General features: G+C 43.6%; 1 protein-coding gene across 2 annotated transcripts; it reads right to left on the bottom strand.

Annotated features, from left to right (window-relative positions):
• Nucleotides 1-1,579: 1,579 nt before the first annotated feature.
• On the bottom strand, nucleotides 1,580-57,371 carry LOC147450260 (uncharacterized). 2 transcript variants are annotated; one of them, XM_086519536.1, is made up of 5 exons: nucleotides 56,781-57,371; nucleotides 55,161-56,578; nucleotides 54,915-55,090; nucleotides 3,969-4,192; nucleotides 1,580-2,940 (listed from the first exon to the last, which is right to left on the bottom strand). In XM_086519536.1, the coding sequence occupies exons 2-5, from the start codon at nucleotides 56,476-56,478 to the stop codon at nucleotides 2,091-2,093; spliced, it is 2,568 nt and encodes an 855-aa protein (XP_086375662.1). In that variant the 5' UTR covers nucleotides 56,479-56,578; nucleotides 56,781-57,371; the 3' UTR covers nucleotides 1,580-2,090. The 2 variants fall into 2 exon arrangements, with proteins under 2 accessions (XP_086375662.1, XP_086375663.1); XM_086519537.1 differs by having other exon boundaries at nucleotides 55,161-56,618.
• Between the last annotated feature and the right edge of the window lie 14,718 nt (nucleotides 57,372-72,089).

A 72,089-nucleotide genomic window follows, 5' to 3' on the forward strand; every position in this document is an offset into this window, starting at 1 on the left:
CATAAACAAGTCCTCTCTCCTGATTTCATAGCTCCTCAAGCAATCGTTTACAACCTTAACTTGTCACTCTTAAAGCTCCTTGACCCTTTCTTTCCAAACTCTCTCCCAATCTTGATTCCACTTCCATTGTGACTAGAATTCATGATATCGAAGGAGATTATGAAAGACCCAATATCAATCTCTTTGTGTTCCTTCTCCACATCAAGGCAATGATTCAAAGATCCCGATCTCTCCAACTCCATACACATTCCAATCCTTACGGTGAGAGCTTAGGCTCGTGCTAAAGAATGGATCAGTCTCAGATGCAAAAAGAGACCATCTGCAAGCGTCTGAGGTAGAGGCACAAAGAATCATCAATAAAGTCATGCTTGCATCATTAAGAACACTTAAAAATAACTATCAGTCAATTTTGAGTAGTGCCATGCACATTGACAAGGATACTAAAACTTTGAGGCTCTCAATGACTCTTGCCAACATATTGTACTATCCCACGCCTTCTCGGACATCGTTCAATCCCCGCAATTTACATGGCATTGGGCCCTTCACAAGGGAAGGATTTGAGATAGTCCCACTCCATAAATTCACAAAGAGGGCACAAGTCCAAAGGAGGTGAAGAGCCATTTTGTAGCGTGTATAGCAAACCTCACCAACAATTATCATAATGTCCAAAACGAAGGAGAGGTTCCCTCGTTTTACACTGCCTCCATGTGTTTTTTTTTTTTTCAAGTCACACTAACTACCTACCTCTGCACCAACAACCCACCATTGACATCACAAGAGTGGACATCAAGGGTGGCATGTGAGCTAGCATGGCTTCATTATCTTCTTTGGTTGGACTTGAGTACAGCAAAGTTCTACAAATGGGTGTAAGTACTAAATTTACAGTCAAACATGAAGCCTTCTTTCCCCTAGTGATATTCAAGAGAAACCTACATCTTTCCAAATTGACAAGGAAAAAATGCTCAGGACACATCAACAAGGTTAAAGGTCACTTTTACCTAATAATAGGAGGCTCCTATGTGAAAGAGAACAAGAAAGTGACCAATATTTTAAAACATTTGTCGACAGAAAAAAAAAATAGAATTTTTCTTTAAAAACAAGTGTATCAATGTGCGATTTAGATTACAATCTATTCCAAAATCATAAAAAGCATAAAAATAATGACTGAAAAAACATAAAGAAGCATTGTAACAAATTGAGAAAAAAAAAGGTGAAAGAGGATGAGAAAGATGTGTGACCCAATACTCAATGCCCCTTGTTAAAGAGACAGGTACACAAATGTCACCACCCTCTTACAAAGGCCTATAGGAAATAGTAGGGGGAAAAAATTTCGTTGCCATGTGGCACTCATCAACAAGCCTTATCCAATGGTCCACAATTGCACCCAAAATGCAACCCTTTACTAAGACCTTATGCGGTCCAAAAACAATGCGAGCATGCGACAAAATCTCGTATTCAATCTAATTCAAAGCATTTGCTCCCTGTCAGCATCAATATATACCTTCCATGATCACCAAAGTAACATGTTAAAAATTTAACAAACACACCAGGTTAATTAATTGTACAATTCTTCACATCATTTGTCAGTGAAAGTAGAGAATATTACACTTATTAAGATTCTCTTTACAATCTTTGCTTCAAAGCATCTTCAAGGCATTTCAAAATCATTTCATATACAGAGTCATTCGACATATCGTCAGATCAAAGAATACGCGGTAACATCCGTCCGTTCCTCATTTACACTGTCAACATGGTACAAAATTGTTGGAACTCATAATCAAGGCTGAGAGTGCAACACTCTATTGCCCCCTAAAATGCTGTGCAAAATTGACATGTGCCTCAGCATGGTAAGCTTAAATTCTCTACATTGTGTTTCCTAATTGCCTGCCTGCATCTAATACAAATCTCTGCACAAGATAACCCAGTCACAAAACTTTTAAGCTAAACAATACACGGTTTGTGTAAGTTTATGCCTGCTTGAATAGGCCATCCAAGCTAGCAAGATTTTTGATGGTACAGGTGATCCATACAATCAGGTTGACTATTTCGAGCAAGACCTCAGAATTTACAAGAGCAAGTAGTATGCTCACCTATTGTTCCTCCCAGATTAGACGTGCAACAGGACCATTCTGTTTGTTGGGTGTATCACCGGCCTCTGCCATCTCTCTCACCTTCTCATACATTTTCTCAGCATCTTCGGCAAATGATGACCATGATTCAAACAGAGATGGAAGCTGCTGTTGCAGCAGATCAACAGTAGTATTTTTTCGCGCTTGCGCCGCTGTGAAATATACATGCTTCTCTGTTTCCACCTGGGTTTTGTACTTGTCTAAACGAGCTCTTTTTTCTGGTATCTTCCTTGCGGAAGGCAAACGCAACAGCCTTGAAGGACTGAAGGTCAAGTTGGCCCCCTTAATCTCTGTGTACTCTCTCTCCAACTTGTCAAGAAACAATGTCTGTCGGCCCAAACGTTTTGTGGATTTCTCAGCCTGCATCTTTGATTTCAGCTCAATGAGCTGATGCTCTTCTAGGGCGCGAATCGCAGCAACAAATCTCTTTATCCCATTGACATAAATATCCGGACTGAGATCCACAATCGAGCCCCGCCAGGCTCTTAATAGCTGGAAAATTGGAGCCTTCTCTGTCCAATCAGAAGAAACCTTTTTATCGAGCTTTGCAGACTCCTTGCTTGGCTCTCTAATTTTATAGCACCTCCTTATCCATTCATTCAGCTCGTTGATGTACTTTTTCTGAGACCAAATCCAGCTCTGGAGATGGGTTTGCAGCTTCTCCAGCTCATGTTTCAGCTTTGCAGTTGCCCTTTTGTGGGACTCTGTAGCCTCACTCTCTAAAACCAAACCCTCCAAATTCCGTAGCTCCAAAGCAATTGCTGTTTGTGTTTGGTGGCATTGTGCCATAATCCTCCACATGCTTGTCAACCTGCATTGAGGTATCAGAAAGTTTGTTTTCCCCCATGAGAAACAAGAGAAACAGAAAGCAAAAAAACCAACCTTCTGACCCATTACCCCGTTACCCCCCATAACTATTCAGTAGCATCGGCCTATTACCCTGGGCCCTCACAACTATTTGGTCATTTACAAACGGGATAAGTTTTGTCTCTTGGTCTCATAGATCGTTTCTCTTCTCTTTATCCTCTGCATCTCTCGCCGCCCACTCTCATCACAGTGTTTGCATGAACTACTCTTAGTACTTCCTTTACTGACTTGCAGATACCCATCAAAGCGAAAAGATCAGTGAGATTATAATGCTGGCTCTTTTACAACTTATCATGCCTACAAATATGTACAATGATCCAAGGACTACTCATTTGAACCTCTGAAGAAAATTCTGTCAATTTATTGTTTGCTTGCAATGGCCCATCTCCATCACTACTGAGCTTCTCAGCTCTTGAGGTCTATCTGTTCCGTGCTTCTGCACGCAACATCAGTTCTTCTCCCTAGAATACATCCTCGATCGTTTCATAAGACGACATCGGTCCCAATGCCTTCCCACCTTCAGGACTAGCATTCTTATGTTCTATCCAACCTTGCTGTTTGCTCTTTGAAAATCATTCAACTGATCAGTTGAATTTGGCTCTCTCTGAGAGAAGATTCAAGGAAGATTGATTCTTCTTCCCCCTATGCATGGTATACTTGTATGGTCTCCCAACCTTCAAAAATAATGATGAATGCGCTCTAAAATCTTGAATTACAAGCTATAGCAATACAGTTATATCTAAAGGAACTCAGAAACAACCCCAAATTATTCATTAAAAAAGTGACAACATAACCTTCAAGATTCTCAAGTATCCAAACTGGGACGGAAAGATATGTCTTTAGCAAGATGAAACCAGGACTAAGCCCACATTCAGTAGTAACAAGAAATGCAGAATGTAAAATCATGATACTGCTAAATCTTGATCTCCTAAAGATAGGCAGACAATCTGCAATCAAGCAAAAAAGGCATACCCTCCCAGCATCTCCAATAGCTGTGGGTACAATTCATCATTTGCAAGTTCCTGAATTCGTGACGATGCAGCACTTATTGCTCTGATTGCGACCAAGAGGCGCATGTCAAGCTTTTTGATGGTAGCTTTCAATTTGTCACGATTAATTTGGTCACCACCTTTGGCATTTAGAATGTGCAGTTCCTTAAATTTTTGATCAAAAGCCATTCGAAGTAGCCTGCCTTCCTGCAAAACGAAAAGCCCTGGTGTTTACAAACCAAGGAAAGCCAAAACCTTTTATTTGTTTCAAGGAGTCATGTTGCCCGTAGGCACAATTTACGAACTCAAACAGCACACGTAGAATGAATGAAATTCCATTTCTGCATGACTTGGCATTATGTACCCCCGGATGTCAGCAATAATATTGAAACCATCTAAGATTAACAACACTAGTAGGATAGTGGTAATTCGATCTCAAGAGTGGGTGCCATCAGGTAAGGGTATTCAAGAGCGACATCTACAAGACTGCCTTCCGAACCGAGAGAGAGTTGTGGGAGTATGTGGTTATGCCTTTTGGATTGACAGGTACTGTGGGTACTCTCGACCATCACATGGTAGTTCATTTTGGTGACATGATCAGTATATGAACGGTTATGCCTTTTGCATTGATAGGTGCCATGCGTGCTTTCACCCATTTCGTGGTATTTTGTTTTGGTGACATGATTGGCGTATGTGTGTATATTTTTCTAGATGAAATTCTCATTTTTGTACATCATGGGAACAACATGACCTAGATATAAAGACGGTTTTAGCTCGTTTAGATAGTGCAAACTATAGATTGCAGCTAGGAAGTTGGAATTTTTTCAGACTGAGGTAACTTATTTGAGCTATATCATCTCTACAAGCGGTGTCCGTCTACTGGACTCCGCAAAGGTAGAATAGGTACATAATTGGGATTTGCCCAAAACAACCTATGATGTGCGTTCATTTTTAGGTATGCCTCACACATACAATTCGCATATAGAGAATTTTGCGCGCATTGCCGCACCAATGACTCATGTTTTGAAAGGGGTATTAAGATTCGCCGTTAGCATTCGCATATAGAGAATTTTGCGCGCATTGCCGCACCAATGACTCATGTTTTGAAAGGGGTATTAAGATTCGCCGTTAGCGTGTTGTCTTGCTCTCAAGGTTGCGGTGATTGAAGCTCCGTATTTCATCATCGCCTCTTGGGATGACCCCCTCGAGGTATGGACAGATGTGAACAACATCGCCACAAAGGCTGTGCTACAACAACATGGCCGTCCAATCGCATTTCTTAGTAGGAAGTTAAATAGTGCGAAAAAGAACTACTCAGTGTACGATAAGAAACTTCTCTTTGTCATTTATTCTCTAAAGCATTGGAAGCATTTTTTGTATGGTAGAGATTTTATTGTTCGTATTGATCATCAAGCCCTCAAGTGGCTCCAGTCTATGCCTAGTGCACATTGGAGTGACCACCAGGTAAGGTTGTCTCAGTTTTTTGAGCAATTTGGTGATTTGATTGAATATGTTTCTGGTAAGCTAACTCCATTGCAAATGCGTTAAATCACAAAGTGTCTATCGTGGCTCTCGAGTCAAGTTCCACGGTCTCCATTCAAGGAGTATCTTTTGACAGTATGAAAAATCAATATGCAAATTCCGAGTTAGGTGAGCAATGGTTGCAGCATTTTGCTGTCGAGGGTCCAACAACTATCTGATTCATGAGAGTCTTGTATTTTCATCGTCGTCTTTGTGTATTACCTTCTCTTAGACAAGCCATAATGCACAATGCACATGATCCACTCACCACTTTAGAAAAAGTACAAAGATTCTTTTATCGGCCTAAAATACAAAAAGATGTGTTTAAGTATGTCACATAGTGTTCCATTTGTCAAAAAGTAAAAGCCCGTAGGGGTAAGTAGCAAGGTTTTTTGATGCCGCTACCTATTCCTGACGGCCAATTTCAACACATTTCCATGGATTTTGTGACTAATCTTCATCCTAGTTTGCATTTAATGAATACACAATGTTTAAAAATCGTTGATCGCTTCAGCAAGTTTTGTTGTCATGTGCATTGCACTTGAGCCACATGGACAAGCTACTGTTACAAGTCATCCATCATCCGTCTTAGTTAGCTTAAGATCTAGCTTGGCACCTTGTGAGCCTGTAGAAGGACATGCATGATCAAGCAGGTCATAGTCGCATATCCTCACTTGCACAGTACAATCACTTAAGCATATAAGCATATAAACCATCGCGTAAGTCATTTATTAAGAAGTGACTGACATGACATTTATGAAAAATAGGTAGAGCAAGTGGCTAAAACTCTATTAAAGAGTCACTGGGCCTTCAATTTTTAAGACATCAAAACCGAGTACCCGCAGGGGCATCCAACGCCCACAACACCCTGTACCTAGCGTTTTCATCGCCAGCACCCCAACATCATCAACGTTTTGCATCAGATCCAACCTGAGCATCAAATCAGCCAACACCCACAATACCTCAACACATAGCATTTCCATCACCAGCACCTCAACATCATCAACGTTTAGCATCAATTCAACCCAACGTTTTGCATCGGTTCAGCCCCTCGTTCTTGCACCAAATCAGCCTAGCGTTTTGCATCAATATGAAGTACTCTATATTCAACATTTAGCCATTGTATCAACATTTGTGCAAGTAATCAAAGCACGTACTTGCTCTCGCAACAAAGCAAGGGGAGCCTTGAGGGTGGTTGGATCCCGATATGCTGTGTCATCTCTCTCTCTCTCTCTCTCTCTCTCTCTCTCTTCAATTGAGTTCTCTCAATTGAACTAAAGTAACCTCATATTTGTGCAAAGTACTAGATTCGTGTTAAAATTCTTAAACCCTTCTGCCACATCTAACATTGGTATCAAAGCTATGGACGTGCTTCGGCTTTGCGAACTCAAGGGAAAAATCAAGAACCCAAGCAACCTATCTCAAATTCTTTTTTATTAGAGAAGTTTCGTGTCCCTGTCCCGCGCCCGTACTAATACGTGTTGCCTACGAAAATTAGCCACTCCGACCCCTTAGTCCATCGCGCATCAAGTGCGCTCCCATCTTCATTGCTATGTCTTTGAACAAATATCATCATCGGATACACGAAGATTTAGATCTTGAATACAGGGATCTACTTGCCTCTTATGCGAATATAGAAGGAGTTGGAAACAAGATCCCTAACCCTCTTTTGCGTTCGCATTCACATTTAGCGTGCATCCACTTCTATCCGACATAGAACCATTGGAAATACCATTAAGTACCCTTACTTTTCATCTTCACCTGCAATGTTTTCACAACAGGAGTATTCGGGCGGTAGCACTTGCTCGCAAGGCAGAGTCAGCATCAAGGTTGATATTCTACAACAATAGTAAGGCTATCTTGTAATTTTGTATGGTGGTCGGTGTTTACATCGCAGCAATAGCTACATCCGCAGTATCCGTAAGTTTGAAGGAGTTTTCATCAGTTATGCATGCACAAGCATCGATTGTATTCAGCATCAGAAGTAAAAAAAGCATCCATAGAATGAAGTTCGGCACTTGTGTCTCACCTTTAACAGGGGGATATGTCACATGCGCATTGCACTTGAGCCACGTGGACAAGCTATTGCTACAAGTTAGCATCAGTCTTGGTTAGCTTAGGATCTAGCCTAGCATTTTGTGAGCCTCTAGCAGGACGTGCATGATCAGGAAGCTCATAGTTGCATACCCTCATTTGCACAATACAATCACTTAAGCATATAGGCGCATAAACAATCACTTAAGTCATTTATTAATAAGCGACTTAATCATGACATTTATAAAGGGTAGGTAGGGCAAATGGCAAAAAATCTATAAAAGAGTTACTCGCCCTTCAGTTTTAAGCATCTCATATCCCAGCCGCAAGGGTATCCAACACCCACAACACCTCAACACCTAGCATTTCCATCACCAACACCCTAGCATCATCAGTGTTTTGCATCAGTTCAGCCCAACGCTTTGTAACCTAGCCCAATGTTTTTGCATCAGTTCAGCCCAAGTTTTTGCATCAGATCAACCTAACGTATTTGGACCAGGTCAGCCTAGCGATTTTGCATCAGATCAGCATCAACATGAAGTACTCAATATTCAACATTTAGCCATTATATCAACATTTCAGCAAGTATTTTCTCTGCCAACAAAGCAAGGGGACCCTTGAGCGTGGTTGGGACCTGACATGCGGTGTCAAGTTCGTTCTCTCTCTCTCTCTCTCTCTCTCTCTCTCTCTCTCTCTCTCTCTCTCTCTCTCTCTCTCTCTCTCTCTCTCTCTCTCTCTCTCTCTCTCTCTCTCTCTCTCTCTCTCTCTCTCTCAGTGTTCAATTCAGTTCTCTTAATTAAAGTAAATTAACCTGAAGTAATGTAACCTTGTATTTGTGCGAAGTACTAGATTCGAGTTAAAATCCTCAAAAACTTCCACCGCACCTGACATTTGCATATTAATTCCTTGCAAGGAAACAATCACAACACAAGATGTAGCAAGATTGTTCATTAAGCATTGGTATCCCCTTTGTGGTTTGCCAAAGCTGATTGAATTAGATAGAGAAGGCAAGTTTACATGATATTTTTGGCAAGCACTATCTAAGAATTTTGATACTCAGTTGAATTTTTCATCTGCATTTCATCTACAGTCCAATGGTCAAGCTGAGATTTACAATTAATTAGCCTTCGATCTCAAAAGTCATATGTGCATGATCAACAGTCTCACTAGGAATATTACCTCCCATTGGTATAAGCAACTTTGAGTGAATCCTATTCCAATGCCATTGATAGAGCTCCATATGAGGTAACATTTGGCTGTCCGTTTGAGACTTTGTTAACTGGATCTGTTGTCTGATGTCAATGGTGAGAGCTGTGTCCTTGGACCAAATTATTGAGATTGTGAAACTTTAGCTAAGCAAGGCTCATAAATCTTATTCAGGACAGGGAAACAAGCATCGTCAAGATCTTACTAACAAGGAAGGGGATTCGTTGTATCTTAGAATCATGAAGCATTGTCTTAAGTAAATAGGAAAGAAGTGTCCAAAGTTCTCTTTCAGAATGTATGGTGCATTTCCAACAATTAAAAAGTTAAATGATGTGTATGAAATTGAGGTTATCTAACTCCTGGTCGATGCACAGCGTTTTCCATGTTTCTTAGTTAGAGTTATTTCACGGAGGTCCCGAAGGAGATTTCTGAAGAGGACTTCTTTCCTTGCTTGAATATGTGATACTTAGCATGATTGATGCTTCCCTTTAGAGAGAGAGAGAGAGAGAGAGACCTGATGGGGTCCAACCAACCTTCTCAAGGTTCCCTCCTCCATTGCCGATGTGGGATTTGCTATTGATTGCATAAATGGAATGTACACACATGCAATACCTCAAATGGAAACTCTACTGACTCGAATGGGGAATGTCACCGCGGCACTCTTCGAAATGAAGCACTTCCAGGGCTGATTTGATGCACCTTCTCGAAGAGGAGTTGCCGATCGCCACAAGGGATCTGGGGCTGATTTGCACTCCTGATGTGAGAGGAATGAAGAGCTAAAGGCTGGCTGCACAAACACAGATAAAAAACACAACAAATTTGACACACTAAGCATGGCTGAAAACGCAGTTGATGATGGACAACAATGGGAGCACTCAATGCCGTGAGGAAATGACCGAGAAGAGGCTCAATGGACTGGCAAAAGGTGCGAGCTGTAGTGAGGGATGAGCGCTCGCAATGGCGAGGCTTTTTCGGCGAGGGAGCTGGCCAAAACTGAAAACGTTGGGGTCGTTGGGATGACCCGGTGAGGTGTTTGCAAAACGCCAAAGGCAGCTGCGAAAGACAAAAGAACTATGGGGGCTGATCTAGTGCTCCACAAATCTGATAAAAAACGCTAGGGTTGCTACTTCTTTTATACTAACTTTTTCGGTACCAAGTCCAGAAAATATGCCAGGTTGGGAAATGTGCAAATGTGTGCACTCGAGAGTTTTCAGATGACAACTTACTACTATGTAAACCATTTGAAGAAAGAACTGAACCGACACGTTCCTCTGGACCTAGATGCACATCATGTCAGTTGCCCACCGAAGTGTAATAACATCTATCAAAATGCATGTACAAACCGTTTATACAAGAGGATTCCAAAACAGGAAAACCTAATCTAAAGGACTTGTCCGAACATGTCATCGACCTAGTGGACAGAGCACACAACCTGTAAGTAAGTTTCCATATTGGCTAATGAAGAGGAGCTAGAGCGCCAACTAGGTGAGTTGTTGGATAGGGGTTTTATACGTCCCAATGTAATTCCTTTTGCTGCTACAATTCTTTTTGTTCGTAAGAAAGATAGCTCATCGCAATTATCTATGGATTACAAGGCCCTCAATAAGATGACAAACAAGAACAAGTTTCCTATAGCTCACATCGAGTACATTTTGGAGAGTCTCAATGGGGCTATCATATTCTCCAAGATCGACTTGAAGAGTGGCTACCACCATGTAAGGATTTTTTTTTCCCGAGAAAAAGATCCTTCCACCACTTAATAAAACTGCCCATAGGGCTACAACCACCTCTACTAGAGAGGGCTACATCAACCATAAGGGGAGACTCCCAATGAAAAGCAGCAGATATACAATGAGGGCTAAATCAAGAAATGGGAGGAGGGAAGAGCCACACAGGTGGGCGGCAGTGCCATCTAGGCTCAACCTGGACCATGGTGAAGAACGGCCCAGGGTGCCAGAGTCGTAGGAACGCCTCTATGCGCTCCCCGCATGCGGTCAGAACTGCCCTAAAGTCTCTTGAACCGACCCCTGAGAGTATGGATCAACTCCAATCAAAACTCACAAACAGTCTCCGTCGATGGGAGACAAGGCGAGCCTCAAAGATGAGAGACGCACTCTGAGTGGAACATTCAAGGGATTAATTGGCGCCCAAGTGTAAATGAGGCGAGCTCATATAAAAGTCAACTAAACCTAAAATTCACTCATTCTTTCATTTGTGCAATTGAAGAGTGCTCTTGCTCCATCTCCATCTTCTTCTTCTTCGTCATCTCCTTGTGTGTGTGTATGCGTGAGAGAGAGAGAGAGAGTGTGTGTAATCGAGCATTGCGACGGCGGCACGACGGCGGCGTGGCGACGTCTCCCTCTTCTTCGCGGCGAGGAATCCTCCACGACAGCAAGCATAAAGCGGCGAGTGACACACCATCGTCGGGCTCGGGCTCGGGCTCGGGCTCGGGCTCGGGCTCGGGCTCGGGCTCAGGCTCAGGCTCAGGCTCAGGCTCAGGCTCAGGCTCAGGCTCAGGCTCAGGCTCAGGCTCAGGCTCAGGCTCAGGCTCAGGCTCAGGCTCAGGCTCAGGCTCCCTTTAAAATTACGTATTTTAGCTTTACACGTAGCTAAAAATCGATCTTTTTGAGGACCAACGGAGCTTCAGGTGATCGAATGTTGTGCTGTAAAGCACACCGCGACCTTCTGAGTGATACGCTCGTTTCGAGCTATCACACACTTTATTCAAAAAACCGATCATTAAAAAACATCAAAAAACGAGTGAAAACAGACGCCTAAAAAAGTAAGTAGTTAACCTTCGAGGTTATTCACCGACGCTTGTAGGGTGCCAAAGGCACATGCATCTGCGCTCTGGTCGTGTGCTAGAGACGGAGCAACTAGAGAGAATTTTGACTTACGCGAGTTCTCATCATCCATCTACCTTAGGTTCCGGGCCCTCGGCGGGGACCCAAGGTAGTACAAACCAAGACCCAAACATAGCGGCTAGTGACTCTTCCTCTGACTACGACGTCATGGAGGGCTTCCCAATGCCTAATCCTGATAGCTCAAGCCAAGACATGCATGCCATGGGTCCATGGTCTGGGCCGAGCGTGCTTAGCCGCTTGAAGGAAACCTTTAGTAGAGCCACTCGCTCCGAACATAGAGCTAACGATGTAAATGAGGGGGGTGGGGAAGTAAATTCGTCATTCATGACGAACGTAGACCCAATGCCCTTAGAGAATGTGCACGTGAATACTCCATTCACTGCATCCCCTGACTCTTCATATCTATTCCCTTCCAAGGTTATATTACCTGATGATAGAAGCCCTACCGAGGTGCAAGAGGTTGAGCGATATATCATTACGGCTAGGGAAAAGGAAATCGAGAGCTTACGCAAGGCGGAGCAACAAAGAGAGTTAAAAGAGCTCCTATGTCAATATCTTTACTAGGGCAGCAATCGAGTGCTCCGGAATTAGCGACCACTGAGGGTTAACCCATAGAGAGCCACATTGCATCTAGTTCAAAGGACATCCCTAGCACCTCAAGCTTAGATGGAGCGTTCCTAAATGAGAACTGGGAATACGAACTACAAAGGAAACTCTAACTGACCTATACACATATCATACCTATCACGTGGGTTGGTTAGATGTCCTACAATCTACAATGGGTGCTACTAGTGTGAAGAATCAACAACAAAGAGTTTGTAAGGTCATCCATAGAGTCATTGAGTTAGAGAGACAGAACGAGGGGATCAACATGCCTTCAACGGGTCTCATGAGATTCTTGGATACGGGAAAGGCTAAACAACCGACCTTATCGCAAATGAAGACTTCCTCCGTAAGTCACATGGATCCTCCATATGTTGTTTCGCCAGGGGTCTCAGTGCAATCTGAGCCCACAAGTGATAGCTTTACCTTTCCAAGTCTAGCTCATCTTTCCCTTGATGACACCACGGCTACCATCTACCCCAATGAAGGGCATGCCAAGAAACACGCCATGGACCTCATTTGTTAGTAAAGCACCGCTACATGGTAGCTCAATGCCGACAACAATACCTACAAGTGTGTACCAATCGTATGCACCCATGGATCCTCGTACTCATGTGGTTCCTACCCCTCCCATTGTTTCAACTACCTATGCTCCACAACCACAACACCCAAGCTCTTATTTCCATGGGACCATACCAGCTAACATTACCATGTCACATCTGACGTCTGCTATGCTTAGGGCCACACATATGAACTTTGGGCCGCCACATGGAACAACACTATACCCAACGTGGAAACCAAGGGCTTCCTACACGCCAAGCCCAATGCCAATACCTACTCCACATGTAGTCTTTGGAGTGCCTTCACCCATGGTGCCTGCTCACTTAGGTGACATGGCAACATTTGCTCAAGCTATCGATGGATCTATTCCTAAAAATATGCGTAACACGCCTAATAGAGAACCTAGAAGTAAGGCAGTACAAATAGCCAAGCTCACACAAAAATTTAGTGGAGACGACGATGTGAGAAAGCATATCGAAGTGTTTGAACAAATATGCGATTCTCTAGGAGAACACAATGATCCGCATAAGAGTAATGCTTTAAGCCTAACCTTAAGTGGAAAGGCTGCGGATTGGTATACAACCCTAAGGGTGGAAGAAAAAACGATTTACCCTACTCTTAAGAGACTGTTCTTGAAAGAATACATACAAGAGGGAGTGCTTTGGAATGTAGCCTCTGAGCTCCAAAAAAACCAATGAGAGGAAAGAGAGTCGGTGAGAGACTTTATTAGTCACTTAAAGCATTTGAATTCTCGTTGTAATCCAAATGAACGCTTCAACAATAACCAATTGCTTTATAGATTCATTAGGGGATTACGACATGAGGATATCTACAATGGCCTAGTCATTAGAGATATCACCACTTGGAAAGCAATCACCACCAATGCGATCCAATTGGAGGATAATTTAACGATTCAAGGAGAAAGATGTCTGTTGAGCCTAAATTTATTAGCTCGCAAGCATCGGAGCATCAGCCAATGACCCTAAAGCCTATTACTAAGGAGCCAAAGATATCTAAGATGACTTTAGCATATCTCACCAAGGCTATTCAAGAGAGTCTTAGAGACAATCGTGCTCCGCAAAACAATCATATGTATCCAAGAAGGGAGCAACAATGGTGCTCAGTATGCTATGGACCGCATAGTACCAATGAATGCCCTACTTTTAGAGTAAAATTCAATGGGAACTGCAATGCCTGTGGGAGGTATGATCATTAAGCTAAGGATTGCATAGTATTTAAGCGCGCGATGGCCAATAGACCACTCTTAGCATGGACACACACCTCGAGTGCCTGCATTGATGCTGGCTCCACCTCTTGAACAAACGTCACAATGCATGGTCCATAAGGCCCCGAATGTTGTTCAAACAACATCCTTACCACCTCCAATGCTAGGACCGCAACCACCACATCCGAGAATCACTTCAGTGAATCAAGTGGGTTGTGAGTCATTTATTGCTTGTTTGGAAGGCTGTGAGGAAGATATAGATCATAATATTGCCTATGGGATGGATGTGCTTGAAGAAAGTCCGCAATACTACATGGAGGACTATTGGGGACAAGTCAAACCGGTCTATCAAGTAGCTGCTCTTGCTACAAGAGGCCAAAATATCAATTACACTGCTAAGAGACCACCTCTTTAATGCTATGAGTGTGGAGGTCCGCATCGTGTGGCCGAGTGTCCTATTAGGCTACAAAAGAACGCCACACTAATGCAAACCAATCAAGCAAGCACGTCTACAATGCCGATACTCATGTGTAATCGATGTGGTATAGATCATTTGATTGCCCAATGTCCAAGTAATCCAAATGCACCGTAGATCACGCCATTAAACTTGATTGAGGTTACCGAGGAGCCATCACAAAGTACACCTATGGTACCGATAAATGTACTCACACGATCGATGCTCCAAAAAAAAAAATTATATTCTAGGAAAGAGACACAGCATCAATTGCCCAATCTCAAAAAAAGAAGAAAACACGAAGGAAGAGATCGCAAAAAGCAACGAAGTCAGACCCCGGTTCAAAGACCAACATAGAGACTGGTGACGACCCTGTATATATGAACGACGCTGAAGAGGATTCTGATTCAAGAGAAACCATGGAGACCAAAACGACCACTAAGATAGAAACCAACAAGAAAGATCTTCATGAGCCATAATGGCCAAGATCCAAGAAGAAGATAGGAACTTATCCAAACCCTACAGAGGAGATTGAGCGAGTCAAGCAATTTAAGAGTTTGGTAAAAAACACCCAAAGGGATCTAGAACCAACACCTAGGCAAATCCAGATTACAGACACCGTGTTCCCTACGCAACAACAACCTCACCAAGTCCATAGACCCTTAGCCATACCTAGTGTCATCCAAGAAGAAAGTGACTTAAAGTCATGGGAAAGTGGACGTCCTCACTTCTTGATGGAAAGAATGTTTACATAGGGACTACCTGATCCTATCGAAGAAATGGAGATCCCATCTTCCCCACGTCAAGGGACTGAAGCCCAAAAGGTGCCGTTAAACATTGCCAAATTGATGGATTTCATGTCTTCAAAAGTTAGAACCACCATCATGTCCAAACTATATAAAGACCCTGAGCTAGTCTCAGCTCTTCGAGCTTTCTTCAATGGAGAACTGAAGTTAGGGCTACCACAATTTGCACAGATGGATTGGAGCTGGGGAGATGCCAATAGAGGAGGACACTTAGATCCACAACCCAACCTAGATGAGAACCTTGTTATAGAAATACCTGTTAACAAGTTGGGACAATACTTTGAGGATGATGAATCCAATGCGACCATACCAATCACTACTAAGGGATTAACTGTGAAGGGAATCATGGATGGTGGTGCTGGGATTAGCACTGTGACTAAAAATTGATAGGAAACTATGGGAAGACCTCACCTTGCGACCACAACCATAGTAGTGAAGATGGCCAATGGGTCTATTGTTAAGCCTATTGGGATGCTACAAGATCTCAAGATCAAGGTCTTTGAACATAAAATAAGGATTACCTTCATTATTATGGATTTCTCCAAACACACTATTGCATCGGAGATGATATCAGGACGTCTTTTCATGAGGGAAGCAAAAATGACGCATGACTGGTCTAAAAACCATGTCTACTTGCAGTTCCAAGATTCTGTCATTCGAGTGGATCTTGTAACTAGTCGAGCACATCCTCTAAGAAACAAGTTTACAATTGATCATAGATCTGACACCACAATTCACTCGGTCCCATTGCAGTATTGTTACACGTGTAAAGCGGACACTGATGTTGGGGAAGATTCTCCTTATATGGATGTACTACCTGGAATGACTGAGTCGGACAATGTGAATTGGGTCCACCTAGCAGCAGCCATAGACACTTGGGAAAATAGGGGGACGACCTGGGTAGCACTTGAGGGGGATAAAATGCCACCGCTCGTACCCTTAAATATGCTAGAAGCAATGCATATAGCTTCTGATGACCTACAAGATAAAGGTTTGACTGGCATTCGAACTAGTAGCGCCTCACAAGACTATAGTCCACACGATTTGGGGTCAGAATCATCAATTGAAATTGACTCTGAGGACGAAGAATCTGAGTTAAATCTTAGTACAAATATGGGGACAAACCATTCAAGGCCCAGTGGTACCGTAGATGACAATCTATCCAAAGGAGCAGAAGACACAAGAAGCGATTCATCCAGTGACTCTTCACTAGAGATCGGTTGTAATCAAAAATTAGACAAGAAGAGTAAGAGATATAAGAGGCAACGATATCGAGCAAATGTGCGTGCTAGAATAAATGAAAAGAAATCTACCACAAAATGACTTAATTATATAGGGACATGTGATGCTCATTGGAAGTTGGTAGATAACTGGGATGAATACCTTCAAAGCGTTATGTGGTGTAGTCCACAACCCATTGACATCGCACAACTAGAGACTACAGAGAAGACAAAGTTGAGCCGTACCGTAAGGAAACGACAAAATCGAGAGTTAGCTCAACAATAACAGGAATTGGAAGTGAAATCACAATCCACAGAACAATAACACCCCACAGACTTACAACCTGCACCTGAACATTTCAAATACTACACCACAGAGGAACGTAAGGTTATGTATACAAAGGCTCACAGAAAACCTATCGATGGAAGCAATGGAGTCTATGATGGTCCAACGATAGTTAAGAAAATAGAGTTAGCACACCCAGGAGAAGAGTCCAAACCTGTTTTCATTGCCCAAGATATGACAAAGACTGAGGAGTGTGTACTTAAAGAACTTCTCAAGGAATTCAGGGATACATTTGCCTGGACATATCATGATATGAAAGGTGTTCCACCTTCCGTAGTGTAACACACAATCCCCATGAATAACATGGCTAAACCAATTCAGCAACGACCCTACCCAATGAATCCTAAATATGCAAAAATCGTTCAAGAAGAGATTGAAAAGCTTGTGAAATGCGGATTCATACCCTATTGAGCACTCAGAATGGATGTCTCCAATAGTGATTGTGTCAAAAAAGAATGGGAAACTCAGTGTGTGTGTGGATCTCAAGGTCAATGCCGCCACTAGGAGGGACCATTATCCCTTGCCATATTCAGCACATGTCTTGAAAGAGTTGCATGGAAGGAAGCTTATAGCTTTTTAGAAGGGTACTCTGGCTACAATCAAATCACAATTGCGCTGGAGGACCAAGCTAAACAGTCTTTATAACCGAATTTGGAGTGTTCGTATGTTGTTATTGCTTTTGGCTTAACCAATGCCCCTGCTACTTTTCAAAGATTTATAAGCACTGCTTTTAGAGAATATTTGAGGGAGTTTTGCGAAGCTTTCTTAGATGACCTTTGTGTTTATTCCTCTTGGAAAGAAGATCTATCATGCTTATGAAAAGTGTTTGAGAAGTGCAGATTGTATCGCATCTCCTTAAACCCTTTCAAATGCCAATTTTGGGTTAAACATGGAGTCATTTTAGGACATATAGTGTCCAAAAATGGGATTTCCACAGATGAGAGCAAAATTAAAGCCATTGCTGAATTGCCACCTCCTACAAACTATAAAGGAGTTCAAAGGTTCATGGGCCATATTGCTTATTACCGACGGTTTATTTTAAACTTTGCCGAGATAGCTCGTCCTTTGTACAAGCTTCTTATTGAGTTCCAATGGACCGCGCAGTGTGACCATGCTTATGAGTCATTGAAAAAGACCTTGACTAGCGCTCCTATTCTACGAGTGCCCGATTGAAATGTAATTTTTCATGTGCATATTGATGCATCGAACTTTGCGATTGGGTGTGTTCTAGCTCAACCACGAGAGCATAAACTGGACTACCCCATTAACTTTGCAAGTCGTCAATTGAATGATGCCGAGAGAAACTATACCACTACAGAGCGAGAAGGTTTAGGTATGATTTATGCAGTGAAGAAATTTCGCTACTACCTTCTGGCCAACAAGTTTGTTTTCTATGTTGATCATCAAGCCTTGTTGTATCTAGTAAATAAATCTTGTTCCACGGGAAGAATTACACGATGGTTGTTAAGTCTCCTTGAGTTCGATTTTACCATTGTGGTGAGACCTGGTAAAAGACATGTCATGGCGGATCATTTGTCTCGCATACCCAATGGTGAAGCCCCTACTGGAGTCGATGATGAGTTGCCCGATACTTCTCTATTCCTAGTCAAAACCATACATGATTGGAGTGAGAAGATTGTGAACTTTCTAGTTAATGGTTTTCCACCCAAAGAGCTTGGTAAGGACATAGCTCGAAAACTATTAAAAGAATGTGAACCTTACTCTCTCATTGCAGGAACTCTCTACAGGCTAGGGAAGGATGATATTCTTAGACGTTGTGCCCGTGAGGATCAGTATTTATACATACTACAAGAAGCCCACGTGGGTATAGCCGGAGGACATTTCTCAGGGGAACTAACAACTAGAAAGGTGTTGCAATCAAGCTATTGGTGGCCTACCTTATTCAGGGATGCATCACTTTTTGCAAAAGGATGTGATGAATGCCAACGTTACAAGATCACACAACGAAAGGATAAGATGTCCTTACATCCTGTTAAAAGTGACTCCACCATTTGAAAAATGGGATTTGGACTTTGTAGGCCCAATTAGTCCGACAACTCGTAGCACTCAATCTCCATATATTATCGTTGCCACTGATTATGTGACAAAGTCGACGGAAGCCAAGGCGACACGTAAGGCCGATGCGAGGTCAACTGCCAAGTTTCTCTTTGAGAACATTATTACAAGATTTGGTTGTCCCTTTGAGATTGTGGGTGACAATGATACTCATTTTATAAATGGAGTAATAAAAGAACTCACTACCAACTTTATGATAGCTCACCATTAGTCCACACCTTATTATCCACAAGCAAATGGACAAGCTGAGAGCACCAACAAGACCTTAATCTCTATCTTAACCAAAACAGTGGTACCTCATCGAACAGATTGGGATTTAAAGCTTACATCAGCTCTATGGGCTTATCGTACTGTGTACAAAGTTGCCATTAATTGCACACCGTTTAAGATGGTGTATGGCCAAGAAGCCGTTATGCCATGGGAGTTTGTCGTTCCTAGTCTTCGAGTAGCTTCTCAAGAAAGTTGGGATGGTAATCCCTTAGTTGAGCGACTATATATCCTTGAAAGGCTAGATGAAGAGGCAATTAGCTGTGCAAAATGTACTTGTGGAGAAAGATAGGAGGAAGAAATGGTTTGACCATCATCTAAAGAACAAAGATATCGTATGGAGTGCGTAACGAAAACAAAAAGTTGAAATATACGGGAAAAGGACCATATAGAGTATGTGAGATCACCCCACAAGGAACCCTTCGTGTGGAGACTCTTGATGGAGTTGAAACCATTGGATTCCTCAATGGGAGCAAATTTAAAAGATACTATGATCCTTCAAGCCAAGAGGAGCTACATGCCATCCATACAAAAAAGACAGCCAAGGCACACACAGAATTGAAGAAGATACAAGCTCAAGCTGAGGCTAAGGAGAGACAACAACGCATAAGACGCCAACGAGAGGCTAACCTTGGAGTTACACATGCATTCCACGTTGAGACTGACGAGGATTGGTTGGACTCTGACACATCTCTACGATACCTATTGAGCTAAACAGCACATATGGAAAAGTGCTATATAACGCCTTATTGGACACGGGTGCTAAATATAATCTGCTATCATATGGAGTGTGGTGTCAGTTAGGAAAGCCACCTCTATCTGAGAGTATTATCCAAGTCAAGAGTGTCAACAAGAAAAAAAAACTGCGGTTTTTGGAATCTGGCACACTTCTGTCAGTTATGACAATGGGATTGTAGCTCAAGACTTTTTGGTCATTGACATGCATGTTGGAACTATGGAGGGTAACATAAACCTAAGACGCAAGTGGATGATAGCCAGCAAATGCACTATTGATTGGGGGACATGGGGTGTCACAACACAGAAACCAACTCTTAGCCCTGCCACTCAAGCCATAATCCTTGAGATATTGCTTCTTAAGGAAGTAAAACCCAAAACATTGCATGTCAAAGAGGTTGAACCATATGTCCCCATAGCCCAACTCTCTAGAGCTTCAACTGATGTAGTTGAAATAAAGCTTGAGCAACCAAGACACATCCCAATATAACAAAAAAAACATACAAGTGGGTCCCTAAAGCTTCTTTAGCGACCATAGCCAGTGCTAAAAGACAGGAGCCTGGTAAGAGACGTCCCATTCACCCCAAGAAATGTAAAGAAACCTTGCGTTGGATTCCTAAAAAACTATTGGAAGCCCAAAACTACTATAAAGGAAATGATCAAATCTGGGAGCCAAAACGTAAATTGTGCTCTTACTTGTCGCCGGGCCCATGTGAGCTCAATCTTGTGGCTCCAAAACAAATTGAAGATCGCGGAAAGGAAAAAATCACGGAATGCTACACACCTGCTCCAGAGCTAGTTTGGGTACCGAAGAAAGAAGGATTTGTTCCACCTAGCTCAGGAACAAGGAAATCAAATGAAGCTTCTTGCTCTTCGTATAGTTCCTATACGAAAATAGAAGCTTCGACACAACCTCCACCTACCATTGTACATATCCATACAAGCAAGAAAGAGTTTGTACCTCCCGTTGTAAGTTCACCACCTACAACAATGTTGCAAATAAAATCATGAGAGAGTACCTTATCACCCTTGCAACTAGATGAAACGCATAGGGCGGTCGAAAACTATTGGTTAAGCCTTCACCCATAACAACTTGGAACATTTGGTTTCAAACGGTGACGACATCATTCCAAAAGATATGATCTACCCAAGGAAGGGGAGAGTGTTTGCTGACATCCACACATCAGGAGGAGGGGCATGTTAATGCTCACGCACATTCCTATCACCTAAGACGGACGCCGTATTATTTATCTGGTAGAGTAAAGTACCGGGCTTGTCGGTCCAATAGGAAAAGGGTAAGAGTGATCGTCGATGAGAGGCACACTCTAACTGGAACATTCAAGGGATTAATTGGCTAAGCATGGACGCCCAAGTGTAAATGGAGTGAGCTCATATGAAAGTCAACTAAACCTAAAATTCACTCATTCTTTCATTTGTGCAATTGCAGAGTGCTCTTGCTCCATCTCCATCTTCTTCTTCTTCATCTCCTTGTGTATGTGTGTATACATGAGAGAGAGAGAGTGTGTGTGTAACCGAGCATTGCGACGACGACACGACAGCGGCGAAGCAGTTGAGCGTGGCCCAACGATGTCTCCCTCTTCTTCGCGGCGAGGAATCCTCCATGACAGCAAGCGTAGAGCAGTGAGTGACACACCATCGTCATCTTTGAGCTTACTAGTTTAGGCTAGTTGCGTGCTTGGAGCCATTTGTGGCTCGCACACAATGTATCGACAAGTTCCTTGCATTGACACGTGCGACAGACGCGCACACCGGGCTAACTCAATGTCGCGCTCTCACCAAAGAAAATTCCTGATCAGCCTCTCTAACTGGCTGATACAAGAGCTCAAGAAAATCCAACAAGATGTAATGTACCACATAGTAGCCAACAACACCTGGTTGGCCACTACAACTCTGCCTGCCAAAGAGAGCCGTGTCGAACTCCAATGTAGCAACTTCCTCCCGATGGACAAGAGGAGTGGGGCAGTTTACTGCTCAAGAGACAAGTCCCAACCAACCTGACAACCCAAGTAGCAAACTGCAGTCCCTGGGGGAATCCATCTGAAACCCTCACTTGGCGACCAAGCAGGTGTAGGAGCACTGCCAACCCACTGTCTTTCTCCAGTTGATCAATGCGCCTCATGCACAACAAAACACCTCGAGAGCCTGCTCAAACCTGTGCGGATTGGCTTGATGGCCCTCCAAGTATAAGGCTGAGTCGTCGGCAAACTCAGCATTAAGAAGCTCATCTACCCTAATAGGGAGCTCAAGACCACGCAAGCCAACATGCTGGGAAGTCAAGAATCTGCTCATTGCCTCAGCATAGAACAGAAAGAGAAAGGGGAAAAAGAGGGCAGCCCTGTCTGACCGAACGCATGAGCAGGAAACGCTCTCCTCGTCCCCTTGACAAGAGCACTTGATTGTGCATACGTCTATAGAGAGCTGATACACCTTTGATCCAAGCATCTGTGAAACCCATCCTGCGTAGTGTGCCCTCCAAGAAATCCCAGTCAACTCTGTCGTAAGCCTTCTCAAAGTTGAGAAGGAGAATCACCAGATCCTCTCCTCGGAGAAGCGCAAGGGCCGATGCCTCCCAAAAAGTGAAGATGTTGTCAAGGATAAAACGCTCCTTAACAAAACCTGTCTGAGTCCCATGAATGATGCTCTCTAGAAGTGGCTCGATCCTCAAACTCAAAGCCTTTCCTAGAATTTTGTAGAATGAGACTACAGAATCTCATCCAAGGAGCCACCCTCCTTGGGAATCAGGTAGATCAAACCCTCACTCATGTTGTCAAGCATCTCGCAAGAGTGCAAAACATATTGAAATGCGATGCACAAATCTGAACCAAGCAAGTCCAAATACTCCAAGAAAAAATTGGGAGTCAAACCATCCTCCCTTGGACAACTACCACAGGGGAGTGCTATGAGGGCCTCGTGAAGCTCCTCAAGCTGGAGGGGAAGCTCAAGTCTTTGTTGCATCTCCTTGGTAACAAGGCAAGGCATCTGTGCCCAAACCTACTCCTTGCATGCGTCTTGGGGCTTTGACAGAGGCTCAGCTGACAACAGAACGCGGTAGAAGTCGGTAGCAACTGCACGCATATCCTCAAGCTCGGAAGCAATGGATCCATCAGGTCTCCTCAACTGGGTAAGATTGGTGTGCGCATGGCGAGGCCCCACTGTCTCAAAAAACTCTCCAGTAACTTAGTCACCCACCTGGGTCCACTGAGATGCCTGTCGGTGGAAGGCAAACTAATAAAGTAGCTCCTCAATGCGAGTCAACTCTTGCCTAGCCTGCTGCATCTACTCCTCTAACCATAGACTGTCTAGATGCTTCTCCGGTATCCTTTGTAAAGAAACAATGCCCCGTCGAAGACGCTTGGCATCCTCCCTAGCTGCAGCCAAGCGAGCTACAGACTCCTGAAGGAAGAAGCGACTAAGCTCTGCTAGTCTAGAGACCACTCTACCAACAGGGATGTCTTGCGTATCCAAACTCTCAATCCAAAGTGTCTCCACTCGCTCTCGAAGCTCGTGATCTGGCAAGATCTGCTCGGGGATGCATAGCATCGCACCCCCCTCCTCTATTTGTCTATCACAGTGAGAATCACACGCGCATGGTCAGAAAAAGTAGTCCCTGCAAGGATACTAACAAATCCCCCCATGTCATAAATGTGGTCATTGGCATAGAAGCGATCTATCGTAGATAGATTCACTCCTCCAACCGTGTGATCAAAGCGAGAGAAAGCCAAGCTGTCTGGGCGTCTCACAAAACCTGAATGCTATCAAACATCAATAACCCTCATAGTCATACATACCCGCTCCCAAGCTGCCAACTCAACCTCGTGCACCGTAACATGGCCACCTCCAATCCGGTCAGAAGGGTCCTTCAACATGTTGAAGTCCCTCCCAACACACCATTGCTCTACATGCAGAAAAGACTCCACAACCTAAGACCAAAACTCTGTCTGTACACTCGCCACATTGGGCACATAAATGTTCACGAAACCCTAAGGCAACCCTGAACCTGCATAGTAATCCACTGAGCTCTGCCTGGTACAATAATACGTTGCCCACAATGACCTCCTGCAAAGAATCCACAAGTCATACACACCCCTCCCCGGATGCCTCTAGGTCCAAAGACAGCTGATCAAAACGTCTCACAGCGACCAAGCAAAATTTGACCACATCGTCTAATGCGGCTCTCACACAGATGATGCTCTTGTAGCATAAGCATATCGATCTCACCACCCACAAGGCATCGTTGAAGCTCCTGAGGTAGCCGACACCTCTACTGCTGAAATTCGGGCCCTTCTAATCCCTGCACATTCCATAAGATGATCCTCGTGGAGTCGATGAGAGAAAACAGATGCTGCAACAGTAGCCAACCTCGCTATCTTTGAGGCTGGTTTGGATGGAGAGTAATCCGCATCCGAACGACCTTTAGACAAGCGCGTCTGGAATGACTGTCCCACCTAGGCCCAAGCCGAGAGTGCAACCCGTAGGGCTACATCCTCTGTCCAAAAATTCTCATGTACAAATACATAGCAAGGAGAGCTCTGAGTGTCAGCAAACAAATGCACCACAATGTGCCTCCAACCCACTGCATCCAGTGGCATCATGTTGAACTTGGCTAGAGGACAAAGTGTATTTACCAGAGATCTGTCACCTGTAAGTCCCCTGTGTGGTGTGAGAACTCAGTAGCATGGATCTAGAGCCAAGAATTGTGTGCAGGGTCCACTCTATAGGATCCCTACTGCACAACGGCAAGGAAAAACCCACTGTTGTATCCACAGCCTCAATGCCTCGAGCTGCAAGAAAGAGGACGTGGACTCGAAGCAAGCCTCCTCCAGGTCGGAAGAAGAGTCACCTAGGAATCGTGTGAAGCTATAGTCGAAGAAGTCTCAACGTCTGCTGTTATGAGCGCGTATAGAGCTAGAAGAGAGCAAGAGGAGACGCTCACAATGTACAAGAACTTGGACTTGATGATAAGCTTAATGTTGATTACAAGACTTAATACTTTATTAAGAGAGCTAGATACAAGACTTAGATTACATGACTTGAGTACAAGACAAGGCTTGATTGCAAGGACGAGACTTCAACATAAAAACTAGAAGAGGGATTTCCTTATAGGAGCCTCACAACTGTTGTTGGCAAGAATGAGGGGCTTGTGGCCCAAGACCCCTATTTATACTAGTGCTTGAGGAGGTTAGTGAAACCGGCCTGTTAATCCAAAAAGGGCGGTAGACCTTAGACTTAAACCTTATTTGCTTTCACCCATTTAATTCGTCGCCCACTTTACCTGTACTCTCAAGACACAACAAAGGGGAAAGGGATATAGGCTGCTAGATTGCACCTGTATGAGAAGACCGACACCAGATTGGCCCCTAAATAGGCGCCCCTTTCGGTATTTCTTTATTCTTCAAAAGAGGGAATAAACGCTGTGGTTCCCTACAAGCTGCCCCGCACAACCTTGGCTGAATTTCAACTGTTCTGGCCCGATTTCGATAGTATAGCTGTACTAGGACCCTTCACAGTCAGTATTCCCACGCATTGGATGACTTTCCCGACGCATACGGAAACTTTGCCAAGCCTGGCGAGAATCTGCAGCACGCTGAATTCTCTGTTTTCTGCCCCGAAAATGCGCCAGATCACCTGTACGGCGGTCCCCTCGCGTCCCCGAACTTCTTGGGGGTATTAGGGTCCATTTAGGGCCAAAACCCTAAACCTGCAAAAATACACAGCAAGCTGTAATTCACTGTTTCGGGCTCTGTTTTGCGTGCCAATCGCATCCGTAGCACGTCCTCGAGCTCCCGCACCTGTAGGGCTACTTGCCCTTTGAATCGGACGAGATTTCGCACGTGAAACCTCTCCGAATCACCTGTACCTACGGGGGATTAGCCACTAGCTAATCCACTACCTGTGCAAGAGGCTCTTGCCTCAGCAATCGCGCATGAATCCACACAACTGTACATTGGTCAATTGAAAAGCCCACTAGAGGGGCATAACATACTGCCATAGGGGAGAGAGAGGGCAGTGCGTAGCGTGCAAGGCATCACTCTTGGCACCGCACTGTACATAAGAGGGAAAGGAAGCACTCCATAGCTCTCAACCTGTGACAGAAACTGCAAAATGAGCCTCTCTTCTCTAAAATCAGCGCCACTTCTTCATGCATGAGGAAAGTGCACAGAAATGTGCCACTTGGCACATTTACATGCCATTTCCCGTTTCGGGGTTGCCGCCTAAAAATCTCCCGACCGGTTGCCCAATTGGCTTCGCGGCAGAGTAATAAAATGTTCCCCTTGTCATTCCGGAGATAATGACGCCAACACATTTTCAGGTCCCAAAATAGCAGTTCCCTAAATTTTAGGAGATGCTACCATTGTATCTTTCTAGCTCACCTGACCCCCTTTGTACACTGCCCGCCACACCCAGAACTGAAATGTAGCCTCTGTAGCAAAGGATTCCACTTTGGCTAGTCAATGACCCCACTTTGGCTAACCATAGTCCTTGTCCAACCTTAGTGCTCTCTTGCCCTCAGGCCTGGACTCCCTCTAAACAGTTCCACACTAGCTATGCAATGCAGGGAAGTTAGATTTCCCGACGGGTGTTTCCAAAAAGTGAAAATAAATAAATAATAAGAAAGAAATCAACAAAAAGGATAGATAGTAGTCACATGCTGGTGACATCCAATGGATAGTTTCTGAACTTCATCAAGTAACACCTAGCAACCTTGTCTTTCGCTTTTCTTTCTTTATGTGCCAAAATCTGTTCCGGGACCAAGATCTCGTCAAGTTCCTCGACTTCCGACTGATCTTCAACAGGCATATCTTCTGGCACATCACCCACATAGGGTCTGAGAAGACTCACATGAAACGCATTGTGAATCTTCCAACTCTCAGGCAATTTCAGCCTATATGCAACATCATTGATTATGTCGCATACTTGAAAAGGCCCATAGTAACGCATGCTAAGCTTTGGAAACAGTCTTTCCTTGCCCTTCATCTTCTTTAACCTTGCCTTTTCAAAGCGTAGAAGCACCCAATCACCAAGTGAAAATACCACTTCACGACGGTGACGATCAACTGCTTTCTTTTGCTTTGCCTGAGTCTTTTCTAACGCCACTTTGGCCTTCTTGTACATTTCATCCATGTCTTGAACATACTTATCTACTTCAAATATCTTGTCCTTTGTATGCAGTATGGGAGGAACTTTCTTGCCACCTTCAACTATCTCAACAGGTGTCTTGCCAGTTGATGAATGCACTGTATTATTGTATGCATACTCCACCAATGGCAAATACTGCTCCCAATTTCCTTTATGCTCTAACACATACCACTTCAGCAGATCTAGGACAGTAGAATTTGCTTCTTCTGACTGCCCATCTGTTTGAGGATGAAATGACGAAGAGAATTTGAGCGTTGTGCCCATATTCTCAAACAAGCCTCTCCAGAACAATCTTGTCATGCATAGATCACGATCACTAACAATCGACTGTGGCATGCCATGATACTTGAAAATATTGCTCATAAACAAGCGTGTCATCTGATTTGGCTTTATCTTCTTCCTGACAAGAATAAAATGAGCCTGCTTGCTGAATTTGCAAATGATGGTCCAAATACCATCGTTTCCTGTGGCGTTCTCGGAAGATCAAAGATAAAATCCATAGCAATACTTTCCCATGGTTTATCTAGAATAGGTAGAGGTTGCAATAGCCCTAGTGCCTTTTGCCTAACAAACTTGACCTTCTGGCATATTAGGCATTCTCGCACAAAGGCATCCACATCTCTTCTCAATGTAGGCCAGTAGAAGAATGTCTCAACCGCTTTAACTGTAGCATCGATACCACGATGCCCTGCATACGACGGGACATGACTCTCTTCCATAACTTTGCTTCGCAATGGCTTTGTGACACACAATCTGCCATGCATCATCATGAACCCATCTTTGAGAAGATAGTGTTCATGACGTTGTCCATCCATTAGCTGCTCAAAGACCCTTGCAAAATCTTCATCATTTGCATATTGTTCCCTCATATCATCAAGTTCATGATGATAAGGAATTGACACAGCTGAAATTTGTGGCTTCCTTGACAAGGCATCAGCCACAACGTTCTTCTTGGCTTCCACATGCACAATCTGAAAATGGAACATGGACAAGATATTTGCCCATCCCATATGTTTCTCAGATAACTTTGCTTGTGTCAAGAAGTATCGCAAGGTCCGATGATCCGTTTGGACAACGAAATCTGCACCTAGCAGGTAGTGTTTCCAACTTAAGAGCGCATGAATCACGGCCTGTAGTTCTTTTTCATAGACTTGCATAGTCTTTTCTGGCCCTTGCAAGATTCTACTCTCATAGGCTACTACCCTGCCATCTTGCATTAGCACTGCACCAATGCTACTACTACAGGCGTCACACTGGACCACAAGTGACTTCCTAAGATTTGGCAACACAATGACTGGATTTGAAGTCATCTTTTCCTTTAAGAGATTAAAAGCTGAAATCTCTTTCTGTGTCCATCTAAAGGTGACTGCCTTCTTTTGAAGAGCGTGTAAAGGTGAAGCAATCTCAGCGAAATTTCGGATAAACCTTCTGTAATAGGAGCATAGTCCCAAGAAGCTTCGGAGATCGTGCACCGTCTTCAAATCTGGCCATGGCTTGATCGCTTCAACTTTTGCAGGATCCATTCTGACACCATCCTTTGAGACAATGTGTCCCAGAAAGTGAATCTCTTCCAGGAAAAATTCACTTTTCTTTACATTGATGAGCAACCTACTGCGTAACTCTTTGAACACAATGGCCAAGTGATGCCTATCCTCCTCTTCATTCTTTGAGTAGACTATCATGTCATCAAAGAATGTACCAACAAACTGATGGTGTGGACGGAAAATTCTGTCCATCATCCTATTGAACGTACTAGGAGCATTTGTGAGACCAAAGGGCATCACTAAAAATTCGTAAAGGCCAAACGTTGTTCTAAAAGCAGTCTTGTGCACATCCTCTGATCTAATGCAGATCTGATGGTACCCAGTCTTTAGATCTATCCTGCTAAACATAGCTGCTCCTAATTTGTCCAAAATATCATCAATTCTAGGTATAGGGAACCTATTCTTGATGGTACACTTGTTCAGAGCACGGTAGTCGATGCACATACGCCATGAGCCATCCTTTTTCTGTACCAACAACACTGGAGAACAAAATGGAGATGAACTGGGCTGAATCAGCCCCTTTTCTAACAGCTCCTGTACTTGGCTCATTATCTCTTTCTGCTGAGCCGCATTAACCCTGTACGGAGACTTATTTGGTCTACTGCCTGGCACCAAATCTATCGCATGGTCCTCGGGTCTCTCTGACGGTAATTGAGACGGTAATGAATCGGAAAAACCACTATACTGTTGTAAAAACATTGACCTTTCTTTATCTAACACAGATAAATTTGATTCATCACAATTTGACACTTCACGTGCAAAAACCAAGTACGCAGAAAGATGCTTTTTCATTACGGAAGTAATAGCAGAAGCTGATACAGTGGAAATAAACTCCCCTTTAAGCTTTACATCCAGAATCTGAGTCTTTCCCCTGCTCTATACAGTGATCTTTTTGTTGTAGGCATCCATGATTCCCTATACACGAAACATCCAAGGAATACCTAGCAACACATCCCATCCGTCCAGTGGCATGATGTCAAATTCTTTAGCATCTACATAGGACTAGATATGTAGGCACAACTTTCCGATGATGGGTGTCACAGCCTCTGTATGGCCAGGACATGCCAAACATGCCTCTATTGTATACCCCATCTCTTCAGGTCCGATTCCCAACTTTGAAGCCAATTCTGGGGAAATGAAGTTGGCTTTGGCACCTGGACCAAAGAAGATAAGCACTATTTGATCCCTGACCTTTCCCCATGCTCTGCAAAGCTCACTTGCATCTGAATTTGGCTTGTCGCCCACCATATCTGGCACTAGACCAGCCATGGGCCTCTTTCCTTTCCTGTCCTCCTTGTCTTCAGAATCAGCTGGCTTTTTCTTTTGAGGACAATTGCAAGCAATGTGGCCAAGCTGCTCACAGATAAAGCATGTGTTCTCTGACCTCAGGACCTTCTTTTGCTCTTCCGACTTGCGAGGAAAAGGTCTTTTCCATTTCTTTGCTGGTCCCTTTTCTGATTCAACCGTAGCTTTGCTTTTGCTTGCGTTGGTTGGCTCTCGAGTCCCTTTAGGAACGTCACTGGGAACGTACTTCTTCGCTGAATTTTTCTTGGCTGATCCTTCCTTGACACCAGTATTAAATTCACAATCTTCTCCCTTGAGCAAACCATTGCCAGTGTTTGCTACCTCGATGAGCTGCGTCAAAGTAGTGACTTTGATCTTCGTGCAGTACTTTCTCAATCCTTTGCGTAGGCTACAACAGTATTTTTCAATCTGTTTTGTCAATGGCACAAACCTATAGGAAGTTACTGGAAGTAGAGCTTTCCAAGACTTCTGATTGTAGTCATCCAGATTCTTGCAAGTAGCAGCATTAAGCTGGTGCCATTCTATCATGACATCTGCTTCAAAGTCATCAGATAACCATACTGCTGCAAAAATCTGCTTGAAGTAAATCCATGTGGACGGAGCTTGCCCTTGAAGCAATAAAGTTGTCCACCATTGTCCCGCATTCCCTGTCAAGAAAGTGGCTGCCTTGCGGACCTTTGAAGCCTCTGTAAAGTTTCCCCCTGCATAGACCTTGTCAAACTGCTGGAGGAATGAGAGAGCCTTCTTCCTGTCATCAAACCCTGTAAAGGTCGTGAATGTCACACCTTTGCCACCTTCTTTGTACGGAGTTGGCCTCTCCAACGGCGTTAAGTTGTCATATGGAAGTGACTGAAACATGGGAACACTGTTAGGGTTCATTTGTGTTCCTTGACCGCTATTAAGTTGACCTAGAAATGCCATATTTGGATGTTGATTTTTAATTCCAACCATACCAAAATTTGCCTGTGGCATCCCAAATTGGCCTTGAGTGCTTTGAAACCCTGGTTGCATACCCATGACACCATACATGGGGTTAAGCATCATCATTTGAGCACCCCCAAACACTGTTCATGGCGTGTAAAACTGATTTCCAGGAGCATGACCAACCATGCTTTGGAATACAGATCCACCTCCAAAATAGCCAAGGTGTACTGAAGGTGGTGGAAAGACTTGTTGCATAGCCTGTAGGTTGCTTCCCTGTCCATTAGAACCAGCTATAGGCTGCTGAAAAGTGGCTGGCTGAACTGGTACAGCTTGAAAGACTGGCATTTCAGCCACCTGTTCTTGCACCTTAGGCACAGGTTGTGGAGACTGCATATTATCCGTCAAGTGTACAGGGTTTTCATTGACTCTGCAGTATGAATCACCTGTGCTTGAGCCTTAACAGGCTTTTGAATATGATCCAGTGACCCAACTTGCTGAGACGGAAAAGGAGGTTGCAGAAAGGCTAAAAACCTCGGGTTCTGCATTACTTGTGTGAACATAGGCACAGCAGTAGCCAACTGGGTCCTGAATATATCATCATCCGTCTGAGGTGAGATTGAAGACTCACCCACTTCATGTATCTGTTGACCCTGCAAAGAGGAAACCTCTTCAGTCACATCATCTGGTCTGTCAGCCATAATTGCAATTTCCTGTGTCTGGTCTATGATCTCTTGTGTCTTCAAGCCCAAACTGACCAAGGCCCACTTCTATGGGAAAAAGTGATTTAATCTCGGCGATGGAACCATGAAACCGGCATGTTAATCCAAAAAGGGCGATAGACCTTAGACTTAAACCTTATTTGCTTTCACCCATTTAATTCATCGCCCACTTTACCTGTACTTTCAAAACACACCAAAGGGGAAAGGGATACAGGCTGCTAGATTGCACCTGTATGAGAAGACCGACACCAGATTGGCCCCTAATAGGCGCCCCTTTCGGTATTTCTTTATTCTTCAAAAGAGGGAACAAACGCTGTGGTTCCCTGCAAGCTGCCCCGCACAACCTTGGCTGAATTTCAACTGTTCTGGCCCAATTTCGGCAACATAACTGTACTAGGACCCTTCACAGTCAGTATTCCCACGCATTGGATGACTTTCCCAACGCATACGGACACTTTGCAAAACCTGGCGAGAATCTACAGCACGCTGAATTCTCTATTTTCTGCCCCGAAAATGCGCCAGATCACCTGTACAGCGGTCCCCTCGCGTCCCCAAACTTCTTGGGGGTATAAGGGTCCGTTTAGGGCCAAAATCCTAAACCTGCAAAAATACACAGCAGGCTGTAATTAACTGTTTCGGTCTCCGTTTTGCATGCCAGTCGCATCCGTAGCAAGTCCTCGAGCTCCCGCACCTGTAGGGCTACTTGCCCTTTGAATCGGACGAGATTTCGCACGTGAAACCTCTCCGAATCACCTGTACCCGCGGGGGATTAGCCGCTAGCTAATCCACTACCTGTGCAAGAGGCTCTTGCCTCGGCAATCGCGCATGAACCCACACAACTGTACATTGGTCAATTGAAAAACCCACTAGAGAGGCATAACATACTGCCATAGGGGAGAGAGAGGGCAGTGCGTAGCGTGCAGGGCATCACTCCTGGCACCGCACTGTACATAAGAGGGAAAGGAAGCACTCCATAGCTCTCAACCTGTGACAGAAACTGCAAAATGAGCCTCTCTTCTCTAAAATCAGCGCCACTTCTTCATGCATGAGGAAAGTGCACAGAAATGTGCCACTTGGCACATTTACAGGCCATTTCTCGTTTCGGGGTTGCCGCCTAAAAATCTCCCGACCGGTTGCCCAATTGGCTTCGCGGCAGAGTAATAAAATGTTCCCCTTGTCATTCCGGAGATAATGATGCGAACACATTTTCAGGTCCCAAAATAGCAGTTCCCTAAATTCTAGGAGATGCTGCCATTGTATCTTTTTAGGTCATTTGACCCCCTTTGTACACTGCCGCCACACCCATAACTGAAATGTAGCCTTTGTAGCAAAGGATTCCACTTTGGCTAGTCAATGACCTCACTTTGGCTAACCATAGTCCTTGTCTAACCTTAGTGCTCTCTTGCCCTCAGGCCTGGACTCCCTCTGAACAGTTCCACACTAGCTATGCAATGCAGGGCAGTTAGATTTCCCGATGGGTGTTTCCAAAAAGTTAAAATAAATAAATAATAAGAAAGAAATAAAAAAAAGGATAGATAGTAGTCACATGCTCGTGACAATTAGAACTTTGTAGGTTCTTCGTGAGGAGGTTAGAATCTTCTAGAACCTTCTTGATCCTTCTAGTTCTTCTAGAACCTTCTGGATCCTTCTTCAACTTTCTAGAACTTTCCAAAGACTTCTAGATTCTTCCAGAATCTTCTCCAAGCTTCTTGATCCTTCTAGTTCTTCTAGAACCTTTTAGATTCTTCTTCAATTTTCTAGAGCTTTCCAGAAACTTTTAGACTCTTACGGAACCTTCTCCAAGCTTCTAGAAACTTCCAAAATCTCCTTGATACTTTTAGAGCCTTCTAGAGTCTTCTAGATCCTTCTAGATTCTTCTAGAGCCTTCTAGTGATGATGTAGGCGATGACACAGGCGATGATGCAAGCAACGACCCACTCTCAAGCATCCATGACATTACCCCCTTCTCTGGCGACGAGTTCCACGAGGAGCAGTGGTGTTCCTTGACTGGGGCTTCTATGGATGCTGTTGATGGAACTCTTGGACTTTGAGAGATGCATGTTGAAGATTGTGTGCTCGTTCCCAGGTTCGTTCACTGACATCATAGCCTTTCCAATGCACCAAGTACTGTAGCTTGCCACGCGAAACTCGAGAATCCAGGACTTTCTCAACCTCATATTCGTCATGTCCTTGAATCTTAACCGGAGGAGGTGGTTGTAGGGCTCTTCCTGGGATCTTAGATGTGTGACAAGGTTCTAGGACTGAGACATGAAAGACCATATGGATTTTCATGGATGATGGAAACTGGAGTCGACAGGTGACTGGATTGACTTGACGGATAATCTTAAACGGGCCAAAGCCTTCAATAATCGAGCTTTTGACTGGGACAAGATAAATGCAGATCACGTCGGAGGAGCCATACTTTATCCCCTTCTTTGTATTTTGGATACTGCATGCGATGTAGATCTGCACTTTCCTTATACTGGATTGAGCTTCTTTGATATGAATTGTAAGTTCTTTGTGAATTGCAGATAACGGTTGTGTAAGATGATTAGCAGATGGATTCTTGACTTGATGGTGCATGTGGATATCATGTTCCGGATGTTGACCATAATTAGCAAAGAATGGAGTGTGACGGTGGAGGTATGAAAATTGTTATTATAGGAGAATTCTACTAGCGGTAGGAGCTCGACCCAATTATCGTGGTGATAATTGACAGTACAACGGAGATATTGTTCCAAAACTTGATTTACTCTCTCTGTTTGTCCATCACTTTGTGGGTGATTGACTGAGGAGAGGTTGATTTCTACTCCGAGTAGCTTGAATAAGCTTTTCCAAAAGCTAGAAATGAATTGTGGGCCTCGATCAGAAACTATGTCATCCAGTAATCCGTGATAACGATAGATATGCTGTAGAAAGAGTTTGGCCGTACCTTCGCCGGTGATGGTTTTAGTGGTTGGAATGAAGTGTACCATTTTTGTAAACAGATCCACGACTACTAAAATGGAGTCAAATCCTTGTGACAAGGGTAGCTTGACAATGAAATCCATGGAGATGGATGACCATGGTTTTCTTAGAATGGGCAAGGGATGGAGTAACCCATGAGGACGATGACGAGGGGTCTTTGATCTATTGCAAGTGTCACAAGTGCCTACATACTCCTTGACAAGCTTCCACATTTGAAGCCACCAAAAGTCACGGGAGAGAAGCTCAATTGTCTTATTAGCCCCAAAATGCCCTGTTGATGGAAGATCATGCCGTTGTTGAAGTACCCCCAAGTGTGTTGGTCCTGGCGAAATATAGAGAAGACCCTTATAGTAAATTAGTCCATCAATTTCTTGAAAGTCCTCATTAACCCCTTGTCCTTGTAGTTGTTGTCTAATATTATGAGCAAGTGGGTCTTTGGCAATTTGCGTCTTCACCTTAGAAAGAAAAGTAGAATCTTCAAGAGCTTGGCTCATGGTGGCGTTTAGCTTAAGCTGCTCAGGTTTCAAAATCACTGACTCTCGTTGATCAAATGTTGCGTCGCCTTCTCTAGGTGCAAGGTAGGATCTTCTTGATAAGGCATCTGGCTTACCTTGTTGACGGCCAAGCCTATAAGAGATAAGAGAATCAAAGGATACCACTCCACCTGGCTTGGCGACGATTCAAGACGCGGGATGCCATGAAGTATTCCTAATTCTTGTGATCTCTATAGACAGTGATCTTATGAGGAGCTCCTTCAAGTAGGTGCCGCCAAGTGTCGAAGGAGTCGATGATTGCTAAGAGCTCTTTGTCATGGATTTCATAATTGACTTCTACAACTGAGAACTTGAGAGAATGAAAAGCAACTGGATGTACTCGACCATCATCTCCTACTTGGGATAGAATAGCGCCAAGGGCAAAATCTAAAGCATCTGTTTCTAGGATGAAAGGCTTTGTAGGATCTACGTGAATTAGAATGGGTGCGGTTGTGAAAGCTTGCTTGAGAGTCTGAAAAGCTTCCGCAACCTCTGAGTCCCAAACAAACTTATTATGGCCTGTCAACCTTGTGAGTGTTGTAACCACCTTGGAGTATCCCTGTATAAAGATACGATAGAAATTTGCAAATCTGAGGAAACATTGAACATCTCTTACCAAGGTGGGTGTCTCCCAATCAAGGATGGTTTGAACCTTCTTTGGATCCATGGAGATTCCCTTTTCAGAGATAACATAACCAAGAAATTCCACCTTAGATTGATGAAAAGAGCACTCCAACTTTACATATAACCTTGATGCACGAAGCTTTTCAAGCACTAATCATACATGGTGCTCATGCTCTTCTTGATCCTTGGAAAATATCAAGATATCATCCAAGTATATTACAACAAAATAATCCAAATACTCCCGAAAGATGTCGTTCACTAAATGTTGAAAAACTGCTGGGGCATTTGTGAGACCAAATGGCATGACGGTATATTCAAAGTAGCCATACCTTGTGCGAAAGGCTGTCTTCCATTCATCACCTTCTTTGATTTTGACTAGGTTGTAAGCACCTCGAAGGTCTATTTTTGTGAATATTCTTGCCTTGCCAAGGCGCTCAAGAAGCTCTGCGATCAAGGGAAGGGAATAGCGATTCTTGACAGTGATCTTATTCAGGCCCCTATAATCCACGCACATTCGGAGAGTTCCGTCCTTCTTTTTTACAAAGAGTATTGGAGCTCCTACTGGGGACTTTGAATGTCGTATGAACCCCTTAGCAAGATTCTCATCAAACATCCCTCTGTCGTCTCTTTTCTCTCTCTTGTCTATCTCTTTCTTTCAATTCAAGTCAGTCCTTTCAAGTGAAGTAAAGTGTCCCTTGTGTTTGTGTGCAGAGTACTAGATCTGAGCAAAATCCATAAACACTTCCGCTGCACCCGAGAGAGAGAGAGAGAGAGAGAGAGAGAGAGAGAGAGAGAGGACTAACACCAAATGGGGTCCCAAATCCCCCTCCAAGCCCCCCCCCCCTCCTCTATTGCTAGAGAGGTATTTGCTTTAGATTGCACAAATGCAGATACAACAGTCCTAGATGTTGAGATGCTGATGGGATCTTGCGGTAGATGCTTGGAACTACGAGGCTAAGGGCTAGATCTAGAAACGCTAGGCTAGTTCGGTTGTAGGCTGAAAACTGAAAACGTTGGATGTTGAGGGCTGAAAACACAGGATAATGAGATTAAAGACGCTAGATGTTGAGGGCTGGAAACGCTGGATGCTAACACTCAATGCTGAGGGTTGAAAACGCTGAATGCTGAGGGTGCTTGGTACTTGTCCTGCAGGTACTGACTTGATCTAAGAAGTAATTCCCAGGGTCACTTATATATGAAATTAAGGCTGGGTCAAGCAGCGTCATATGGCATCCCACGACCTTCAAAAAGATGGTGCTAAACGTCACTTATTAATAATTTGTGAACTACAAATAAGAAGTACTTCGTATGCGATTATTACCTAGGCTTGGTACTAATGGTGTTGTATGCGAACACTGCACGTCCAACGCACAGGCTCACAAGGGTGCCAAAACACTTCTAAGGTTGACCTAAATCCTAGAAATAGGAGTTATAGTTTGCCCACATACACATAGGGTTAGATGTGCACGTGACATTCTGCCCTTTTCAAGGTGAGGTACTGGTACCAACCTGCATGGCTTCCTTGTCGTCTGCCAACAACTCAAGATAATCTGTGAAGAAATCTTTGTTGATCCACACTGCCTCATGGGTGCCTCGATCCTTGGACTTCAAAAAGTACTATCGTGCTTATTTCTTTCAGCCATGGCAAAAATGATGCAGCAGAATCTGCTCCAATTCCATTACTTCAGCTTCATCTATGATCTCGGTTCGTCCTCTTCAGAAATGTCCTTTGGGGGAATTTCCCTAAAACACTAAAGATAGAAAATGTTGTGCACTGACCATACGTTAGACAAATGTAATTTCATAGGCACATCATTAATCTTTCTAATAACAAGACATGGACCATACATCCTAAAAGACAACTTTGGACACTTCTTTCCGACTTGCTTAAGACGTTGGTGCATCCAAAGCTGGTAGGTGATAGAAGCAGGTACATGCATGGGTATGTATGCTGGCGGCTGCAAGACGAGATGCTAAAGCAGACGTGAAAGCATTGGGCAGGAAAGCGGTGGTGGAAGTGTATGCTGGATGCGGTTCTTTAGGCCAAAAAGGCTCTAGGAGGGGCCAATTGGGATGGCAGGTCCAAGTGTCCAGAGTGGTGACATTGTGTCTTGGAATGTAGTGTACAAGATACTCTGTGGAGCCGATCCAGACGGCTCCTCCAACGGAGCTACGGTGTGGAAGATAGAACAGTTTAAAGTTGGAATGTTTTGCACATCCCCAACAGACAAGGCAAGTGGAGACAGGTGGCCAAAGCTAATGCCAACGGATAGGGTTGAAGTGCTCGTGTTGTGGAGCATCCCGGTCTTTCCGAATTCCCAATCAGAACTCAAACGGGTAATATGCAGCTAGTCAAAGATTTGCGGAGGGCCAATTATGTGCCAGGTTGGTCACCTCAGAGGAAGTGCCATTTGGTGGTTTTTTGGCCTCGACGAGGTTCCATAAGATAGTAGACATCGTAGGGGGTTGGTAGGAATCAACGGCTCAATAATCAGAGTGCAAGCTATGTCAGCTGGAAGTTTAGAGCAATGGGTGGTGAAAAGGGGCCGGGTGTCTTCCTCCCATTTTGGCGGCCTTGATCCCAGGTCTCAAGAGTCTTGAATGTGGTCAAGACGAGGGGTTTCGAAGTCGACACCTTGAAATTCTAACCGGTCCTTTTGAGTTCGGGCATCGGGTTTTGGAGCAAGCTCTGGCAAGGGATTCAGAATGTGAGAAGAAAAAGGGTTTTTATTGGGTTTTTTTTGTGGCCTTGAGTCACTTCAACGGGTGGAGCGCCCACGGCATGCCACGTGGCATCAACATCGTCCCACATGCGGTCGCCCATGAAGGGTTGCCAAGGTATGTATACAGGACCATGAGGTCAATATTGAACACAAGAAGAGAGAGAGGGGAACTCCCTCTCACGTGGCCATGGCGGCCTTGTGCAAGGCACTGCGCGGGCGTAAATGGCGGCATTGTGTGGCATTTCCGACAGCCCTTTGGGCCGCGGTGCCTCGTGAAGAGGGTGATGACATGGCAGTCCATATGGGGGATGGTTCGCACACCCCTTACTTTTATTGAAGGCAAAAAATGCTCAAGGGAGCAACGCTTGCGTCGTCATTTCCCCCCAATGAGTAAGATGGAGCTCATGTGTACTAAAGAGAGAAAGGGGATCACCGCCCTTCAAAAAATTCCAAGTAAAGGCACCAGAGTAAACCAATTGGGGTGCAAGCTTCTAACATTGAGAAGGCTCTCTATAAAAGAAGAAGAAAACGTTTTTTAGGGGCTTCTTCATCTTCTTCTTTTAGCTCTATGGGAGGGGCTTGTCCTGTGGAAGAAGTTTGTGCATCGGAGAGAAGCCGTTGGGGAGATCGTCGACGGAGGGAGCCAGTTGGGATGGCAGGTCCAGGTGTCCGAGTGGTGACATGTGTCTTGGAATGTAGTGTTCAAGATGCTCTTGAGCCGGTCCAGACGACTCCTCAAATGGAGCTACAATGTGAAAGATAGAGTAGTTTAAAGTTGGAATGTTTTGCGGATCCCCAACGGACAGGGCAAGTGGAGACAGTTGGCCAAAGCTCAACACCCTTCAAGGTGGTATCTATGCCATGGTGGCCCGAAAAAGGTGGAGAATGGCCTCTATCAAAACCTTTTCCGTCAAAGGTTGTGTGACACACAACATCGTTTTCTGCATCAAATAGTTGTCATGTATGGAATATATACCTAGATGAATCCAGGATAAGCCCAAATTCACCCTTGAAGGAAAGTGCAAGGTATAGTCACCCACAAGACCATATAACCATCAGCTCCATCATGCATAGTATCGACTAAATACCACGACATCTCCACTAACGTCGCCAGTGCCCAATAATGGGTGTAGAACTAGGTACAAACATATGCTCCCCAACACAACACACACCACACGCACACACACACATGAGCATACATCAACACAAAGTTCAGCGTACTGAGTTCCTGTCATGACTCCGGAGATCAAGGGCAGACTCAGCCATAATGAAGCCTAGCACTAAAAGAAGCATTAAATCGGAAAAATTAGCACAAAAATGAGGTAGTTGATAGGGCATACGCACCACAAAAGATAGAAAGAATTAGCACAATATCAACTGGTCGTAACTCGGACGAAAACTTCACAATGTGAAGTCTGCATGCCCGCTATACGACTAAAAAATATACCTAGATGAATCCAAGATAAGCCCAGATTCACCCTTGAAGGAAAGTGCAAGGTAAAGACCCATGGTAGTCACCCACAAGACCATATAACCATCAGCTCCATCATGCATAGTATCGACTAAATACCACGACATCTCCACTAACGTCGTCAGTGCCCAATAGTGGGTGTAGAACTAGGTACAAACATATGCTCCCCAACACAACACACACCACACGCACACACACATGAGCATACATCAACACAAAGTTCAGCGTACTGAGTTTCTGTCATGACTCCGGAGATCAAGGGCAGACTCAGCCATAATGAAGCCTAGCACTAAAAGAAGCATTAATTAGCACAAAAATGAGGTACGATCGGTGGCATACCGATCAATCATATCTTCAAAGCTTTGATAATGTATTGCGGAAATTGCCAGAACCAATGGCTTTCTAAACACGCATCTGCCACTAAATTCTATTGTCCCTGAAAATGGACAATCTGGAAATGAAACTGTGACAAGATGTTAACCCACCGCATCTACTTTTCCAAAAACGAATTCTACGACAAGAAGTAGCATAAACTCTAATGATCTGTGAAGACGATAAAGTCAACTCCGAGTAAATAGTGTCACCACTGCCTAAGAGCATGGATAATTGCCAAAAGCTCTCTCATAAATCTATGCAACCCGTTTAGGACGTGAAAACATCCTGCTCTCGTAAGCTATGGCATGGCCTTCTTGTATCAAGTCTGCTCCCAGATTGCGACCACAAGCATCACAGTAAACTTTGAATGGCTTTTGCAAGTCTAGCAAGGCCAACACTGGTCCCGTAGTCAACTTTTCCTTGAGATTCTGAAAGGCTGCAATCTTTGTCGAGCCCCAAGTAAACGGAACCTCTTTCTGACTAGATAGATGCAAAGCAGAAGCTATCTCTGCAAATTTTTTAATGAACCGCCGATAATATGAGCACAAGCCCAAAAAGCTTTGAACTTCATGAACATTCTTAAGTCGGTCCAATCACGAATAGTCTCAATTTTGAACTTCATGAACATTCTTAAGTCGGTCCATCTTTACCCCTTCTGCTGAGACGATGTGTCCCAAGAAATTTATCTCAGACAAGAACAAAACTCACTCTTTTTCGCATTTATAACCGATTTATGCTTCCACAGTCTATCGAGTTTATCATCGATCCTCTGAATGGGGAATCTGTTCTGGTTCATTATTTCTTCAATTTGGGCTCAGCTTACTCTAAAAGGTGGCCGGTTTGGTGATGTACTACCGATAATCAAATCAATCATGTCATCTTCAGGACGTGAAGGAGGCAACTCGTCTAGTAAGCCCTCACAGAAACAATCAGCCTCAGCTTGTAGAAAATCTTGTCGTTCTTTTTTCGAGGTCTAACATATTCGACCTTTAATCATCATTCAGCTCTTTCAAGAAAATCGAATAAACAAAAAGACTGGATTTCATCAAGTGGCACGCACTCGCCTTTCAGTTTTACATCAAGTACAACCTCTTTGCCCTTCTCATTCTTCAAGATGTCCTTCCTTGCTATAATCGACCACGGTACTGTTCTTGGGGAACCAAGGAATTCCTCGAAGGACGTCACACCCTTCCAAAGGCATGATGTAAAAGTCCTTGTGCCCTAAATATCCCTGGCAATGCAAACGTAGTTTGCCAATGACAGGCGTAATGGCAACATCCCGTCAGGGTGCCTCTAGAGCAGCCTCGATCGGTGGCCCCATTTCCTCGGGCGTAATTCCAAGTCAAGCCGCCAATTCAGTTAAAATGAAGTTGGCCTTGGCTTCTCCATCAAAGAAGATAAGGGTTTCCTGGTCTGAAACTTTGCCCCATGCTTTGCAAAGTTAAGTACTTTCGTTCAGCTAGTCAGAGTAGCGGTCCCCACAAAATCTGATACCAGTCCTGCTTTCATCTTTCCTTTTCATCCACCCTCAGCTACTGCTCTGTAACTCTCTGGCTTATCTTCTGGTGGTCCTCTGGTTCGTCTTCTTTTCAAGAGTTCCGTCCATCTCTTTCTGCAAGTACATGTTCTGCTTTTTATTTTTTTGCACTCATCTTTCCTATTAGCTGGCCATCTCGATCGAGTAAATCTCATCAATCGGGCAATTCTTCGAGTATTTCGCAAATCTCGGGTCTCAAGAGTACTTGATCAATCTTTTCACACATGTATCAACCTGCAATTGACGTTTGTACTCCGCTCTGACAAACCTTTTTGCCAAGAATTTGTCCAAATCTTCATTCTTTTTTTGCGTTCCCACGCCGGATTTCAACTTTTCTTTGCCTGCCCAATGAGAGGTTATCTTTGTCAGATTCTCCGCAAAAACCCATGTAATTTAGCGTTCTTTATGGCTTATGCCCTGTAAGACAGAGCGATGAAGACGGGGGCGCGCCCGATGCACGATGAAGTAAGGGTGGGAGTAGCTAGTAAGTCCGAGGTTGGGACATGAAGATTCTCTCGCGAAAACCTGTGTATGCTGCAAAAAGGATCGGATCCTCCATAGAAGAAGAATCGATTTGAGCTCTAATACCATTGTAATAGGCTTGGACACTCCAAGCGAGAAATCAATAGCAACACACGAACAGAAACTTCAAAATCACTGAACTTTAATAGAGAGAGAGAGAGAGTCGACACGGCCCAATGTAGTTCCGTGCTCAGAGGTATTGGCCCCAAAGTCTGGGGCTCCTTTTAGTATTTCTTTATCATTAATCATTGCAAAGTACAACTCTTGAGAGGGCCTCTGCTCTCAAACTCTACGTCCAGATGCTCTCCAAAGTGAGGCCCCAAGGGCTCTTATCAAGAGTACACGGGATGCCCAAAAGCAGAGCCCCAAAAGCAATCACTTCAAAAGCACTTTCACCCAAAGGCTCTGGTCTCCAAAAGCTAGCGTTGGAGATTCTCAAAAGCAACCAACGTAATTTGCGAAAATCTATACAACCTGTCACGTAGCACCTGAAACACAAATCGTGGAAATTCCTTATGGCTCTGCCACGTCAACATCCGTACGATCTGCCCCGTCATCATGTCAACGCATTTTATGAAAATCCCTTTCAAGGTTCAAGCTTCTGCCTTTTAGGGTTTCGAGCCCCACGACCGATGCTTCATAAGTTCTTCAAGTTAGTCCGTTCACTTTCTCTCGACCACTTGGCAATTTCTCTACCAGATGGTCGTGCCACGTCATCACTTTGAGACACTGAGGCTTCTACGGGATAATTGAAGATAACTTATTCTCTTTAGCCTTACCTTTGTTGTGCTTCATTTCTTGAGCGAGAGCTATCTTAACGGCAGCATTGTAGTCAGTAGGGTTAAAGACTTGCACGCACATCATATTTGATGTAATCGTCCAAACCAAAGAGGAAAGCCTCCTTGCGATCTACATCCGACGTACGCAATTGCACACTATTCTGCAAAACACGGTTAGAAAAAGACATAACGGGAGTTCCATTTTTCTTAAGGCCTCTCCAATCCTCTTTCAACCCATCAAGGTACTACAATGGTATAGAACGAGCCTTGAGCTTGTCTTGGAAGTGAAAGACAATGAATCGCCCCAATTGAAAGACAATGGCTCGCCATCCGCGGCACGATCAAGATGCTCAACGTTTTGTGTCTCTTGCGAGGCCTAATACCAATGAATGGCATCACCCGACAAATACATGGCAGCAATCAAAACTTTAATGTTACTATTTTTCTTGTTAGTCGCAAAGTAAGCATTAAATTGATGTAACCAAGAATAAATCACAAAAGTATCCATCTTACCATCGTACTTATCGAAAGTCAACTTCTCAGTGACTGAATTGTTGGAGTCGTCGTATCTACCCGGTCTACGTGATGACTCATCGGCCTCCTTGAGTGGATCGCTCTTCAAGCATAGCAATTGCAAGACCAACTCTTGGATGCGTTGGTCTCGCCGCACCTCACGCTCTAGCTCCATAGCTACCCTCTTTTCTTCAACCACTATGCGTTGAGCTTCGCGTGCATGTAGCTCCATAACTACCCTCTTTTCTTTAGCCGCTATGCGTTGAGCTTCGAGTTCCCTTTCCACGGCGGCCCTGAGCCTCTTGTTGTAGCATCGTCTCCATCATAGACTTTACCAAAGCCTCCATAGAATTTGGTGCAATCAATGGTGTGGATGGGGGCTGTTAGGTGCAGCGGAATGAATGTTTGCGCTTTGCTCAAGATGAGTGCTCCGAACTATGCTCAAGGTTCCTTTTGTTCTTATGGAAGGTAGAGCCTTCCGTTCTTAATGAGAGAGTGCTATGATCACAAACAAAGTGAATGGACATTGTGCGTGCAAGTGTATGAGACTGAGAGATAGAGAGAGAAGAGAGATACGACACCAGAGACGTTGTAAAACCCTCCTCCAAAGGCCCCACTTTCGTCGACGAGAGTGGTCTACTTATTGATTGCACAAAGTGGTACAATGACGATGCATGGAATCTCATGCAACTTGGGACTATGTTGGTGACGACGACGGTGATGTTGATGATGACCTAAGGGCTGAATCTGCGACCTTCTAATGGCTGAAAATCTGCTGAATCTGGGGCTGTTTTGGGTGGCCGAAAAACGCAGGTTTTAGGGCTGAAAAACGCTGATCTTGTCTACTTCACTGAAGGCTGAAAACGCTGATCTGGTCTGCTGTTTTCAGGCTGAAAAACGCTGAGTATCTGATGGTAATGAAAACCTTGCAAAGCTGGGCTGAAATCCAAAAACGCTAGCAAGGCTGGGAACCAAAAACACTAGCAAGGCTCGTCTTCTTCTGGCGATGGTATCTGGATGCAAAACGCTAGAGGCTGTGAGGCATGCTTGCGGTGGGAATCTGCTGGAAACAGAAACGCTAGGGCTTGGAGAAAACGCCAAGGCAAGGGAGAGGGAAATCGCCAAGGCAAGGAGTTCTTGATGGTTCTTGTTGAGAAGGTGCCTGTTGAGCGGGGAGCTCCTGCTGCCTCTTCTGCCATTTATTGCTAACTTGGGTTTGCTTATATACAAACTTAGCAAAATTGCCCTACCTACTTTTGTTGGGAAGTCACTTAAAAATAATAAGTGAAAAATGTCAAAAATAGGGAAAATAGGCTAAATGCACTAGAAAAATCCCCTAACTAATTCTAATGGATTCTGATGGGAATACTGATGATCATGTTGTGTGCAACCAGAGGATATGCATCTATACTAAGTGACTGGGCATGCACGGTCTACGAATAGACTCACAAAAAGTGCCAGATCACTTCTAATCTAGACTGACTGGACTGATTGAACCCTGATCATGCTGTAGCTTGTCCACGGACACATAGGGTTGGATGTGTCACATGACAGGGGCGAAGGAGGATTTGGAAACAGTCCTCCCGATGTAGCGTGTCACAAGACGGTCACCACGTGCCAATAGAAAAGAACAGACTGAACAGACTTTTAGCACTTCAATAACAACTAAATTGAAAAGAGAGAGCACACGCGATACGGAGTGGCAGAATTCCACCCGAGAGAGTACTGGCCCCAAACCTTGGCGCCCCTTTCGGTATCTCTTTATATTACTTGAACTCAGTACAATGCCAGTACTCGCGCTTTGCACCTTCTCACCGAAGCGTACCAGAGACTGAGCCCTCTGCACTTTTTTAAAGGCCCTTGGCCTTGAAAAGCAGTTACATAAAAAGCTTGAAACTCAAAAGCAATTGGTCCCAAAAGCTAATGTAAAAAGCTGCCAAGGCAAATTACGAAAGTCCGGCCACGTCAACACCTGTCAAAGCAAATTACGTAAATCTGTACACTGCCATGTTAGCATGTACACGTAAAATGCGGAATTCCGTACAGCTCTGTCACGTCATCTTCTCTCGGTGGATGTATGGGTGTGTGATTGCTTTACTTTAATGCCTTTATGTCACTTGGGCCCCATCGAACGAGATCCCATAAGTTGGCGGAGCTTCTTCCACTTTTTCTTCTTGTGCTGCTTTTGCTTCTTCTAGGGTTTAGGCCCCTCGACCAGGATCTGCACGTCGCCTCCGTTCTTCAATGGCTTGACACGTCAGCAATTTGTGGCATAGCGACTTCTTCTTCTCCAATTTCACTCTCATCACCTTCATGCAAAGTATCCATTTCGCTTCTGGTGATAATTATACACTGAATATACTTGGGTTCTTGGGGTACTTCGGTACTTGAGGTACTTAGGATTCTTGGGTTCTTCGAGTACTTGGGGTTCTTAGGGTTCTTGGGGTTATTTTTTATTCAGTAAATGCATAGGTGAAGCTATCTCTGCAAACTTTTGAATGAAACGCCAATAGTAAAAGCACAAGCCCAAAAAGCTTCGAACTTTATGAAGATTCTTTAGGTTAGGCCAATCGCGGATAGTCTCAATTTTGACCGGGTCCATCTGCACTCTTTCTATTGAGACGATGTGCCCCAAGAAATGTATCTCCAGCAAGAAAAACTCGCTCTTTTTGACATTGATAACCAATCCATGCTTCCACAATGTCTGAAAGACCTCTAGCAGATGATATCTGTGCTCTGCTTCATTCTTGGAGAAAACCATAATGTCTCCAAAGAAAGTGCCCACAAAAGATCGATGCTCTCAAAAAATCCTATCCATCATTCGATTAAATGTTACTGGAGCATTTTAAGTCCAAAAGGCATCACCCAATATTCGTATAAACCAAAAGTTGTCCAAAAAGCTATCTTGTAGACATTCCCCGAAGCAATTTGGATCTGATGATATCCACTATTCAAATCAATTTTGCTGAAGCAAGAGGATTCTTGAAGTTTGTCAAATTATCATCGATCCTTGGGATAGGGAATCGATTCTTGACGGTGATTTATTGAGAGCTCTATAATCAATGCACATTCTCCAAGATCCGTCTTTCTTTAGTACTAGCAAAGCCGGGGAACAAAAAGGTGACATGCTAGGTTGGAAGAGACTCTTCTCTAGAACTTCTTTTACTTGGTTCATTATTTCTTCATTCTGGGCTCGGCTAACTCGATAAGGTGGTCAGTTTGGTGGTGTACTTCCAGGAATCAAATCAATTGTATGGTCCTCAGGATGAGGTGGAGGTAACATATTTGGTAGGCCTTCATTGAAGCAATTAGCCTGTGTGTGCAAAAAATCTTATCGTTCCTTATCCAATTCAAACATATTGGTTCATTGTTCATCATTCAATTCTTTCAAGTAGATCGAGTAAACGAAAAGACTGGATTTCATTGATTTGGAAATGGCCGATACCGATACAATAACGGACTCGCCTTTCAATTGTACATCAGTCACAATTTTCTTGCCCTTCTCATTCGTCAAAGTAGCTTTCTTAGCCCGATAATCAACCACGGTGTTGTTCTTGTGGTACCAAGGGAGTCCTAAGAGGACGTCACACCCTTCCAAAGGCATGATGTAAAAGTACTCGTGCCCTAAATACCCCTAACAATGCAAACGAAGTTTGCCAATGACAATGTAATAGCAACATCCCGTTCAAGTGCCGCTAGAACCGCCTTCGCCTGTGGCTCCATTCTGTCGGACGTAATTCCAAGTCAAACCGCCAATTCAAATGAAATGAAGTTGACCTTGGCTCTTCTGTTAAAGAAGATGAGGGCTTCTTGATCTCGCACTTTGTCCCATGCGCGGCAAAGTTCTGTGCTTTCAGCCATATGATCTGGGTCAATCCCCATACAATCTAGTACCAATCTTGCTTTCACCTTTTCTTTTCTGCCACGTTCTTCAACTGCTCTAGAACTCTCTGGCAAGTCTTCCTGACTGTCCTCGTTGTGCTTTTTTGGGGCACCTTGCAGAGATGTGTCCTTGTTCTTCGCAATCAAAACACGTCCCCTCCTTGAGGTAGTCTGATCTCTATTCCTCAATCATTCGGGGTCGTGCATCCTTCTTTTTTTGAAACTTCCTTCTTCTTCTGTTATCATTTGTCGAATTCTGTCGGGTCCTTGGTGTCGAAACTTGATCAATGGGGTAAGTCAGGTTACCTAAATGCATAGGAATCCTTGCTTAGCATGTCCCATCAACTGTTGTATGGACTTGGACTTTTGCTCGAGGCAATAATCTCGGATCTCTTTGGGAAGTCCACAACAAAATCACTCAATTTGCTACTTGAAAGTAATTTTCTTAACAGAAGACGCAAGTAGAAAAGCATCCCAAAATCGTTCACAATAAGAATCCAAAGTGTCAGCCTTGATCATTCGAAGATGGTTCCAAGCTGTAATCACATCTCGTTTGTACTCCTGAGTCAACCAAGAGAAAATAAAGAGCCGTTTGAATTTTAACCACTTGGTAGGGGCTTCTTTCCTTAAAAGAAGAGTGGACCACCACGTTCGTGTATTTCCTTTTACGAATGATGCTACCCTTCTTATTTTGGAGTGCTCTGAGTAGTGCCCTCCAAAGAATGCTATGTCAAACTGCTGAATAAAGGCTAAAGCCTTGGGAGCATCTCAAAACCCTAAAAAGCATTCAAACTTTACTGTATGTCCACTCTCCTTAAATTCCTTGGTCTTTTTGCCCTTGTCCTCAAGAAATCATATTGGTTGGCTCTATAAAATTTAGTTGATATTCCATAGGCCGAGGTGGCCCGTATTCTTGATCTGTTGATCGATTCAAATTTCCCGTGGTGCCTCCCATTCTCGAAGTGGGAGGAGGAGTCATTTGATTCTTGTCGGAATCCATGTGTGTCGCAGAAAAAGGGATCGGATTTCTTGGTAGAAGAGAAATCGACCGAGCTCTGATACCACTGTAACAAACTTAGACACCCCAAGTCGAGAATCTTGTGCGACACACGAGAGAAATACTCCACACTTAATTCACATTTCAATTGACTCGACACAGTCCAGTGTAATTCCGTGCCCAAAGAGATTGGCCCTAAAGACTGGCATCCCTTTCGGTATTTCTTTTTGTATTAATGCTTGAGCAAAGTACGGTAGCCTGCGGGTCTCCTCTGCTCACCGGCTCGTCAACACTTGTGAGCCAGAGAGAGCCCAAGGGACTTATTTAAAGGCCCTTGGCCATGAGAAAAGCAGTACATGAAAAGCTTCCAAACTCAAAAGCAATTGGCTCCAAAAGCTAGCACCAATCAGCTAGCGCTTTCTACGGAATTCCATAATGCCTGCCACGTCAGCACAGCCAACGCATTTTGCGAAAATCCGTACGGCCAACAACGTCAACATTGCAACACGATTTGCGAGGTCCCGTACAACCAACCGCTAGCCGCTTTGATTAGTTCTAGTGTCCCCAGGGCCCTATCAACAGGTGCCTATAAGTTGGGACACTTATTAGGCATGCCACGTCATCAGTTTGTGACACGCAAAGTATCCATTCCGCTTCTAGTGATGACCATGCACTGAGTACTTGGGTACTTGGGTACTTGGGGTTCTTGGTACTTCTTGCAATCTACGTTTAAGAAGGCTTTTCTCTTACCCAAGCTCAACTCCCTCCAATGGGTGCACCCCTTGGCAGCCTTACGCTCACACCAAGATTGTTTTTTCCCACGTCATGTCGATTGGCTTGCCGCTAAGTGCAAGGTCCGCTCTCAATGAGTGGAAAGAGAAACGAGAGGAGGCTGGACAAGCCCTTCTTTCCTGGGTTACTTGCCACTCTTCAAAAACACCGATTAGGGATCAACACGCCCAAGTGGTATTGGTTTACGTGCGATCACAAACAAGCAAAAGGAAGAAATTTATGTGGTTCTTCATGGCTAAATTGCCCTTAAGACACAGCGATGAAGAAAGAGCACGCCCGATGCTCGATGGACTAAGGGTGGGAGTGGCTAATAAGTCCGGGGTCAGGACACGAAGATTCTTTGAGATAAAATCTAAGAGAGGTTCTTTAGGTTCTTTTCTTGAGTGATGATACCGAACATTGCCAAAGACCTCTGATGCCAATGTAATGTGCAGCGGAAGTGAATGATGGTGAATGCTCATGATGAGTGCTTAGTTCATGCCCAAGGTTCCGTTTATTGATGGGGAGAGAGAGTCCCCTTTACTTCATAAGACTTGTGCAATAGACCAAAACAAGAGAGAGTAACTATGAGGAAAGTACTGTGAGTGATAGAGAGAGAGAGATCGACACCTGATGGGGTCCCGAATCACCCTCCAAGGCCCCCCTCTCTATTGCTAAAGAGGTATTTGCTTTAGATTGCACAAATGGTGGTACCATGGTACTAGATGTTGAGATGCTTGACGATGCTTGCAGAGGATGCATGGTACTGTGAGGCTAAAAGCTGGAAATGCAAATGCTAAGGATGTTGCTTGGAATCTGAGGTACTAATGATGTTGTGCGTTGAGAATTGAAAACGCTGAAGCTATTGACGGCTGAAACTGGTGGGTACTTGATGGTAAAACGCAAGGCTGAATCTGGGGCTGATCTGCTGCTTTGCTGATGCCAAAACGCTGGGAATGCTAATGGAAACTCTGACCATGCTGATGGAAAAACGCTGGTGGACTGAAGGGGAAACGCTAGCAACTGTTGCTCCTTGTGCTGAGGTACCGGTACTTCTTCTCTACCTCATCTCAAGCGCCCATAGGCTGCATATATAGGTGTTTTTCAACTGGGTCGAGCAGTAGATAAATCAGCCCACGATCTCTTAAAATTCCCCGACGTCACTTATGTTAGGATTTGGATCGTGCTAGCTATGGTGGATGAAAGAGAAACATGGTGCAAGTGTGTGTGTGTGTGTGTAAGCAAGCTTATCACTCAAGTGAATTAGGTTCCAAGATAGGATTAGCTTGGACTCATAAACACAATCTTGAGGATTGACTTAGCTTAGCACAAGCTCACCATAGACAAGCATGTAGTGCAAAATGAGTTGTTTATTGATTCAAGAAATGAGCTTTAAGTAGCTCTACAGCCTTGCTCCACAGTATGTGGGATAAATCTACTCTCCTCTCCTTGACTCACACCTTAGGACAAAGCTCACACTTTACAATCCTCCCCTTGAGGTTTGGACTAAAACAAGATACTGAAGATGCATGATCCACACAAGCTAACAAAATCCACACAGGATGGTGATATCCACACAGGAAAGTAAAGTCCACAAAGGATGGTGATATCCACACAGGATGGTAAAATCCACACAAGAAAGATCCACAAAGGATGGTGATGTCCACACAGGATGATAAGCTGGTATCCACACAGGAAAAAGTCCTCCCCTACAAGTCGAGAGTCTGCATCTTCAAAATGGGTCTTCCCAAACGCTACCTTCATCTTCGTCATTTTTGTCTTCTACTATGTGACCTGATCCTCTGTCAGGTCTCTTGCCTTCGTTGCTTCTACTGTTGCTTTCAACTGCTTCATGGTCTGAATTCGTATCCTCCCCTCGAATGAGTACTTCTGTCCCCCTTTTTGAGGTACAATCAAGCTTTATTGAAAAAACGAACACAATGCAAAAATACTGATGTAAAAGACCTAATGATGCGTATGTTAATGCTGCCAATCTTTCTCTGGTCATTCTCCCTTGGTTGATCAATGCCTTTTCTTTTTCCATTGGAGTCACTCAGTTTGCTGGATTTGCAATTTTGGACTCGGTCATGTGCTTTGTAGTCATTACTTATTTGTCTAGGTCCATGAGATCCCGTGCATACGAGAGCCTTTTTGAGGCTAAGCTTGACATGCAAAATTTAAAGGGCGGTCTTACCAAGTGCACAATTACATTGGCAGTGTCTAAACCCCGTTTGCAAGTGGTAGATACAAGAGATGTGGGTTCGAAATACTTAATGACTTTTATTTTTAATCTTAATGAATGAACTTGAAATCTTTGTGAAGCTCCTCTTCACAGAGTGAAGTCACTCTTCACAAGGAATGTCTTCTTGGATTGCTTGGATATCTTTGAGATGCTTCGCAGCCTTCGGTCGGGCTCTTTGATGCCTTTGAGGCTTTGAAAGCTCTTGGAGGTTTGCCTTGGAGCCGGTGCATAGGGTGGGAGCAAGGGCTTAAAAAGCCTTGCCTTGGAGCTTTGAGGCCGACAATCAGCGCGGGACCCGGTGCTTAGGGCCAGTGGGCAAGGCAAGGCAGCGCCGTGGGAAGGGGGGCCCCGTAGGGACGGACCCGAAATCGCCTTAGAAAAGGATTGAGCGCCACAAGGTTGAGGTCCGTTGGCCGGACGGCGAGGGCGCGCAGTCGATCGCAGCTGATTCAAATGCCGCCGGACGGGCACACGCGAAAGGGAGACAGCCGGTCAGTGGCGGACCCGCCAGTAAACTGAAGTGGAGTTCACCGCTAACTTGAAGTCTGCCGGCCTTGCGTCCCCTCGTTGAACCCACGACCTTCAAGGAGACACTAAATGGAGTGCTCGAGCTAAGCCAAAGGGCCCATTGGGCTCCACATGGGTAATAAGCCAAAAATAAAATAGCTTAAGTTCGGTTCTGCAGGGCTTCTCCGACACAAACTCACACACACACCTAAATATAGGCAATCTTGAAGATGGGAGTTTGAGATGCTTCTGAGCTCAGATTGTAGAGCTTGAAAGCTCTATGCGAAGCTTGCAAGGAAGGCTTCAAGATGGGATGATTGAAGCTTGATAAGTGCAAGATCGGAAAGATTAATTGAAGGTACAAACCACTAGAAAATTGACACAAAAGTGGCTTAGGAACGCAAAAAATTGGATGCTAATCTTCTCCCTAATCAAACCTATCTAGCCATGGAGGGTAGTGGCCTCTTGGGTGTGCCAAGGACATGCCCACACATAACTAGATTAAGGCCTAATTAGTGAGATGCAACTAATCATGAAGAATGTTAATGGGCAGTGATAATGAAGTGCAAATCAATCTAATGGAGATGCTAATGATTAACACACACTAATGCATAATGAAAATCCTAGCTAGCACACCAAAGCTCTGATACCAAATGTTAGGATTTGGATCGTGCTAGCTATGGTGGATGAAAGAGAAACATGGTGCAAGTGTGTGAGTGTGTGTAAGCAAGCTAAACACTCAAGTGAATTAGGTTCCAAGATAGGATTAGCTTGGACTCATAAACACAATCTTGAGTATTGACTTAGCTTAGCACAAGCTCACCATAGACAAGCATGTAGTGCAAAATGAGTTGTTGTTTATTGATTCAAGAAATGAGCTTTAAGTAGCTCTACAGCCTTGCTCCACAGTATGTGGGATAAATCCACTCTCCTCCTTGACTCACACCTTAGGACAAAGCTCACACTTTACAACTTATAATTTAAGTGATTTATAAGAGGTGGTTCACATGCCGCTAACAGGTGGTTCATATGCCGGGAGTGCTTATGCTTGATGCTACATGCTCATGCTAGGTGCTAATGGGCTGTGCAATCAGAGGGTATGCAACTACATTAAGTGCCTGGACATGCACATCATATGTACAGGCTCACAAGGGTGGCCAGAAACTTCCTAGGCTGACCTAAACCCTAGAAGAGGGGTTACAGCTTGTCCACATGCACATAGGGTTAGATATGCACGTGACAAAAAAATGCTAGGGAAAATGTTGGGGCTGATTTGTAGCAAAAACGTTAGGCTGATCTGCTCACCGCCCGTGCCCCCCTTGGGGTGCAAGATGACCCTAGGGCCTATGCACACTCACCTCCCCTAGTGCCCCTGCCCTCTCCTATATACCCCAAGAGAGTGGGTCGGGCAGCTGTCCACCAGCTACGATGAAAAGGGGAGGGGGGAGGTAAGCACTAGTGGCCCAGTAGGGCCATGGGAAAAAATATGGCAAGGCTGGGAAAAATATTCTCAACCTGCAGGAGACTGCTGGCCATCGAACAAAGCTGAAACCCGAGGCCAAACATGGCTAGGCATGTCCCGACATGAGAAAACAACCTCGCACTGGCCGGGCACAGCCACAAAACAGTCCCCCACTCCCTAACGCCTGTCCCTGGCAGAAATTGGAACCGTCATGACAAATCCAGAGAGATGTCATAAATCTAACAGGGTGTGGTGATGGGTGAGGCTGGAGCACCGTTGGATGCCTCATACACTCCACTTCGAATTTTGCGTTTCATCGCATTCAGGTTGTAACCACCAAAGCGTTCAGGTTGTAATCACCAAATGTTGCTCTCCTATGGCCATCTGATAACAAGAGCAGCAGGTAAGAATGGATGCCTGTTATTGTATGGAAACCTTGTGGGAGCTCGAGCTACCCAAACCTTCTCTAGCATCCCAAAGGTCGAAATTAGGTCAAAATGGAGTTTCCCCATTCCAAGGGGCTGTTTCAGCCATTCCCCATCACTATCAACAATTGTAAAAGGCAATCAAAGTGACCATTTGAAAGGAAAATGGCAGAAACAGAACCAAAAAAAACAACCGAGACCAAAATGGTTAGCAAATGATGTTCTATTCTAAATGAATTTCAAAGATAATGCACTACAAAACTTACCCCGATACAAACACATGATGCAGACGAAGAGCCTTACGAAATGTGCAAAAGCCACACAAATGCCTTGAAAAGCCACAAGAAGTTGACCCAGAGCACTTTGGGTACATGCACACAAGGTGCAAGCATAGAGACACAAATTCCAAAAAATACGCATGCCCAGCGAAACGAAATGTGTTTTTGTATGAAAAGGGAGGCACAAATTTTTTTGCCTTGATCAGGAAAATTGTTTCAAAATGGTCAAGAAACAGTGTTTCCATTCAAAGACCCCAAATGCTGTTTCTTGTTACTATGATATTGGCAATAATGAGTAAAACTCCACAGCTCACATTCCATAAATCACAAACTCATACAAGCTAAGACAATTAAAATGTGTAAATTGGAAGGCTATCCAACTTCATCCCATACGTCACCAGCTTGTATCAGACAAGCACCTAAAAGTGGAAAAGGGACAAACACAAAGGCTACCCAACTCTTGCCCTACTAAGGCTGAGACATCATGCTACAACAAGAAGTTCACCCTGCAATCAGAAAAGACAAGAAGAAATCCAGGGGAAAGAGTTTGTTTCGAAAAAGCCACGAGGCACATTCAAGCACATGTTTTAGTGCTTATGGGATTAGGTACCATCATGATTCATTTCAGCATTGAGATCAATGCTTGTTGGACAGCATACAAACGATCCAGAAAATAAGACCTTTTCGAAAAAACCGACAACAATTTATGACACAATCCAAAAAAATAAAGCGCAATAAAAAGCCTGTATCCACCTTGACTTCGTGATGAAGCTTTCTCTCCCAAGCATATAAACGTTCCAGTGTTGAGGCATGGCTACCCGCCATACCACATTCCAAAACATCATCACCCTCATCAGAATCTCCCATCACAAAAGAAGGTGTCTTCCTTGACCAATGAGAAGTTACTGAGTTGAATGCCTTCAAAGAATCTGTCGAGCTTATGTTTAATTTCAAAACCAAAAAGCATCACTCGTTTCAAAAATTGTAGGAAAATCTTACCTTTCATGCCGTTTGCTTTTGGTTGGTAATGCATTTGAGTTTCCAACATGCTGGACACATCCCGCCCACAGTGATATGCTCTGACACAAAATTCATCGATGTATTGCATAGCCTCGGCCAGAGTCTTTTCCTTGAGAAGAACAGCTGGACCTGTCGTTTTCTTTGGTGCTCCACTTCCACCAAGGGGCTGCAAAGAAACTGGTTCGTTTGGCAAACTTGGTACATTATCACCAACAGCTTCATCTTGATTGATTCTTGATTCAGAGTTATCGACTGTTTCATCCGAGACAACTCTCTTTTCAACTTCCTCTGGCGGCGTATCCTTCAATAATTCATCCTTCTCAGAGGCGGGTGTTGCATCACTGTCATCAGTAGGTGAGATATCCTTATCATTGGTGGGTTCCGTGTCCCTGGCATCATGAACAAACCCCTCGTCTCTATGATCTGGTTCTTCCAATTCAGGAATCTCTTCTTCAACTTCTTCAACATTTCTGGCTCCTCGTAAGTCTTCTTGCTCAGAGTCGCTCACCCGCCTCTTCCGTCTCTGCTCCTGAAGATGACGAGGGATAGATGGTGGCATGAAGTTTTCAAAGCTGAACCATGTGGTATCAGTAATAAGGGAAGAAGGAGGTGGAGGGCTATATGCAACTAGAGCATCATCAAGGTCATCTCTTGAAGGAGAGTAGTAGGGTGGTGAAAAATCACTACCCCTATCAGGAGATACCATGTGATTGAAAGACTGCGCACGCCGCGGCACCACACTACTATGCAAAGCGTGAGCTCTCAGTGGTATAACAGCCGTCTTGACCAATGGTCTCGCATTGTGAGGCGAGGCAGAGGGGCTGTCGAGGGGTGAGGATGATTGATTGCTGGTAAGCCGTAAAGGAATGGAATGATTGTCACTGGTGGGTAGCCGCATTGGAGAAAGGGGTGGACTGATGGATATTTCAGGGGGCAACTTTGAAGGCACATCTCTGTTCTCTCTTGAGAGAGAGTGGGGAGGGGAGAGTGTGGGCGCATTCAAACCACTCTGGCGAGGTGGGGATAAATCTGCTAAAGAGGGCGAGGAAGGGGGCGGCAATGCAAGGACAGGGGTACTCGAAGGCAGAGATGATGCATCTATATCTGAAAATTCCCCGCCTGCAAAGCATTTAAAAGCAAAACCCACATCTTTGAGGCTATGGACGTATGCTGCATGTGCGACTGCAAATTCCTTTCTGTACTTGATCGCCTCTCTAATGTGAGACCGGCGGACCTTGCAGTTCCTCAACACATCATCTGTTGTCTCTATCACAGGTTTGGAGGTGCTGCAGCCCATAGCCTTGTCTTCATAAGACAAATGCAAAGTACTTTATTGACGCTACACATTGCACTGCAGCCCCATTAATTGCTTGAAACCGCAAGGTTTTGTAGAATCGCTGCATCAAGAAGTATCGTAAAGGTAATGATTGCTGCTGCCTAAAGAACACATTGACACCTTAATCTCACAGCAGACTTCATTCACAAAAACTCTTGCAATATAAAGGGTCAACGAAACTCAGAAAAACTTGCAGATTTACCCAACACAAAATTCTGGACATTTTTCTGTTGAAATGAAAGATTGAGAGTACGATGACTTACACCAGAGGTCTGAAGGATCGGCATCTCCATCAGCTTACAGCAAATTGTTGAGAGCGGAAACATAACATAATTCGAGTGCGTGCGTGTCTGTGTGTGTGTGTGTGTGTGTGTGAGTGAGAGAGAGAGAGAGAGAGAGAGAGAGAGAGGGGGGGAGGGAGAGCTAAAGGACTACAAACTCTACAAAGAAGTTCTGAAGTTGAGTGCGGAGTGTGTGAGTGTTTTGCGACTGTTGATGAAGGGAGAGAAATTAGAATCTGTTGAGCAATGAGAACAAATTCAATGAACAGCAGTTGGGAAGAGACCCACACGGAGGCTAGCAGACTAGCATGTGTACCGAATCTGTTCATGGGATGATGGTATGATGCGCAAAAAGCAATTTTTTCATGGAACGAATGGAATCGATATCAAATCAAAATATTTACAACGCTGTCCAGTGCCGGCAAAAAGAATTCTCTCTCGTGCATTTCAAATTTTCAGCCCCTCTCTCTCTCTCTCTCTCTATACCAGTATCTATGTGTGTGCCCCAGGCTTGGGTTTCATCCCGCCCCCTCCCCCTCTCCCCCCGCCCCCGGGGGATCTCTCTCTCTCCCGCCCCCTCCCCCTCTCCCCCCGCCCCCGGGGGATCTCTCTCTCTCTCTCTCTCTCTCAAGTTTTAACTCGCTTTCTACTCTCTGGATAGCTTAGAAGTACACATTCTCTCTCTAGTTCTCCGCCAAGAAAATTGGCGTTACTTTGCCTGCAAGGCTCAGTAAAAGACGAATCCAAGCACAGAACTCTGAGCTCTGAAAGCTTTCAATGCACTCCCAATACCCACACGTGTGAAACCCATGTCAGCCTCGGTGAAAAATAGTCCATTTGGAAATTGGAAGCCTAGGAAATCAGCTCAAGTTGCCTTTCGTTCGACTTCCCAATTTCCAAACCTTCAATCAAGGTTGTTCCAAAGTTAAAACTTTAAACACACGAAGGAAACCTCCAATCAAGGTTTCTTCAAGATTCCTCTCTCTTTCTTCTCTTTCTTGATGTATCCACGATTCCACATGCTCACCATTCCCCACCTATGAGACCTTGGTCGTCTCTTCTTGTTGCCACACATAAGAGCTTGGTGCTCTAATGTCGTAGTTGTTGAGATGAAGATAGATTCGATCAATCCGAAACCTCTTCACAATAATTGTGAACAACGTTACCGCAGTTGTTAAGATAAAGAAGGGTTTGCATTATCCAATACCTCTTGAAACTAATTATGCAATAAAAATGTGAGAGTAGTATATAGAGGAGAAGGATGGGTGGAGACTAACATGCCAACCTCGTACATGTTACTTTTGGGAAAAGTCGGCTAATATCAGCAAAAAAGCCCATGAATAATACAGTCACGCGATCAAATGGAGTGAATACATGACTAATTTCCAAAGCTTAATATCAAAGGAATGCTTGGAAAGTGGGAAGAGAGCCTTTTGTGCATTCAAGAACATGTGTAATGCATGAGAGATTAAATGTTGGATTCTCACATAATACCTAGTGCAGCCTTGGTAGACACCAAAGTGAATGAGGCTTTTATATAGTGCCAATGTGTTGTAGCTTGGTAAAAATATGAGAGTTCTCCCTTCATATATTAAAGTCGACGGCCTTCGGCCGCCTCTCCCTCTGTTTGCGTGTAGTGACTTTCTCTCTCGTTAAGCGCGCAGGGCTGTAGTGCACACCACCGAAAGTTGGCCGTTGAAAGAGCTTCCGTCACGTGTCCGGTGGAGGGGGCCAGATATTGCCCCTAGCTACAAAACCATCTTCTTCTCCAAAGCAGGGAACTACATCCACCCTTACATGTTCAAGCGCATTTCCTTGAATGTGAACCACACTATTGCCTCCATCTGTATCAACTCTTCCCAACCCCAATATCTTCATCTACATCATCCGTAGGTCATCTAACTTGCTCCTCTTCAACAAAGCTCCTCTGCTGCATCCAATCCTTCACATATTTTTCTGCTTCATGAAGATGTTTGAATAACAGACAACCATTTGGTTTTGTTAAAAACTTTTCCTCCTTTAGGTCTCATGTCAAATCTAGGACAAAGACAACCTGCTCATAGTTTCGTGGAAGCCCCAAAGGTGTCACTTTGATCATTGTTACGTCAAAGGAACCTTAGTTCAAATATCGAGGAGTGTGTGTGTTTTCTTTGGAAATGATGTAATTGTTCGTATCAACATGCGGGTTGAGAAACTACAAAGATAAGCGTTGCCTAAACATGATGAATGATATTATGTATGTTGTTTTGATGGATGAAGATATATGTCAGTAGTCTTCCTTCTTTCTCCTATGTTTGTGTAATGTTCTTTTGATCTTCTATATTGTACCCGTTGTGTGATGTTGTAACCTCTATGTATAATGCTCCGACGTGACAAGCCAATAACACTGGCAATCATGATCAACCACAAATAATGGCACCGATGCAGTCGGGTCCATGGTGCTAACTACGAAGGTATGGTGTGCACCATGTTCCGACGAACAAGGTCTCATGGTTCGCCTTCTCCCATTTCCATTCCGCCAAGACAGAGACAACGGTTGCAATAGTCCCACATAACTTGGGATGCCACTCTGGCGAAACCGGAAGACCTGTGGGGGGAACGAACATTTGAAGAGGAAACGATAAAAGTTACATACACATCGACAAGTTACGAAGACCATGGAGGGAGTGAACATTTGAAGGGAAAATGATCAAAGTTACGAAAGACCCGTGGGGGGAACAAATAGTTGAAGAGGAAACAATGAAAGTTACAAACACATATGCACAAGTGGACCAGATATGCACTGAGGATCCGAATCAATATTAAAATTCTTGCGAACATCCATCCTTCCTCCGATCGCACATACAATCCAGATGGTGCAAGTGCGTCTGAACCGCTCCTTACTACCTTGGTTGGACTGAGTCTGGGGGGGGAGTGATGTCGCATTGCAAGAACCGTAACTGCAGCTCTGGATGCTGAATCTATCAAGCCTTTGATTTTGGATCCACTCGGATCAACGAGGAGATCCAATGGGCCTTCGAGACTTTCATCCAATATCCCTATTATCACAACTACACCCGTTTTGATTGGACCAGCAATTTTGGGAGTTTCAGGCATGGCACAATCGGGCAGCAAGCACCATGGTCAAGTATAGTAAATTTACATGAAAATTAGATGAAGATCCAACTTATCATGTTTGATCATTTGAAAAGCGGTATACACTACAAGATGGCAGTAGTGATGTAGTACATAAGGAAGTGGTTTTTGAAACCACCTTAAGTGTAAAAGCTTCAAAGTGGTTGATTGAATACTTAGTTGATTATTTCAAAACATTCTTGGAGATTGTTGTGGCCTTCATTAAAAAAAAAAAGTACGGAGAAGACAACCTTTCAAATGCTGGAGCGCTTACAGCTATGCAAGCAAAGATAATCTGATGCAGAAACTTTTAAAGATGGTCATGTTGGTAGGGAAGGTGGTGGAAAGATCTTTGGGTGTACCTCAGTTAAAGAAACCTAAAAAACATTTATTATCAGGCAATGACTCCAAAGAAGACACAGATAATGAATCTGAAGAGGATGATAGCTCGGATGAGGATGACGATCCTCCTGCATGATTAGCAAAGACCAAGGAAGACAAAAAGAAAGCTCCAATGGTGGCGGCATGAAAGGGGAAGACCTCGAAAGCGAATACCTCAAAATTACATTGTACCAAATGTCAGAACGAGGGTCGTGCGACTAATGACTTTGCACTGAACAAACTTTGGTGTGACATTTGTCAGATGAAGAATCATAAAACCAGTTAATGTTGATATAATTCTAGGAAAACTTAGAAAATTTGATAGTCGAGTCAGTCATCCAATGCGGTCCAAGTAGCATTGTAATCGTAGTCGAATGAGGCCCAAAAAATTTATGCGAGCTCTTTGAATCAAGGAGGCCGATTTGGAGGTCAACGTGGATATGGTCGAGGTGCAGGCCAATCCAATTCTATCCACCTAAACCAAAGCATTGTTCCTTTTGTTTGGATGATGACCATTGGCGTAGTGAGTGTAAGAAGACTACGAATTATGATCAAAAGAAAGCTGAAAAAGTGAAAGGACCCAGTACAAAAAAGGTTTCCATTGAGATAATGACTATAGCGGAAGAAGAAACGAACGAAGAAGAAAAAACCTTCGATCCGAAAATATAAGCAATTGCACGTTCATGGAAGGAAGTTCACCCAAATAAAAAAGGTAGTTTTGAAACCAACCTTGCAGATCAGATATCCGTTCTAAAGGAAGCAGTGAGATGGATGGAGAAGGAGCCAATATTGATGCCACAGGTTCTCTCTTTTGACTAAAGCATGGCGGACAAAAACCGAACCGATTATCAGTAAGGGCATTGAATAGTTGTGCAAAGAGGGCAAATATGACCTAGAGCTAATGGAGTTGAAGGAGTTATTACAGTAGGAATGTGAAATTGAGAAGCGGATGAACAAGGTTTCTCGGGTCAAGAAAGATGCGATTCAGGAAGTGAATCTCGGGACAAGGGACAAACCTAAGATCTATGCATACCTAGAAGAGTGTTTCCGATCAAATCTTATAAAGTTGTTGACGGAGTTCATGGATGTGTTCTCATGTGATTATTTGAATATGAAGGGTCTCGACACCACATTCTGTCAACATTGTATTAATTTAAAGAGGAGTCAGATAGATTATTGAAGGTTGGATTCATAATTCCAATTGAAAACCCGGAGTGGATCTTCCCAATTGCAGTGTTCCTTAAAAAGAACAAGAAGTTGGGGATCTGTGTCGATTATTGCATGCTGAATACGGCTACAATATTGAATCTCTTTCCTCTTTCATTTTGGATTCTACCTTGGATGAAATTGCAAGCCAATAGATATATACTTTTGCGGATGGATACAATGATTACAATCAAGTACGGATGGCAATTACAGATCAACCAAAGATGGTTTTCATTACTACATGGGGATGCTTGCTTATACAATAATGTGGTTTGGATTGGAGCATGCACCTAGTACTTTCCAAACGGATATACAGAAGATATATGGTCCATATTTGATAGACTTTATGCAGATTTTCTTGTATGATTTCTCTATTTTTGGAGAAACTTGAAGCACTTGTATCACCTCCGGCTTTGTTTTGAAAAGTGTCGAGAAACCAAGTTAAGTATCATCCCGATAAAATGTGTGTTTGCTATGGCGAGTGGGATGTTATTGGGACACATCATTTCCAAAGAAGGAATTGTGGTAGATCCTAGAAAAATTGTGGCTATCATGCAAGCCCCACTACTCGATTCACCAAAGGCGATCTTAAGATTTCTTAGTTAGGTGCAGTGGTATGGATAATATTTGCATTTTTTTGTCCCATAATATGGTACCATGGAATGCGTTAGCGCATGCGGATAAGAAAGATTTTAAGTGGACTTCGGAATGCGAGTTCGATTACCACCAACTGAAGGTGATGTTGACCAAAGCACATGTTGTGTTACCTCCAAATTGGGGAAAGGATTTCCATGTTTTTGTTGATGCTTTTGACATTACAATCGGTAGGGTATTGATGCAGGAAACAATCAATGGATGCTTTTGACCTATCTACTATGCTAGTAGAAGCTTTCTGCAATTGAGAAGAACAATTTAGTGACTGAGAGAGAAAGTTTGAAAATGGTGTATTCGGTGAAGAAGTTCGGACATTATCTGCCTAGAAAATTATTTTACTTTCAAGTGGATCACTAGGCATATTGTTCCTTGTGTGACATCAAAATTTGGTAGGCTGATTAGTGTTGGGATGAGGGCTTTTGTTGCATCTCTTGTATGAACAACATCTTCCACCTAGAAAAGTGATGTGTCAATAACCCATGTGAAGAACCTCTTACAACCCATGTGTAAAGCATAGCCACTTGTGTTTGTGCTGATGCAGCCACATATATGTTTCATGTGTCGAATGGCTGCTTCTTTGTATATGCCTATATAGAGGCACATTATGCTCAATAAAAATTAAGTCTATCATTTGCAACTATACTCTATTGTATTGTGTGCCCAATATCAAGTCTTAAGCTAACTCTATTCTAATCATGCTTATGCCATGAATGGCACACTAACCCATCCAAGGTATTCAATTCCTGGCAAGGCAAACATAAAGAATAATTGAAATTGCATTGGATGGAACCCTATCGTATTCATGGGAGTGTTGGGGTGAATGCGTTTTTCTTGCAAAACATGGATGAGGCTATGGTTTCAAGTCCAGTTAATAGTTTCAAATTGCAACATTACCTTGGGACGATGCCCATTCATCATGATGAGGAGATTGCGGGGATAGGTCTAACCTTAGTAATCACGTTGATAACTATGGAGTACGATTATGAACGTGACATTAAGTCTCATATGGAGTACTCAAGGCATGATGATTGGGATCTTGAAATGAGTGGGTTAATTGTGACAAGGAATGGACATTCACTAATTGTCACACATTTGAAACCGGGACCCTATGCATGGTGTTTGGATTTGGACATGCAAAAGGGATATATATAAGTGTGGTGATTTCCTTGGTCCTAATTTTACTTCCTATTTGCTGCTTTGTATCTTGCTCGCATGCTTTGCTTAAGTCTACTCAACTCTATTGATCACCATGCTTTCTGTAGTCTGCTGCTTTCTTTGCAAGTGTTCCCAAGCTTTGTGCATACAATGGAAGGATGACACCAGCTATGGGTAGTGCGAGCATGAAGGCTATTACCCCCTCAACCATGAGATGATAGAGGCAATGAAGGTGTGGCTAGAGCACAGAGGACTACTCGAGTATATGCTCATTGATTGGGCTCTCGTACATGCACATCCCCACACCCTCTTAATTTCATATAAGTTAACAACAAAAGATAGCCAAGGTGTTGTTCACCTCCATGGAAAACCTAGGCAACTAATTGCACAATTGGTGCAAGAAAGATGGTGCCTCATCTGCACAAGTGTGATTTTTCCTACAGAAAAGACGACCATGCAAGATATGGTAGTAGCTTATGGGAACAACCAGTAGTGATTTCGATTGCATGGTTGTGCAGATGTTGAAGTGCAAGAGTGTCTTTGTTGGATGTTGAAAGGAGTGTGGTTGATATAGCCAAGGTTTATAATATTTCTTATACTATTCATGCCATGATTACTACTGATAAGTTCCCAGGCAGGGTCAACTGGGCAGTTGAAGTACTGCTTTGATAGCTATGCACTGAAGCTAGGAGGGTAGTTGGCATGATGGACCAAGGGCATGCAGTTTATACCAAAGTAGGGAAAATTATGTGGCTTTTGTTTTTGGGGCTAGGTTTTGACGGTCCCACCTTTTGGGCTTTTACCCCTACTATTCCTCATGTACCCCTACCCCTTTGTCGATGTGCCGGTAACATTGATGTTGATCACTTCAAAACAGGGTGAGTCCAATCTGCCATGAGAAGATGGCACTACTCTAATTATATTGCTACCACAAGTATTGTTGTTTCTGTGCCACCAGGCACCAAGATGGTAGTAACATCCAGTACAGAGGATGGAGTGCAACAGCCTCCGACACTAGCCAATATGCACCCTGAACATCTATCAGACCCGATACCACGTGCTTGAATTTTGACACCTGTCAGAAGAGCCCCCCATAGCACCTTCCATAGAAAAACCTTCATGAACTGAGGCCACTTTGGATTCTAGTTCTTCGTGACTTCAACCCATCGAGCTTTCGACCATTGTATCTTTCACTTTTTGTTCAAGGGGCTGAACCAATCATCCTTGTGCAATAATGCTTGGTAAATGCCCTTGGTTTGAGGTTTTTTTTAAAGGAAATTATTGGGCCATTTCCAAGTTTCCACTCGAAAGTAGAATCCTAGACCGGCATCAGAATATTGCCCAGGCCTTCTACAACTCTACTGACAAGTAGCTTCTCAGTGCCATCGAGTTGAAACTGGGGAGTTAGTTGGTCAGAGGATTTCTAGCACTTGCTATTTCCATCCTAGAAGTTGACTAACCATTGGGAGTCATTTATTGTTCACCCTTCTTGCAAATTCTCTCCAATAAAAGTTCAAGATTACACCAGTAGCTTTACAAAACCAAGGGGACTAGTGTGAGATGGAGTCATGAAAGTATCTGGTTAATTCACCCCATCCCAGTAGCCAAAGCTGATCTATTGCACTTTCGTACCAGCTCTCCCGTGATGCACCAATCTCAAGCTAGACCAACTTGGGGGTAATAGTTTCTCGTGCACCTCAATCCCATTCCACTGACCACCTTTAGAGCCAAGTTTTGCCTTGTCTATCATATCCTTGGTCATGATAGCCCAAGATTGGTCTTGTTTGGCTATTGAGACCACAAATTTGGCACATTGTGCCTCGACACGCACAGCTGGGTTGAGAATCCCGAGGCCACCTTGTAACATCGATCAAGCGATGATGTCCCACTTTGCCCATTGCCATGGCAGCGAGGCTTTAGTGTTGTTCCTCCCATAAGAATCTTTTAGCAGGTTTCAAAAACTCCTTCCAATTACATTTGGCTATTTTGAGGAATGGGCTGGTGAAGGAAATATAAGGAAGCATAAATGAATTGATCACTTTGATCCCACTCAAGAAGGAAAGCAACACATACGTCCACCTTCTTATTTTTCTCTCGATATTTTCTAGCACCCACTAGAACCTTTACTTGTGTGTAACTTTCACCCCCAAGGGGATGCCGAGATGTCAAAAAATCCTTCCTCTAGACACAATCTCCCATGTCCAGGCTTTCATGTGTAAAGGGTGATGGTCTGACAGGCTCTTCATTGTCAGCACCTTCATCTCCAGTAGTGACGGGATCCAGTCAGCCTGGTGAGAGCAGTAACACCTGTCAAGTCAGGAAGCTCTGCGAGCATACTGAAGGCTTGTATACATAAAGAGTCCGACTTGTTATTCTAGGACCCACCTCCCATAACTCCACCATAGCCCATTTCTCACATAGACCCAACCATTTAGTTTTTTTGGAACCTGTCAATAGATTGACTGAGCCTGTTCTATCCTTGCTCTTCTCCGCCATATTGAAGTCACCTATCAGTAGCCTCTCTACTTCAACACGGGTATCCCTAAGGTGCATCCACAATTTGGCTCTATCCTTAGCATTGCAAGGGCCATAAACGTTTATTATGGTGATAGTTTGACTTGCCCAATTGATTCTCGCACCTAGGACCTTCCCAAAAGGGTGATTCAAGACCACTTTGGGCTCCAAGTCCCGGTCCACAATAGAGAGGATGCCACTGAACCCGTTCACTCCCTCTCCATAGAACACCAACTTCTTCCCCAATGTTTATTTTCTTTTGCTATGAGCATCTAGCTGTTGCTCTTGGATGGCCCAATAGTTAGCTTCCTTACCTTTCTAACTTCCTCCCAGAAGAGGGTGTGCTTCTTTTGAGTCTTCAACCCTTTCAGGTTCCATGATCGGGATAGAGGGACGAACTCTTCCACATCCGGTCCTCCCCAGTTTTTGCCTCCCTAGATCTAGGAGAGTCGGGATGCTCTCCATCCACCCAAGGATCCTTCGTCTGAAGCGCTTCGAAGGGATTGTGAAGTGTGAGTGCACAATCCCTCGAGGAGAATTTCCCTTCCAAGGCTCCAGTATCCTTCGATGATGCATATTCTCTTGCCACTACCTTCACCCTTTTGACATGGGACTTGCACAGCTGACGAAGTTGTCATTGTCAGAAACTTAGGTGTTGAATCATGGAAAACAATCGGCTTAACATTGCAGGACCTTTAGGTACTTGCAGTGTGCGGCTCAGATTTCCCACAGTCTTCTCTTGTAGATTAATGGATTTCTTATCGCACATCATAGCCTCTTTTTCTTTATCTATTCTTGTCCCCATGTTATTCTTCCTTTTTTTCTCCATTTCTTCCACAATTGCTCCTTCGTATGGGCTTGATTGTCGAGCCCTACACTAGCATCTTGCATTGTAGAATTAGTATTCCCATTTATCTTTATGGGGCAATCCTTGGCAAAGTGCCCAAACTTTTTGCATTCAAAGAACGCCCCAAAGTATGTCCCGAAATTGACTGAAACAGTAATAAGCCCAGTTCCTACATTGATCACCAACATGCTCTTTGGTGGTGTCTTAGAGATATTCCAATCTATACACACTCGATTAAAGAATCTTCCAAGACCCCTTTTGTTAGGGACAAACCAGGGGGTGCCTAGTTGACTGGCAAGCAACCTGATGTTATCCCACAATCAGCTAGACATACCTGCGATCTTGACCCAGACATGATGGATCCCTTGGAGAGACTCCGTTGAATCAAATATTGGTTCCCATGGCATCACACACACCGTGATCCTATTAAATATCAAGAGCCCTTTCTCTAGGATCTTTGACACGTCGGATACCTCTTTGAATCTAAGTGAGCGAAAGCCCTTGGCTAGGTAATTGGTGTTTTCAATTGCCCCCCTATGACAAGAATTTGCGATCCTTGGATCCATTGGATCAGTTCAAATCTATTAGGAACTCTCCCACTAAAGCCAAATACGAGCGTAAGCATAGCTTGCATGGCTAGTTGCTTTTTAATGAGTGCTGGTGGAATTACGATAGTGATAGCCTCTGTAACCTCCACTTACTGTGGCAGAGATTTCTTTAGAGCACTATAGGCTCGATCCTCCAGCCCTTCTTCATCGAGAAGCCCATTGCATTCAGCTTGAGAGCAAGTTATTTTGTTACTGATTGGGCCGCATTCTAAACGATTGTTTACTTCTTTCAGCTCATGTTCAAGCTGAGCTTTAATATTCTTCAATTTTTCATGGCCCCCCTCACTTGATGTCTCAACACATGTGATTTTAGTGTAGCCTTTCTGATTTCTTCAAAATGCTTGCGAATGAGACACCTGGTTTGAGAGCAACATAGACCTTGGATCCCTTGTTCACATTCGTATCAATTTGTCCTTGGGGCACACCCGTCTTGAGGGTCTTCATCTCGAAGTTGAATTCTTGAATACTTTGGGCTAGTTCATTTCCTTTTTCTTTCACAAGAAGGACCTTGTCCTCCGAGAGAGTATTATTGATTGGTTGGGCGGGATCCCTTGTCGAAGCCACGTGCTTCATCATGCCGTTGTCAAGGGTCACAAAGACGTCCCTTCCCCTTCATCCATCGGACCTCCTCCATCAATTTCCAACATTTTTCTGGCTGCAAGCCTTTGCGAAAACATGATGATGTCCACTTCCATGGACAAGGCCTCAAAATCCATATTTGACATCGGGCCAGAAACAAAACTCAAAGCCCTAAAGAGGGGAAAAGGGGTCTAGAATCCAGGGGGGAACAACCTCTTTAGGAGGGAAAACAAGCAAAAAAGAAAAGAAAAAAACGATGAAGATAGGAAGCTAAATTGGCATAGGCAAAAGGATGCTTAATATATCTAAAATGGGTGCGCCAATTATAAAAGGAAAAGGAACGCTGAAGATAAGAGGGGGCTAGGATACCATGCAAAGTCAGTGCAATCCGTGGACACCACTAGATTGCCGAATATGGAAGCCAATAGACATTTTCATCCAATATGTGTGGTATGATTTTGGAAGCACTGATTAGATAGAATCCACAAAGATGCTTTTGAGTGGATCCTGAACGAAACAGAAAAGGGAGGGAGGCTACTGATAGATGGCAGTAAATGCAGGGAGACAAGGGTGGAGGGGGCGAAGTTAGGAGCACATGGAGGAGGGAGAGAGGGAGGGGAAGACGAGGGCTGAGTGTGTGTGTGTGTGTGTGTGACATCCATCCTAAAATGACGAAAACTCTTGCATGTGAAGCACAAGGAAGACTCTTCTGAGTCTCCTCGTCATCGCTATGACAATCCCAGTACCAAAAGCTTTGCCTCATCATGAGCTTGGCAACCATGGGAGCTCCGCCACATTAACGGACGTGCAAAGGTGAATGTGTGGGATCATCTATGGACAAGGGGTGGCTCCCCATTAGCCAATGTATCTAGGATTTGTTGAAGTGCTCATGGCTTGTCAAGAGCATGGCAAAAATGTAATTTTTTTGGATCTATCAATATAATCATTGTGAGTTTTGCACAAAAAAAAAAGATTCAACAAAAGTTGACTAACTTTGAGGTCATTATCATTAAACTCTCCAACAAGGGTTCACAAATACTTAATACATTTTTTTAGACTGTAGTAAAGCGCTAGATTTTGGGTGCAATTGTGCATCATTGGGTAAAGCTTGTTGATGAGTGCCATAAGGCAAGTAATGATTTTAAAAAAAAACTATTTATTGTATGACCTTGTGAGAGGGTGTTAATATTTGTGTACCTCTCTCTTTAAAGAGGAGCATTGAGTATTGGGTGTCACATAATCTTTCTCATTTTCTTTTATCAACGCGACTTTATCAAAGGAAGGACAATTCATGACAATAGTATGGCAACAATCATCGACATCAAATATGCAAACTTCACTGAACAAGAATGTATCCTCCTACAACTTGAACTTAACAAGATCAAACCCTCTAGTCATACATAGAAGACATCATGAAAGTATTGGATTTTGGTCCTCAATGAGTCAGATTATACATACCCTAGGAGCAGGTAGCCACTCAGAGCTATTATTTAATAACATAATTGTGGGTTCTTTTGAAGTGAAAAGATCAATCAAACAAGGTTGCCCACTGTTGTTTACTAATAGATCTCATCCCTTGGTCACCATGTTGGAGGCTAGTGTTACAAAAGGGGAAATGCAAGGGCTATCACTACTTGATAACAAAAAACTCCTTACAAAGCTATTCACTTATGACTCGCTACTCTTCTAAATCTAGCTTAGAGGGTCCGAGGAAGGCTATGGACATTGTCTAGACATTTTCCATAGCCCTTGGATCTAAGTGTAATGTGGTAAAGTCAAGAATGTTCTCTTTATTAGAAAATGACTCACTTGACCCCTCTGAACGGTCAAGAGAGATTTTCACAAAAGGGAAAGATCTTCTGCCACCTTGGTGCCCCACTTTGAGTCATAAACAAAGATTCTAGTGGGCTATGGACAAAGTTTGAGTCAAGGTGGAAACATGTGCTCCTTCCATTCCACAACAGGGTGAAGGTAATCAACTCGTTTATGATCTCATATATGTCCTTCGTTGGGCCTCTCCTCAAAATAACAAAATACAATGGAAGGAATTCCTAAACCCATGTAAAAATAACACCAAAGATATTGTACCCTATTACTGGGCTAAATGGGAGTGTGTTGCTAGACCCAAGGAGCAAGGCGACATTGGAATCCTCGACCCTATAGTGCATGCTGAAGCTCGGTGTGCTAATTTATGGTCACAATCATCAAACAAGACTATGCTTGGGCCATCATGACATGGGACATGATTGACAAAGGGAAGCTGATCATCTAGTGGGGCTAGTGGAAAGAGATCAAGATTTACAACAAACTGTTGGCCCATTGATTTGGGCAAACCTGAAATTGGGTGGCATCACGAGCGAGCTGATACGAAAATGCACCAAAGCATCAAAGACACTCGAATGGGGTAAGGCAACTAGATACCTTAAAAACTTCGTAACACACTGGTCCCCATGGCTCTCAAAAGTGGGTAGTGACCTACTGAGTATGTTGGAGAGCAGTTGCGAGAAAATTCAGCAACAAAGGAATCATACACTTGACCCAATTTCGAGATAGAGTTTGCACGAGTTGGAAAGAAGCAGATGAATTTGCTAACTAGTATAGTCTTAGTGGAACCGAACGAGTACTAATCAACATAGTAGTCGAAGATCTTAGCAAGGTGCTTATGCCGATTTGTGAGGTTGAGTTTGGCTGGAAAGTGTGGCACTCGCTTGAGCAAATAAACTTCACCAACCCACAAACAAAGGCAAACAACTGCAAACTTATGTTCACCATTCAATAAGTAGTGGCAAAAACAATGGTCTCAATCTAGATGGGCATCAATAGCAAGCAACGTATGGGACCCCCAATTGTCTTCAAATATGAAAATCTTCCTATGAAAGGTGCTATGGGGAGCTATCCCCCTTGGGGTTAAGATTGAGCTAGAGGGATAGGCTCCGGTAGATGCTTTGGGTGCAAAGTGGCTAGTGAGGATCCCTTTCACTTATTTCAGGATTGTCTAACTATAAGAGGCCTTGCAGGAAAAACATGTAAATGGATATAGAAGACCCGAAAGATCGTGTTATTTAAGAACAACCTAATCTTGGGAGGAAACATATGGAAAAACCAAGCCATACTAATATGTAAAAACATTGTGCACTTTTGCTATTTTAGATAAGTTTGGCAATTTAGGAACTGACACATCTTCAAAAATGATGACTCAATGGCCAGTTTCAAAGAGATTAGCTAAGAGAGCAAGGAAGTAACCATCTCTATTGGAAAACATAGAAACTCTAAAGAGTGAAAAAAAGTAAAAAATACATCACAGTTTTGGTGACAACCAGTCCTTTGTATGTTTGTAACTATCTTAGGAACTCTCTTATGTAAGGGCAAGTGATGTTCTCGAACGTCTGTTATGTCCTCTCAAGGCACCTAACATACGTGAGGTTAGGTGCTTTGAGAATCATTGTACATTATTTTTTGAGTTAACAAGGTGAGGAGGCACGAAGGCTTGTTAAGTTAAGGACAAATGAGGGAGAGTAAGTTTAGATACATGCCCATAATCACATGGAATTTTTGTTGTGTTTTGATATAAAGTTGTATGATCTATTATACATATATAATCACAATCAACAAGCCCTACTTAAATAACGTGAAAGGTGTACATTGCATATCAACATTCTGGAATAAAATAAAATGAGAAAGAAGTTTAAAAAAACAAAAAATCTAAAATTTAAAACAAAAAAAAATATTTTAATGTTTTTTTATAAATTAAATTCAATCACAATAAAAATTTATAAAATAAGATAATGAAATGAATTTTTATGAAATCTTTAAATGAAAGGATCTTTTATCAATTCTTTATATCATGGGATCAAACTCCTATGAATACACTTTTTAATCCAAAAAGATGAATGCAACTTTGACAAAGAGCATTTAAAAGACTATGATGTCTTTCTATTAGAAAACTTTGAAAGCCCTTTGGAACACTTTGACAAGCATTGAAAATTGAACCACCTTCACCCATAGTGTACTAAGGCCTTTAGAAGGCCAAACAGTAAATACATCCACTCACAATTGTAAGCATGGCAAAAAGGAAAAAATTTAATTTTTAAGTGCAAAGATCAACTACTACTGCTGCCTACAATTCTCTTTTTTGTTATGCTAAAGGTCCTTCAATGTTAATTGTTAGATATGTGTCCTTCAAAACTCAAAGAGAGCCTTAAAAGTCTTAAACTGAAAAAAATAAGATCCTTT

Source organism: Adiantum capillus-veneris, chromosome 9, assembly GCF_014529385.1.
Source record: "Adiantum capillus-veneris isolate H3 chromosome 9, ASM1452938v2, whole genome shotgun sequence".
In the NCBI taxonomy this organism is placed as follows: Eukaryota; Viridiplantae; Streptophyta; class Polypodiopsida; order Polypodiales; family Pteridaceae; genus Adiantum; species Adiantum capillus-veneris.

Bases quoted from the DNA above. Each gene is read 5' to 3' on its own strand.
- LOC147450260 (XM_086519536.1), bottom strand. From the start codon at position 56,478: ATGGGCTGCAGCACCTCCAAACCTGTGATAGAGACAACAGATGATGTG. The intron at 55,091-55,160 runs GTAAGATTTTCC...TAAGCTCGACAG, and splicing joins AAAAGCAAACGGCATGAAAG to ATTCTTTGAAGGCATTCAAC. The intron at 4,193-54,914 runs GTGGATACAGGC...TTCGTTTTGCAG, and splicing joins AGCTTCATCACGAAGTCAAG to GAAGGCAGGCTACTTCGAAT.